The sequence below is a fragment of the Vicia villosa genome, linkage group LG6 (assembly GCF_029867415.1).
Source record: "Vicia villosa cultivar HV-30 ecotype Madison, WI linkage group LG6, Vvil1.0, whole genome shotgun sequence".
NCBI classification, from domain to species: domain Eukaryota; kingdom Viridiplantae; phylum Streptophyta; class Magnoliopsida; order Fabales; family Fabaceae; genus Vicia; species Vicia villosa.
The window spans coordinates 149697901-149769989 of record NC_081185.1 but is presented as its reverse complement, the minus strand read 5'-3'; the positions used below and the strand labels follow the sequence as shown (position 1 = coordinate 149769989).

Here is a 72089-nt window from a genome sequence, read left to right as displayed (position 1 = left end):
TCAGTAGACTCTAGAAAAGTCTTAGGAGTGAACTAAGCAGTTGTTCCTGGAGTGATCAGGTTGTGATCAGAAGACTCTGGAAGACTTAGTTGCGGCTAAGTGGAAAACCATTGTAATCCGTGCGATTAGTGGATTAAATCCTCAGTTGAGGTAAATCATCTCTGCGGGGGTGGACTGGAGTAGCTTCTTTAACAGCGAACCAGGATAAAAATAATTGTGCATTTTATTTTTATCGCTCAAGATTTTAAGTCACACTTATTCAATCCCCCCCCTTTCTAAGTGTTTTTCTATCCTTCAATTGGCATCAGAGCGCCGGTTCTAAGGTGCAAGCACTTAACCGTGTTTAGAAAAGATTCAGGAAGAGAAAAACGCTTCATTTAAAAGATGGTTGATGAAAGTGAAAGGACTATACCTACACCTGCATCTACATCTGGCTCTGCTGAGCAATACAACGGTAACAATGGTTATACTAAACCGCCGGTATTTGATGGTGAAAACTTTGAATACTGGAAAGATAAACTGGAGAGTTACTTTCTGGGTCTAGATGGTGATCTATGGGATCTTCTGATGGATGGTTACAAACATCCAGTAAATGCCAGAGGCGTGAAGCTGTCAAGGCAAGAAATGAATGATGACCAAAAGAAGCTTTTCAGGAATCATCATAAATGTAGAACTGTTTTGCTGAATGCTATCTCTCATGCTGAGTATGAGAAGATATCTAACAGGGAAACGGCCTATGACATATATGAGTCCTTGAAAATGACTCATGAAGGAAATGCTCAAGTCAAGGAGACAAAAGCTCTTGCCTTAATCCAGAAGTATGAAGCCTTCAAGATGGAGGATGATGAAGACATTGAAAAGATGTTTTCGAGATTTCAAACTCTGACTGCTGGATTGAGAGTTCTTGACAAAGGATACACCAAGGCTGATCATGTAAAGAAGATCATCAGAAGCTTACCCAGAAGATGGGGTCCGATGGTGACTGCATTCAAGATTGCGAAGAATCTGAATGAAGTTTCTCTGGAAGAGCTTATCAGTGCCTTGAGAAGCCATGAGATTGAGCTGGACGCAAATGAGCCTCAAAAGAAAGGTAAGTCTATTGCATTAAAATCTAATATCAAGAAATGCACTAACGCTTTTCAGGCTAGAGAAGAAGATCCTGAAGAATCAGAATCTGAAGAAGAAGATGAACTGTCCATGATTTCCAGAAGGCTAAATCAACTCTGGAAGACCAAGCAAAGGAAGTTCAGAGGCTTCAGAAGTTCAAGGAAATTTGAACGTGGAGAATCTTCTGATGAAAGAAGATTTGACAAGAAGAAGGTCATGTGCTATGAATGCAATGAGCCTGGACACTACAAGAATGAATGTCCAAATCTTCAGAAGGAAAGTCCCAAGAAAAAGTTTCATAAGAAGAAAGGTCTTATGGCAACCTGGGATGAGTCAGAAGATGATTCAGAAGATGAGCAGGCCAACTGTGCGCTGATGGCGACAGAAGATGACGGATCAGAATCTACATCAGAATCAGATTCTGAAGAGGTATTTTCTGAACTTACTAGAGATGAGTTAGTTTCCGGTCTAACTGAACTTCTGGAACTCAAGTCTCAGATCAGTCTCAAATACAAAAAGCTGAAAAAGCAATTTGAATTTGAAACAAAGAAGCTTGAGTTGGAGAATTCTGAATTAAAGGAAAAACTTTTAAAATTATCCAACAATGTTGGATCTCCTTCTGATTCAGAAAAATCCACTCCCAGTCTGAACCATATTCTGAAGGAATATGATTTAAGTTTCAGGAAGTTCCTATCTAGAAGTATTGGCAGAAGTCAGCTAGCTTCTATGATATATGCTGTGTCTGGAAACAAAAGAGTTGGCATTGGTTATGAGGGTGAAACCCCATACAAACTTGAACCTGTTGATGAAATGAAAATTACATACAAGCCATTGTATGATCAGTTCAAGTATGGCCACTCACATGATATTAGGCACACTTCACATGCACAAAGTTTTCACATTACACACACTAAGAAGCATGTGACACAACCTAGGAAATATCATGAAACTCACATTAAGAATTATCATGCTGTTCCTCCTATTGCTTACAATGTTAAACCCAAGTTCAATCAGAACTTGAGAAAATCTAACAAGAAAGGACCCAAAAAGATGTGGGTACCTAAGGATAAGATTATTCCTATTGCAGATATCCTTGGCTGCAAGAAGGACAAAGCACAACATGTCATGGTACCTGGACTCTGGATGCTCGCGACACATGACAGGAAGAAGGTCTATGTTCCAAGACCTGGTGCTTAAGTCTGGAGGAGAAGTCAAGTTCGGAGGAGATCAGAAGGGCAAGATAATTGGCTCTGGAACTATAAAATCTGGTAACTCTCCTTCCATCTCTAATGTACTTCTTGTAGAAGGATTATCACATAACCTTTTATCTATCAGTCAATTAAGTGACAATGGTTATGATATAATCTTTAATCAAGAGTCTTGCAAGGCTGTAAATCAGAAGGATGGCTCAATCCTATTTACAGGCAAGAGGAAGAACAACATTTATAAGACAGATCTGCAAGATCTTATGAGTCAGAAGGTGACTTGTCTTATGTCTGTTTCTGAAGAGCAGTGGGTCTGGCACAGGAGATTAGGTCATGCTAGTTTGAGAAAGATCTCTCAAATTAACAAACTGAATCTTGTCAGAGGACTCCCTAATCTGAAATTTCAATCAGATGCTCTTTGTGAAGCATGTCAGAAGGGCAAGTTCTCCAAACCTGCATTCAAGTCTAAGAATGTTGTTTCTACCTCAAGGCCATTAGAACTCTTGCACATTGATCTGTTTGGACCAGTCAAAACAGCATCTGTCAGAGGAAAGAAATATGGATTAGTCATCGTAGATGATTATAGCCGCTGGACATGGGTAAAATTCTTAAAACACAAGGATGAGACTCATTCAGTGTTCTTTGATTTCTGCATTCAGATTCAATCTGAAAAAGAGTGTAAAATCATAAAGGTCAGAAGTGATCATGGTGGTGAATTTGAGAACAAATCCTTTGAAGAATTCTTCAAAGAAAATGGTATTGCCCATGATTTCTCTTGTCCTAGAACTCCACAGCAAAATGGGGTTGTAGAACGAAAGAATAGGACTCTTCAAGAAATGGCCAGAACCATGATCAATGAAACCAATATGGCTAAGCATTTCTGGGCAGAAGCAATAAACACTGCATGTTATATTCAGAATAGAATCTCTATCAGACCTATTCTAAATAAGACTCCCTATGAATTGTGGAAGAATAGAAAGCCCAACATTTCATATTTCCATCCTTTTGGATGTGTATGCTTTATTCTGAACACTAAAGATCATCTTGGTAAGTTTGATTCCAAAGCTCAAAAGTGTTTCCTTCTTGGATATTCTGAACGCTCAAAAGGCTACAGGGTATACAATACTGAAACATTGGTTGTAGAAGAATCAATCAATATCAGGTTTGATGATAAGCTTGGTTCTGAAAAACCAAAGCAAGTTGATAATTTTGCAGGTTGTGATATTGACATATCAGAAGTTGTTGAGCCAAGAAGCAACGCATCAGAAGCAGAGCTCCTCAGAAGCAAAGAATCTGAAGATCAAGTAACAGCTTCTCTGGAGGATCTAAGTATTTCTGAAGAACCATCTGTCAGAAGATCATCCAGACTCATCTCTGGTCATTCAGAAGATGTCATTCTTGGAAAGAAGGATGATCCAATCAGAACAAGAGCATTCCTTAGGAACAATGCAGACTGTCAATTAGGTCTTGTATCTTTGATCGAGCCAACTTCTGTTGATCATGCTCTAGAAGATCCAGACTGGATAATTGCTATGCAAGAAGAACTAAATCAGTTTACAAGGAATGATGTTTGGGATCTTGTTCCTAGACCAGATGGATTCAACATAATTGGTACAAAATGGGTCTTCAGAAACAAGCTTAGTGAGAAAGGTGAAGTGGTAAGGAACAAAGCCAGACTGGTGGCTCAGGGCTATAGTCAGCAAGAAGGGATTGACTACACAGAAACCTTTGCACCAGTGGCCAGGTTAGAGTCTATTCGTCTATTAATTTCTTTTGCCACTCAACATAACATCACTCTCTATCAGATGGATGTTAAGAGTGCCTTCTTAAATGGTTATATAGATGAAGAAGTTTATGTCCATCAACCTCCTGGTTTTGAAGACTCTATGTCTCCTAATCATGTTTTTAAACTTAAGAAATCATTGTATGGATTGAAACAGGCTCCCAGAGCTTGGTATGAACGCTTAAGTTCTTTCCTTCTAGATAATGGTTTCACTAGAGGAAAAGTGGACACTACTCTCTTTTGTAAAACCTTTGAAAAGGATATTTTAATTTGTCAAATATATGTAGATGATATTATTTTTGGAACATCTAATGCTACACTTGGAAAGGAGTTTGCTAAGTCTATGCAGGCTGAGTTTGAAATGAGCATGATGGGAGAACTCAAGTATTTCCTTGGAATACAAATAAATCAAACATCAGAAGGAACGTATGTTCACCAAACCAAGTATGTGAAGGAACTTCTGAAGAAGTTCAATCTTCTAGACTGCAAAGAAGCCAAAACTCCTATGCATCCAACATGCATCCTAGGTAAGGATGAGGTAAGTAAGAAGGTAGATCAGAAGCTATACAGAGGTATGATTGGATCTCTTCTATATCTGACTGCTTCTAGACCTGACATTCTGTTCAGTGTTTGTTTGTGTGCTAGATTCCAATCGGATCCTAGAGAATCTCATTTAACTGCTGTTAAGAGGATTCTAAGGTATCTGAAAGGTACTACTAATGTTGGTTTAGTTTACAGAAAATCTAAAGAATACAACTTAGTAGGATTCTGCGATGCTGATTATGCTGGAGACAGAATTGAAAGAAAAAGTACTTCAGGAAGTTGCCAATTTCTTGGAAGTCACTTAATCTCCTGGTACAGCAAGAAGCAAGCAACCATTGCTCTATCAACCACAGAAGCAGAATATGTCGCAGCTGCTGGTTGTAGTACACAGATGCTCTGGATGAAAAGTCAGTTAGAAGATTATCAGATATTTGAGAGTAACATTCCTATATTCTGTGATAATACTTCTGCTATATGTTTATCTAAGAATCCTATTCTTCATTCAAAAGCTAAACATATTGAGATAAAACATCATTTCATAAGGGACTATGTTCAGAAGGGTGTTATATCTTTAAACTTTGTTGATACAGACCATCAATGGGCTGATATCTTTACAAAACCCCTGGCTGAAGATAGGTTTAAGTTCATTCTGAAGAACATCAGTATGGATTTATGCCCAGAATGAGAAGATGAGAATTTCTCATGTATGAGTATCTTCTGAAATGAATGTGGAACATTTTTTTTTATCAGAAGTTCTGATTGAATTCGTTTAGAAATTATGATTCAGTTATTACTAACGTTTCATTGTCTAAGTTGATTCAGAACATCTTGTAAAGCAAAACAGCTGTTACGCTTTATCTCGGGATGGTAAACCTGCCGTTACTATTCATGGATAAGCGCGCGTGCAGTTGAAGGGACGCCGACCATAGGTAACTGTGCCAGTCACTTCATTTGTCTTTATTATCTCTCCTCACGTCACGTAACATTAAATGCTTTTCATCATTCGTTTCATTTTATTTTCCTTTAAATACTCTTCAAAATGGTTTTCGGTTTCCTATCTCTTTGTTTTCCTCTTAAAATTTTTTTTTCTCCCTCTCTTCCTTATCAAACCCTACCTGTTCATTTTTTTTGCAAACTCATCATGAATTCTTCTTCAAAACCAGCAACTAATGAGAATGATAGAAACAACAAACGAAAAGCTGTTGAAACATCACCTTCCAAACCCAAAAAGATTAAAATCACCTATGATCCTCTCAAGGTGAATCCTTTCGAAGCAATGCTGTCTGGAAATTATTCTAGACATGTGTTTCATCCTCCTGGTGAAAGCCCTCCATCATCTCCATCCTCTTCCTCTTCTCTCGATCTTCAAGACTCAGCTTCCTCTGATTTTTCTTCTCCCTTAATCTCTTCTGAAGACATCTCTTCATCTTCACCCGCTGAGGATGTTGTCTCTGGAAAAGGTGGTGGAAGATCTGCTGCAGGACCAAGTCTCCCTGATTCCTCGCCTGAAAGCCCTAGAAGCAGTCAATGAGGCGTTTCACTCCTTCATGGCATGCTGGCACAGACGTGGTCTTAGCTAGGGTCCTAGGATTTGGTCTCAGTAGTTTTATTTTTCTTTGTTGCACATCTTTTGTAATCCTTCTTTGATTATCAATGAAAAAGTTTCTTTGTGTTTTACATTCCAGTAAATGTTTTCTTTTGTCGTTTTATACATCTGAATCTTTTTATATATTCTTTTTGATGTTATGACAAAAAGGGGGAGAAAGATAAATGATAAATGATTTGATTAAATCTATCAGTTGCTGGGTAAAGGCTCCCACACATTCACTAACAAGAACTGCAAGTTCTATATGGTTTAAGTGTTTTGCAGGTACAAAGAAGTGAAGTGAATCTTCAAAGCAAACACTAGAAGCAAAACCATTGAAACTGAAGCAAGCTGAGTGCTGTCAAGCTTCAGAGATCAGAAGCAAGAAAGAAGAATGAATCAGAAGCACTGATAATAGAATTTGAATATCATTGTCTATCCTGTTCTGACAAAATTCTATTTGCCCTGATACACATAATGTTATGGCTCTGATACATTATTTGCTCTGATACATGTTTTTAGCCTAAAATGCTCTGATACATTTGGCTCTGATACATATCATGTATTTGAATATACATTTTATGTTCTAACTCGTTCATGCTGACTTTTGTCGTTTAGTTTTTGTTCTGTAACATTTCAGGATGTAGAGATGCTCAGATGATGCTCTGGTACATTCAACAATGTTCTGATACAAATCTAGCATGAAGTAATGTTAGTAGACATTCAAAGTTCTGAAGCTATCCGAGGGAAGCAGAAATCAGAAGATGTGAATGTTCTAAAAGATCCAGAAATTCAAGTTCTGAAGCTGTCCTGAATGGAAGCAGAAGTCAGAAGCTGTGAATGTTCTGAAGATCAAAGAAATTCAAGTTCTGAAGCTGTCCTGAATGGAAGCAGAAGTCAGAAGCTGTGAATGTTCTGAAGATCAAAGAAATTCAAGTTCTGAAGCTGTCCAATGGAAGCAGAAGTCAGAAGCTATGAATTCTCTGAAGGCAGAAGCTTATATGATCGTCTCTACCGAAATAATCAGGGAAGTCTTTTATTAAAGTTCTTCGAGTATTTATTTCAGGGGGAGATTATTTATCTCAGGGGGAGATTGTTAATCTCAGGGGGAGACATATTCATATGCTTATGCTATAGCTGTGTAATTTGTCTTTTGCCGTCTACTCTTTCTGATCGCAAATTCATATCATTTATATATGTTTTTGTCATCATCAAAAAGGGGGAGATTGTTAGAACAAGATTTGTTCTTATCAATTATCTTAGTTTTGATGATAACAATAATATGAATTTTGCTTAAGATAATATGGTACTCTAATCCAATGCAATTTCCCTTTCAGGAAATATATATAAAGAGTACGCATAATTCAGCGCTCAGAAGATGTGTCTCAAATGGTTCAGCATGCGACATCAGAACATGGTCTGGCAAGACATCAGAAGATGGTCGAAGCAGAATCAGAACATGGGTCTATGGAAGCATCAGAAGAACATGAGATCAGAAGCACTGAAGATCAGAAGATGGTATCACGCTCAGAAGCACTTCAAGGTCAGAAGATCAGAAGATGCTGTGCACCAAGCTGTTTGACTCTGATGATATTCAAACGTCGTATTCACAAACATCAGATCAGAAGGAAGTACACGTGGCAGACTACGCTGACTGACAAAAGGAACGTTAAAGCTACTAAAGGCTACGTCAGTAGACACAGCGTGAACAAGGCTCGAGGTAGTTGACAAAAGCGTATAACATTAAATGCAAAGCTGTACGGAACACGCAAAGCATTAAATGCATTCAACGGTCATCTTCTCAACGCCTATAAATATGAAGTTCTGATGAGAAGCAAGTAGAACGATTTCGCACCAATACAATTCAAATTAACTTGCTGAAACGCTGTTCAAATCTAAACTCAGAATCTTCATCTTCATCAAAGCTCACTACATTGCTGCTGTAATATCTTAGTGAGATTAAGCTTAAATTGTAAGAGAAATATCACAGTTGTGATTATCGCTTTTTAAGAAGCATTTGTAAACTCTTGAATAGATTACATTAAGTTGTAAGGAACTAGAGTGATCAGTTGATCAGTATACTCTAGGAAGTCTTAGCAGTTAGCTGAGCAGGAAGTCTTGGCAGTTGGCTGAGCAGGAAGTCTTGGCAGTTGGCTGAGCAGGAAGTCTTGGCAGTTGGCTGAGCAGAAAGTCTTAGGAGTGAACTAAGCCTAGAGTGATCGTGTTGATCAGTAGACTCTAGAAAAGTCTTAGGAGTGAACTAAGCAGTTGTTCCTGGAGTGATCAGGTTGTGATCAGAAGACTCTGGAAGACTTAGTTGCGGCTAAGTGGAAAACCATTGTAATCCGTGCGATTAGTGGATTAAATCCTCAGTTGAGGTAAATCATCTCTGCGGGGGTGGACTGGAGTAGCTTCGTTAACAGCGAACCAGGATAAAAATAATTGTGCATTTTATTTTTATCGCTCAAGATTTTAAGTCACACTTATTCAATCCCCCCCCTTTCTAAGTGTTTTTCTATCCTTCAACCTCTTGATAGATTAAGGTGATAAATCTAAAATAAAGTTATCAGTCTTGTGTTTTTAACCAACTCTCGTGTCAAATATGAATTTCCTTTTGGATTGACTACATTATGCAAAACAACATGGAGTTTGGGAAGGGAACCCGAAGTATTGTAGAGAATCCATGGTGCGTAAATCAGATCAGAAATAGGATGTTTGGGAAGGGAACCATCGATGAACCTATATTTGTTCTTCGAAATAAACGCGTTGTGCATCGGACGAGACCAAGTATGGTAGTTCTTTGCGGTTAAAGAAGGCGAAACAAGAATCAAAATTGGATTTTCGTTCGGATGCAGGTAGTAATGGTATGCAGAATTGATGGAAAAATCTGTGTGGTTCTGGAGTGCCATTGATGAAACTTCGGAAAGAAAAAGAAGTGTTGAATCAAGAAGAAGAAGAATCAAGATTCAACAAAAACAGAGAAAATCATTGTAAGGAAGTATAATAATGGCTACCAAAACTCAGGTGAGCTCTGATACCATGTTAACACGAGGATCAAGAAAAAGATGAACTCATTCTAATGTAAAGGTATAAGAAAAAATAAATGTATTTAATGTTAATGTGATGAGGCATCAGCCTTATATACATACCAGTTCAAATTTGAGGAGAATTGGAGTAGAGATTCGAAGTTTGAACAGGTGATAAAAAGAATCTAGCAAGATAGTTCGCGGAACACGGTGGGCAAACTGGAAGATATGAAGCGATTGAGCGAGCTTTTTAAAGAATATAGAACTGGAACAGTTAGGAAAGAGCTGAACCATATTGAGACTTTGCTTAAGGAGGATTTCAATTGGGATGCTAGTGAGGAATCTATTAGAAGGTACAGGAGTTTGGAGGATCAAAGAGATAATATTTCAAGGATTGACGAAGTTACGTGGAGACAAAGAAACAGGGCTATTTGGCTGAAACATGGTGATAAAAACAATAAGTTCTTCCACAAGAAAGCTGATAAGAGGAAACGAACGAACATAATTTCTAAATTGAGAGATGAAAATGGCCAATGGTGAAGGGGTGAGGAAAACTGTGAGAGGATTCTATCAAGCTATTTTGAGAACATGTTTTCATCTTCAAATCCTAGTGCGATAGAAGAGCCGGTGTGTAGTGTTGTGAGTAACAAATTGTCGCAAGACCAGGTGAGATTGTGTGAAGCTCCTTTTACATTGCAAGAAGTTAAAGAAGCTCTCTCTCAGATACATCCTTTGAAAGCCTCGGGACCTGATGGATTTCCGACACTATTCTACCAAAAATATTGGGGTATTGTTGGTACGGAGGTAAGTAGCCTTGTCTTGGATGTTCTGAACAATGGAAAAAATCCTAGCAACATCAACACAACCAACATTGCGCTAATTCCAAAAGGGAAGAATCATTTCTCCCCGAAGGAGTTCCAACCTATTAGTCTGTGCAATGTAGTGATGAAAATGGTGACAAAGACAATAGCAAATAGACTGAAGAGGATTCTGCCAGAAGTAGTTGATGAGGAGCAAAGTGCATTCATCCAAGGTCGTCTAATTACAGATAATGCACTAATAGCGCTTGAATGTTTCCACTGGCTGAAAAAGAAGGCGAAAGGCAAAAGGGGTCATATGGCTCTTAAGCTGGATATGTCGAAGGCGTATGATCGATTGGAATGGAAGTTTATAACGTGTGTGCTGTCTTCCATGGGTTTTCCTTCCCGTGTCACTGAACTCATTGAAAGATGCATCTCCACTGGTTCCTATCGAGTTCTTCTCAACGGGCAGCTGTGTCAGAGTTTTTTTACCAACCATGGGTCTCCGTCAAGGGGACCCTCTCTCACCTTATTTGTTTGTTCTTTGTGCAGATGTTTTGTCGGCCTTATAAAGCAGGTGGTGATGGAAGGGAGAATCTAAGGACTGAAGATTGCTCACAAAGCTCAGAGTATATCGCATCTCTTCTTTGCAGACGATTCTCTTCTTTTTACTCGGGCAACTCTAAACGAAGCTTCAAATATTCTGGAAATCCTGAAGAAATACCAAGACAGCTCCAGACAGTTGGTGAATTTAGACAAATCTGAGGCATCCTTTAGTCGAAATGTGAGCGAAGAAGGAAAAGATTTTATCCGGTCTAGGATGGGAGTAAAGACGGTGGAGTGCCATGCCAAGTATCTGGGGCTGCCAGTCATATTCGGGAGATCAAAGAAAGAAGTGTTCGAGATGGTTGTGGAAAGGGTGTCGAAGAAGATCAAAGGATGGACGGAGAAGTTTCTATCTAGTGCCGAGAAGGAGGTGCTAATTAAAGCGGTCTCTCAAGCAATTCCCAGTTACATTATGAGTTGCTATAAATTGCCGGAAGCAATCTGTGACAAAATTGAGAGCCTTATTGCCAACTTTTTGTAGGGAGCAAGGAACAGCGAAAGAAAGCTTCATTGGCTAAGCTGGGATAATATGGCAATATCAAAACATGAAGGAGGACTTGGATTTCGTGGGATAAGTGCTTTTAACACAAGCTTGTTAGGGAAGCAATTCTGGAGACTGTTAAACAACAGTAATTCGCTGGTGCAGAAAGTTTTTCAAGGTAAGTACTACTCTCAATCCCATGTTGAATTAAGTTATGTTGGTTACTGTCATACCCCAAAATTTGCCCATGCTATTTTCCATACACAAAATCAAATCAAAACACAAAGCTCCACAAAACACACTCTCCAATACAAAAGCTCAGAAACTATGGTCGACTCACCCAAAGGAAACTCAATGAATCAATGGCTTCAAGGCATCTCATATGGCTCATCAATATCAAGTCTCATCTCAAAGGATTGGTCACTCAATTGTTCAGAAAGTCAACAGTCGACTGATTGACCTACAAAGTCAACTGTTGTCAAAGTTAGTCAAATTTTGAGGAAATGCATGAAGTGAATATTGAACAAAACTTGAATTTTTCTCAAATGGGCCTAAGTTATGGATCTCAAACATATCCATAGACTTATTCAAGACATTTAAATCCATTATTCCACTCTTATGGTATTTATTCTTATTTATTTAAATTTCCATTTATCTAAATATTAGTAAATCAAATAAAATGGTAAGATAATGATTTAAATCAAAGGATTTTATTTTCCAAACATATCAAGGGACCAAAAATAAATATTTGGTGAGGGAATTCGTGCAAGGCAAGATTTGTAGAGAGAGTGAACAAACATGGTCAAGAATAGAAAGAAAATAATATATTTTTCAATCAATTTTCATTCTCTCCAAACATACAAAGTCCAAGCCCATTTGAAACCCTAAAATCAGCCACTATATGTATTCAATATGCTGAGCACAAGAAGAGGACCACGCAGTCAGACCTCTAAATAAGGGTTTCCAACTTTAAAGTTTTGACAAAAATACTAGGGCACCGAGTTACTTCCTCCATAGCCAAGATCAACGAGTTCCAATTACTTTTTCACGCTGCTGAGATCATTAGGAACCATTCCTAATCACTCTTGAAGCCTACGACACACCAATACCGCCCCTACAAAATTGTGTTGCATGGAATTACGAATCACCATTGTTGAGGGTTGGAACTTGCGAGCATTCGTTCTCATACTTACCACCCGTTTCAGACAAAACGAAGCACGCCATTGAACTCGTAGACACAATTTTGGTGGATCTGGGCGCTAACATGCATTTGCTAACGTGTTTTCTGAGCTTTGTGTTCTTGCAGATATTCGCTACAAAAAATTCGTAGCTAAAACATAGGAAATTTCGAGGCAAATAAGTGCAGGTTCATGAGGAAGGAGATGATGACTGCGTGGCATCTACGTGCAACGCGATTCGCTGGTCAACTGTCAGCGAATTCTCTCCCTTCCCCCATTGGTGGCACCAGCGATCGAGGGCCCCACTCTTTGACTGGCTATTTGAATCACCACTAACTCTTAATTTTGTATTTAATTGTTTTGAATTGGTACTTTAAACAGATAATAAAGACAGCAGGGTTGGCAAGAGATATTGTTCATTGGGTGTAAACACCTGGGTTCGATCCCCATGGTTGATGTTATTTTTTCTATAATTGGTTCGACGCGGATCCAGTACAGCCATCACGTATGCCACTACCATACACCTCATGCATCCACCACTGGATCAATGCCTCATAGGATCTGACGCCCAGCACCTGCTCCTCACCATGGACCCTCAAGATTAAAGCCACACTCAAACAAAGCTAAGCTTCTCTAATTTTTTATTTATTTATTTACTATTTATTTATTTTTCAATTATACAATTAGCTTTCCTTTTTTATTATTATTTATTATTCTTTTCCTCTTTTTTGATTAAATAACATTCTTCCTTTTTACTACCTTTTCTAAAAAACTCTTTTTTATTAAATAATATTCTTCCTTTTTATAACCATTTAATTTATTTAATCGAACCCTCGATTATATATATATTTTCATATACATTAATTTAGTCACTTTACATGTTCAACCCATGACTTTAAAACCTTGATTTTATTTTGGCATGATAATTAGTCACTGTTATCAAATAAAGGTTTACGAAGAACGTGCCTACACTAAAAATATTTCCTATGTCCTTTTCAGGGTTAATAATCAAAATTCTTCCGGTTACGCGCCATGCCAATCAAGAAGCTAAGTTTCTAAACCTTTGCTTTTATTTTTATTATTTATTTTGATTTAAATATTATTTTTGTTATTTTACCTTGAATTAACCATACCCTCACTACTTCTTTTTTTCTTTTGTCAATTCTTTAATGGTCAGGGTCAATGCTTCTTAAAACTTCAAGGCAAACCTTTGCCCATCAACCTTCATCAATCGAAGCTAAAGGTTTGTCGAGTCGCCAAAGCTACGAGTCTGGTAACTCTAAACCTTACTTTTTATTACTTGTGTCAAACCCTATTAAGGGATCCGCTGGTTTCATTGTCCCCTTCCCCTATTATTATGTAACTGTTTACTGGTTGTATTGATTGGCCTTGAAGGCACTTAAACTGTGATGTTATATTATTATATTACTGCGTGGTTAGTAATTTAGGGAGTGCAAACCATGAACTGAACATAGATCACCTAACTACAAGATAAATGTAATCGAAGTTAACCACGTGATTGTTACACCCACACACCTTTAGGGTAATTCCTCTGGTTGCCTTTATTACTGTTGCCTTGCTGCCTTCAAGTGTACTAAATAGTCAAGTCCCTCGATTCCGAGGATACCTAAAGCAAACGTTGCCCTCAGTTCATTCATCATCAAAGTTGTCCCTCGATGTTGCCTCGGTAAAATGATGATTTGTCCCAATTGCTAAGGTATCCTCGCATGATGCCTAAAAAGATTAATGACTATTATATCATTCCCTTAGACTACCTGCCCTCTTTATGGCATGGGACAGTCTTATGGCGAACGATTACTCGATGACCCTTAAACATCCAATTGAAAGACTTCATGCCCTTCATGGTATGGATAGATCCTTTCGCCTGAAAAGCTAAAAGAACGAATTTTCAAACTTAGGGTAGTTGCTACTAATTGCTTGCTCTAAATTCAAAAACTATTTTCTCACTCTTTTCAAATGAAATTCAAAAAGACAACGCTTATTTACAAGCTAAAGTTCTTATTCAAAATTTCTATTCATACACTGTTTTTTTTTTAAACAATTCAAACAAACAAAAGTGAGCTAAGCAATTAAGAGCCCATGGATAACCATGGATGCAAAGGGTGCCTTACACCTTCCCTTTGCATAACTTACCCCCCGAACTCAAAATCTTTTTCAAAGGTCTTTCCTGTTCTTTTTGCCTTTCCAATTGGATAAAATAAAAGTCGGTGGCGACTCATGCTTAACCGCGACATTTCGATTATAAAGGTCAGTTCACCGTATTACAGTTACTTTCCAATCTATGCTTAGAGGAGTATTTTAAGTGCAAGGCAAGTGGTTCAGAGTGGCTCACGTTGGCACATTGGAAATGGAGAGAAGGTTATGATTATGAGAGATAGGTAGATACTGGATAACTCAGGCTTTAAAGTTATTTCTCAGCTGGGATATCTAGAGTCGGAAACAAGAGTGTGCGATTTGATAGACCAAGATTTAGGATGCTAGAAAAGGAATTTGGTGGAAACACACTTTAGTCCTTTTGAAGCTTCTTCAATTCTCAGTATTCCGATCTCGCGCCAGAACATAGAAGATGAATTGATATGGCATTTTGAGAAAAATGGAGAGTATTCGGGCAGGTCTGCATATCACTTATGTGTGAAGGAGAAAGCAAGTAAAAATCCTGGTCCTTCAAACGTGCAAACACAGAGGCCGTGGCATCTCATCTGGAAAATTCCAATCAGTCATAAGGTGCATATTTTCATACGAAGGGTTGCAAAAAACATCCTACCTACACGGGGTAATCTGAGGAAAAAAGGTATGAACTTAGATCCTTCCTGTCCGTTCTGTAACGATAATTTGGAAATTGTTGAGCACATTCTGTTGAATTGCGAATATGCGAGACAAGCTTTCTTCTCGTCCATTCTGGGGCTCCGTGTGCAAGCTGACACCGTTTTCCTCCCTTGGCTAGAATTTGTGCTCTCAAAGAAGGACAAATGGGCGGTACAGATGGTGTGCTCGGTGATTTACAATCTCTGGCGTGCTCGAAACCTCCTAGTTTTTCAATAAAAAATTATGTCCCCTATAGAGGTTGCAAGGATGGCTTTGAATTTTGTGGTAGATTTCAACAAGTGGAACTAGGATGTGTCAATCAAGAACAGAATTCTAACTTGTGTTAAGGAGAGTGAAGAAGGTGTGTGCGTTATCCAAAGTGATGGAGGGGTGTTTGATGATGGAACTATAGCTTTTGGATGTGTGATTATAGGGATGGAGAGAAGATATTTTTGTCTGCGAGCAAGGCCGAAGCTATGAATACAGAAGTTTCCTTGGCTGAAATTCTGGCAATTAGATGAAGTCTCAACATAGCCCGTAATAACAACATTGAGAAGATTCTAGTTCAGTCAGACAACCTAGTTACAATAGATTGTATCAACCATGTTTTAAACCGTGCAGTTCTAGAGCCGATTGTTATTGATTGTAGGTCTTTGTGTAGTAGTTTTAGACACGCTTCTATTATTTATATTCTTAGAATTTTAAACTCTGCTGCCCATAATCTTGTTGGAGTTGGGCATAGAGAAGGAGATTGTATGTGGCTGGGGACTTATCTCACCATGAATGTTGTTGTACCTTCTTCAGTTTGAATGAAAACTATCTTTCCATAAAAAAAAAACTAATATCAACTAATACTTAGTAAACTAAACTAAATGGTCTAGAATAAGCGAGTATGACTAAATAAAATTAATAGACATGTTTAATTGCTCTCAAGTATAATTGATTTTACCTTTAAAATTAGTTTTAATTTAGAGTTTAGATTTTTAAGTTAAATATTATTTTTACTTTAAAATTTATTATCCAATTCAGTTTATACAATTTATTATCCAACTCAATTTTGTTTAAACCTATTCGAACATAAATTATTATATATTTTATTTATTTTAAACTAAAATCAACTTTATAAAATTAATTTACTTAAAATTATATATTTAATGTCTAATAATACCTTGAAATATTTTCTTCTGTCTCAACTTTTTTGTGGTTATTTTCTTTAACTACGATGCCATGTACATTCAACTATAGAATATTTTATCAAGTCAAAATTAGAAATAGAAATAGAAATCATATTAAATTTGTGTATGATAAATGTTGTCTATTTATACCTTGAAACATTTTTAAAATGGGATCAATTATTGGCAAACATTCGATAGACACATTGAGCTGCAATTTTAAGAGAGAAACATCGAGAGGGACAAAACAGTGACATTTGTGACAATAAGTTATTATAAGATTGAATAAGATTTTTCAATATAAAAAATTAATTTAAATATTATAATAAATTGATTTAAGACATCCACCATTTATATTCATTGACATATCAAATTTAATATTATTAGATGTGATTTTGGATCGTCTTTAAAATCCACCGCATTTAAGAGAAAGATGTATCAAAAATTTGAACTCTCATTAATATCGAGGACACACGATCATGTCTTCTATCACATCTCTTGCCACTGATATCTAATTCAATGATCACCTGCACAAACCGTGGAATCACACGGAGACAGTTTTAATTATATATATTATATAAAGATCAAATTGTACAAATTTAAATATTCAATTCACTTTTAATTTCATATTACTTTTTAGTCAAAAATTGACTTTAGAATTAAAATGATAATTTTGCAGATTTACTCCTATACACCGTCAGAAGCTTGTTCTACTGCAACAAAATTTTATTTCACCACTTTACTGCACAATTAATTCTACACCATTTTACTACACAATTTTAATTCTTTAACTGAATATGATATAAAGAATTATATTGAGAAAAACTCAAATCTCATGTTAAATAAAAATATTTAAAATGAATTTATTGAAAATGATAATTTTATTATATACTCAAAATAAAAACAATGAACCGATTAAACCAACAAAATGAATTATTGTGTTGTTGTCACATAATGTGATTGTGAGCTATGCCTAAAATCCACGACTCTTTGCATTTGAAAACATGTTCTTAGCAATAATGTTGTTTCCATTATATTTTTTTAAGATTCATATAAAACAAAGATTGTTAGCTAGGAAGGGAACGAAACAGATATATGCATGTTGCTAGATTTCATTCTCATTATTAGTAACCATATGCTTAAACTACAACATCTTGATTAATTAGTAGTAGTATGTTATTGTTAATTAATTGAGGTTTTTTTGTTTGTGTTCTGGCAGATTCTTGTTGTGTTGTGTTGTGTTCCACTTGATGTGTGTCCTTTGTTTGAATGGACTAATATCACTACTCCATTGAGAGCATGGTTGAAGGAAGAAACAGTGGGGAATATTTTTTCAGCTTTAGATGGATCTGTGGGCTCTTTGATTGATGAGATTCGTGACATCCTCGTTGGAAATGTTCTTCCAAATTCAGTAGGAGTTTCTACCTAATATATCTAGGATTGTATTTCGGTCGACTTCGTTGAAAATGTTCTTTCAAATTCAGTAAAAAAATTTATCAACTATGCATAGTCGTCTTCGTGAGTATAAAAAGAGGACTAATTTTTTTACGATTAAATCGTAGTTAAATAAGATCTCACAAAATCTTTATCCTTATTAATATAGTTAAATAAAATATATCTTTGTTTTATCATAGTTGAAAGATGATTAACATATACAAAATTTCAAAAAAAACTTAAGGCGACTATATTTTTTAATGGTCAGATAATTACTAGAAACAACAAAAGACCAAAAAAGATACAAAAAGTCTAAGGCACAAGGAGTATCAGAAGAAAAACAACAAGAAAAAATAAGTAGAAAGAAAAATGACAACTAGAAAGGACAACACCCAAAAAGAAAATTGAGTCCTTGCAACGAGCACGCCTACTAACCAACCAGGAATCAGTCACCCAGAACCAACCTAGAGGTCAAACACCAAAGCCAAATCAAAATCTCAAGGAAACGACAATGAACCACTCAAAATCTCACATATCAATCTCCTCATTAAACTAGACCCTTTAAAGATCCAAGAAAAACTCAACAACCAAAGGTTCCTCCCGAACAAAGAACAAATGTCTCCATCTATGATCCCAAACAATCCTCCCCTACCTCAGTTGGAACCCCTTCTTGAATTTTGGAAATAGAGAAGAGCCTTTGAAATTTAATCTTGAGGTGAATATTGTCTAGTTAAGAGTTTCCCTAAAAGAAAGTCGAACTATTAGGCCCCATTGTTTTAGAGACATCCGGCTCAAACCAGTTAGGAGGATCATCTTTCTTGAATCCAAGTAGGGACACTCCTCTCCACCAGGTAGAAATGGAGCAACGGCCCAAAGACATACCCCACCCCAGGAGGAGACAATAAAAGCACCATAGCGGGTTAACCATTTTTTTGACCAGAGACCAGAATAACCCGAAAGAAGTCTTCATCTCCACTTGACTAGAAGGGCTAGATTAACCAGTCGCTTATCTTTAACACCAAAACTCACGTGTTCTTGGGCTTGCGCACTTCATACCATCTAAACAAATAAATTTTAGATATTCCATTCACTCCTCCTTCCTCCTTACAAGAATCTCCTTTGAATTCTAACCAACTTCTTCCACACATTCAGAAACATCTTAAGAAAAGAGAGATATAAAATCAGAATCACGTTAAGACAACTATGTAACTATGATTATGATTGCAAATGCAATCCATTATGAATTTATTTGTGCAACTGTAATATTTTTTAAAAATTTCTTTACCCACCTCCCTATGGGGGGTCACCCCCAGCGAAATTCCCAAACTACCCCTGCTTCGGAAATGAACTTCCGAAGCGCTTTTTTTTTAAAAAAATTTCCTTGATTCGGAAGTTCATCTCCGAAAACACCTCATGGGGGGTGCGTTCGGAGATGAACATCCGAAAACACCTCATGGGGGGTGAATTCGGAAGTTCATTTCCGAATTATGCAGAAACTGTGTTTTTTTTTTTATGTTTTTTCTTAAACGCAACCGCATTTTAATTAAACGTTACCGGCAAATAAAATAAACAATAGATAGACTGAAAACACTAATATGATAAATAAACAAAAAAAAATACTAATATGAAAATATTATATACAAACCGAAATAAATAAAAATAGTGTGCTAAATATACAATCCAAAATCAAAAAATGAATAAACCCCACCACTACTGGGTGTGCCTAACCCGCTCACCCTGGGCCCTCCTCTGCCGCCTGTACCCCGCCGCACGGCCCGCATCAGTGACGATCATCTCCATCACGGCGACTGCCTCTGGTCCGCCCTGATGAATGACACCTCGATGCAACGCGTCCCGCCCAAGCATCTCTATCCGCTGGCAGATCGGAAGGAGATCAATGGCGTGGTCATCCTCCGCCTGCCGGTTCTCCAGGATCTCCTCGTGTGCTGGCCTAGGAGCGCCGGGAACGTCGGGTCTCAAGAGAGGATGGGACACCCGGTAGAACCATGTGACGTACCCCTCCACACTGTGCCAGTCCTGGGTGACCCACATGCGACGGTACTTCTCCGGTACCACATGATGCTGCCACTCCTCCCATATGGCAGTGAGCTGCACTCTGGTCACTGTGTCAGGAGCAGCCTCGAAGGGTGACCTGGGTATGATCTGCACGAACCCAAACTGCCGCATGCACCGCTCCGGGAGATACCGGACCATGATGCCGGTCCCGCATGCCAACCAGCCTGAATATAGAGCAACCCCGTCGAAGGGGACAACCTGAGCATAGTCGGCGAACGGCCTCCAGGTGACGTCGTCGTGCATCGTGCGGTCCAGGTACAGGCGGTATGGTCCCACCGCATCGTTCCCCCTCTGGAGGGCGTATCTGGCGGCCCTGGGCATGGCGTCAACGTACGCAGGATCGATGTGGAAGCCGTGGATGCGGGAGAAGTAGGAGATGATCCAGCTCTGAAACACAAATACGATAATGTATTAAAAATAAATACGAAACATAAATCAATAAATAAATACGAGAATGTGTTAAAATCAAACGTACCGTAAGCAGAGTGTAGGATCCGACCAGCTGCCTCGTCCTCTAGTTGGAGGCCTCATTCAGCTTCTGGTAGAGATATGCCAGAGTAGCTGCCCCCCAGTTCCACTGGTGAACGGTATCCAGGTCCATGAAATAGCGGAGGTAGGCCACGTCGACGTACCTGGCGCTCTTGTCCACAAAGCATGCAGCGCCTACCACATGCATGTACCAGCACCGAAGAGCGCAGCCGCGGTGATACTGTGTGAACAGCTCGTCACCCTCCTGCTCGGCCTCGACCGCCGCGTCCAGGTGGAACTCAAAATAGAGGCTCAGTGTGTTGAACCGGACATGAGGCCCAGAAGTCGAGACGCACTCCAGGTGAGCAACCTTGTGCGGCAGGCCCAAATAGTGCATCATCCACTCAATGGCCTCGACCCTCTGGATCCTGGAGTGGTCCAACAGCGGCCCCCTAATAGGCAGGTGGAGAAGACACTGGACGTCATGCAAGGTGATCGTCAACTCCCCCACCGACAAGTGGAAAGAAGACGTCTCCTTGTGCCAGCGCTCCACAAATGCCCCCTGCATGCCGGTGCTGATGGTGGTGTACCCGGTCATGCAGAGCCCGCAAAGCCCTGAACCTCGCACATGGTCGTTAAACCACTGAGCTGCTGGTTTAAACAGACCGAAAATCTTCCTGGAGTGGTTCACCATTTTCAATGGCTCTCTCCTGTTACAAAAAAAAACAAATAAGCGAGAAATAAACGGTAAAATTATAAAAAATGGTGACAAATAAACGGCTAAGTTAAAAAAAATACCTCTCCCTCCCAGATCCGCCGAGCGACGTGATCCTGGTAGTGAATCAGCAGGGAAGTGTCAAAAGGCCCTCCCGGAAAGCTATCCACCTCCTGCTCCTCCTGCTCCTCCTCCTCCCCGACTGGAGGGTCAACATTCGGTATGACCTCCTCCTCCTCCTCATCCTCATCCTCCTCCTCTCGCTGGCGGGAAGAAGATACCCGAGCCAGCCTACTCCTAGAGCCTGAAGCAGATGAACTCTCCACCAAGTCCTGTGGAACGCGGACACGGCGTCCCCGTCCCTGCCCCCGTCCCTGGGTCGACGCCAGATGCGCCGCCGCCCGCTCGCGTCTAGCCGACGCAGTCTGGGACTCTCTCCCCTGTCTGATGCGTGCTGGCTGGTCTGACATGATCCTGTAAACAATCGAAATCAATTAATATGCGAGACAAATGAAAAACAAAAAAAAATGAACTTCTGGTACAGTTCGGAAGTTCATTTCCGAAAACTGGGATGGAGGTGTTTTCGGAAATGAACTTCCGAAACACCCCCACGCAGAGCTTCTCTGCAACCTCCAATGGCAGACCCAAAAACCTAAACCAAATCCATTTTTTTGCCTACTAAACATCCTAATATCAGTACTAAGCTATCTTAATGTCATTTTTTCAGATTCTAAACACCCTAATATAGTTTAATCAAATAGATCTAAAACTTGAAAAAACAATGATAAACTTACCAATAAGTGTTTAATGATGAGTTTGGTTGAGTTTGGAAGAAGAGTTTGGCTACTTCACACTTGCTTCTGCAGAAATTTCGCCTATGGAAGTGTTTGATGATGATTAGGGTAAATGATTTGGGGGAGGGGGAGAGTTCTGCTTAATCTGCAGAACGCGTTTTATTTCGGAAGTTCATTTCCGAAATTGTAGTTTCGGAAATGAACTTCCGAAATAAGACATTTTTTTCAAAAAAAAAGGCGCTTTCGGAGATGAACTTCCGAAAACATCTTTTTCATGCATTTCGGAAGTTCATTTCTGAAGTCAGGGGTATAATGGAGTTTTCACCAGAGGTGGACTAGAAGATAGGGAGGTGACCAAAGAATTTCTCTATTTTTTTATTTCAATTTTTGTCCCACTTTTGCTAATTTCGTACTATAAGCTCTTGGAGTTAATGGAACGCATCAAAAGTTGGTGACAAATGTGAAAAGTGGGAGGTGTATTTAATATGTTATGAATTTTGTGTTCATATATCTTTTTATTTTGGCTTTTCTTCCACTCACTTGTATTTGAGTTGACTAACTCTTGTACCTTTATATTGTAAAAAACTTGTTATATTCTTTATGTATAAAAAGATTCTCGTGAAAGAAATAGTTAAATAAAAAAATATTATTATTGTAAAATAACTTTATACAGAGTTTATCACGATTATATATATGTTTCACATATTAATATTCTTTGACTATCACATTACATTAGAAGGCCATAATCATAATCATGGTCAATCTGAAAGAAAGGTTAACAAAAAAAATGCGACTACATAGAAATGTCTGTTGAAAAAGAAAAGTAAAAAGTTTAGAAGATTCATTTCACACGTGTATGGAATTGTATACCGACACGTGGCACGAGTTGAACGGAATCTTTGAAATGAAGAAAAAAGCATTAGATTAAAAATGTCACGTTTTTTTTTACTCAGACGATGAAGAAGAGAAACAAGGTAACCTGGGAAGGAGGAAACGCACCCACTGAGTCGCAGGAACAGGATTGTTAGATTAGGAAACCGAAGGCATCTTAATCTTATCTTTGTTGTACGTTCAAATTTTAGAGACATGTGGGGCCCACCACTTTGCTGGTGGAGGATGTACTGTTCCCATTTCCCACCATTACTACTTTCCTTCTTTTCTTTCATGTACTATACTATACTATGCTCTTTTTGATGTTACTTGTTTCTTATACAATAATTGTGTATTTGACCATTCACAATTTTATCTATTTTATTTAATATATATTATATTTTTATTACAATAAATATAAAGTAGGAAATAATAAATTGTGTAAATTATATTAAAAAAATATTATTTACGAATATAATATTATTGTTGGATAATTTGTTAATTTTTTTATGTATTTTTTAATTATGGGTGACAAATGAGTATGTCGCCTGTTAAGTGCGCCACGTAAAATTTTAGAGGAAAAAGGGACTGATCGAATCAGATATAATTGAGCGTGCGGATTTAAAAATTTATTCTATTTAATAAACAAATAGGGTGGACATATATTACACCTTTTAAATTTAAAATTATAAAATATATGTTAATGTCCATGCTTAAAAAAAGACAAAATAGAACTGACACATTAAAAAGTGTAGATTTAAATTTTTGTCCATCATACATTAAAATATGAGAAAAAAATATTTAGATGGATCTGTTTTGCCATCTCTATTTTGGTTTGACCGAAAGATGTTGAATTTTTGGAAGATTGCGTTTATTTATTTAAAATTTATTAAATATTATTTTTTATGTTTATATAACAATTTAATAATAATTTATTAATTTTAATAATATTTTATATGTTATATGTTATTGTATAATGTATATTTAATTCACTTATTTCTATATATTATATTTCCTATTAAAATAAATGGTGTCTATAGTAGTAAATTTACACATATATTATAGTCAACTAAATTTGGGTAGTTAGTTTTTTCCGTTGTTACAGTTTAGTGTTTGCGGAAGAATTTTCATCCAAAAACAAACAGAGGTGTTAAATTATGTGTGGGCTAGGACCGACTATGTTTAGTGAAAGAACTTTTATTTATTAATGCTATATCTTAAAAAATTACACATAGAACAATTTAAATAATTAAATAAGTTGCTCATACATCAAAAGTTTAAATTATGTCGTAAATCTCTTCACTCCATATGACTTTTGTCATTGTTAATTTATTTATATATAATGATAGTTTTATTAATATTTAAAATGAGAAAACTATTAAATATTGTTTAAATATCTAAAATCGTAGAAAACAATTATGAGTTTGTAACATGTATTTTACTTTTAATATATATATATATATATATATATATATATATATATATATATATATATATATATATATATATATATATATATATATATATATATATATATATATATATATATATATATAAAGAATAGGCACGGTAAAAAAATACATGTTAAAGTTTTGCTTAATTCGATTTTTAGTGCTATTCTTATTTTCTTCGTGTCTTTTTTGAAAATGCTTTAGAAGAAGACTTTAAAGATCCAAAAAAAGTTCATATTGGAAGCAGTTAAATAGGAGGCTAAGATTGTTAGGGTTAAGTGAGATGATGTTTACAAACTTAGGTATAACAGGGTATAGGAATTCAAGATTATCACTTGATTAACTTGACCATTTTTCCTAAGTGAAAATGAGGGCTCATTTCAAGTGCCTTTGGACACTTGTATGATATTTTATTTGTTAGATATACAGTTTAGGTGTTATTCTCCTTTTTAAGAGGTACGTCTGCTGGGTTGTATTATGCTTCATCCTGGTATAAAAGGTGTCTCTCATGGGATCAAAAGTCAAGGATGTTTATAATTGATTTGTGCCTAGTCACAATAAGAAGCTGAGACCAGTCTTCTAAACCTCCTTCTAGATGAATATGTGGGTTGACTCCTCTCCTTTGTCTATTCGATTTTTTAGGCTATACGATATTTCTAACCAGCAGGACTGGGCTATGGCTATGGGTCAGTTTTTGGGTTTTTTAGATGGTAATATGACTCAGGATTTGAAGTGGAAAAGATCCTTTTTCGTCTACTAGGAGGTGATGGTCTAGAATATGCTTTTAGCCATTCAAGAGGTGACCCTCTCCCTAAATTCTAACATGTGGTATTAGGGTTACTTAAAGGACATGTTTTTTTCCTATTTCCTCAACTTAATCTTGCCTCCCTGAGAGTTATATATACAATGTTCCTCTGGTGAATTCTGAGATCTTGGTTCTTCCTCTTATCTAAGATAGTTTAGGCCCTGTTTTCTCCTAGCAACTCCTCCAAGAGAAAGTTCCTACTAGAGATAACTTGTTTAGGCGTAGGGTGTTAATGGATCATGATGGTGTTATTTGCCCGGTGTATGAGGAGAGTGAGTCGGTTAATCATTTGTTTGTGATTTGTGACATGAGAGTGTCTATTTATAATGAGATGTTTTGGTGGTTGGTTTGGTGTTTTATTATTCCAACTTCGAAGGAATCTTAGTTCTATTTTATTGGTTGTTAGATCTTTGAGGGGTCGATCTAGGGTGAGGGATAGTTCGATTATGATATGGAACTATGTGACTTGGTCGATTTTGAAATCTCTGAACGATACTATTTTTTGGCTCTTCTATCACTATAAGAATCGAAAAATAAGAATATTTTCCTAACTTGAAAATGGTATTGTGGAAGGCATGCGGAAATCCCTTGTGCATTCTTTGCTTGCCTTGAGAACTTAACTTTTTGTCTGAGTAGATAGAAGGGTGAGTGTCTTTTGATTTATTGTTGTGAGTTCTTTGTGGTATCTCAAAAGAGTGTTTTTTTTTTGTTGATGGTAGTTTTTTTCGCTGAGATTTAGCATTGTTCTTCCACGCGGAGGTTCTTGTTTTGCTATTTCTCCTTGTTTATTTAGTTATATATTTCGTGAGTTGAATGTGGTCATTCTTTTACCTTTGTTGCTAATTTTTTTTCTTGTCTTATAGTGTTCCCGTTTGAATACTTTTTGTACTTAAATGAATCTGAAACATTAAATTAACAATAAATGAGTGAGATTAAAACATCATTTAAATGAGTCATGTGTCATTTTTATTCTCATTCAACTTTCTCTCGCCTCCGCTATTAAATTTATTAGCACTATTGATTTTTATTCTCATTCAACTTTCTCTCTTCTCCATTATTAATGGTACAGATTTATTCTCATATTTTCATATAAAAATATCATTCTCATAGGATATGTCCTTATATGTATAACATTTAAATTTTAAAAAATGATTACATTTTTAAGGTAAACTTGTCCACAAAAATACTATGACAATATTTTTTAAAATTGTTTATTTATAAATAGCAACAATTTGTTTATATTAATACATTAATATAAACAAATATTACCGATAATGATTGAACTTTGAATCAATAATTTAACTTAATTTAACATACTGGTTGACATATCTCATCACCCGATGAAAAATATTTGATATTTATAACTAATTTTAAAAAATTTATTCTAAAACACTAGAATAATATAAATATTTGAATTTTGACCGCCGAAACACATTTGTAGCCCCATGTTTGATGAAAATAAGTTGAAATTGATAGTAAAGTGTATGACTCATTTTATACAATGGTTCATATTATTTTATTGGTACTAAATTAATTGTATTATATTCAAATTCTCTTGAATGAAAGTTTTGTCGTCTATTGTGGTTCTCTTCAGTTCGAAGAATTAGTTTTTATAGTTGCGCGTAGAGGATATTCAATTTTTATAGAAAAAATTACAATATCTATATTAATTAATCTGTTTTCAAATGTATCATTTAATTAATATTACTTCTAACACTCCTAATTTCATATTTTCTAATTTGTATTTATGATAATGTGAATACACCAATGCACAATAAAAGTAAGTTACTAAAAATATTATTCTTTTTCTATAACATGTGTGTATTGGTCAATTAAATCAATTAATATTTGGAAATAATCCTACACGATTTTATCACTCATTGTCACATTTGATTTCAGTCTTTTGAATCTAGATTCTTTCCCTCTTCCTCATCACATTTCATCTCTAGACAAGAATCATGGTTGTCTCATTTTCTACATCTTAATTTATAGAAAAAAAATATAAATTTTAGTGTGATATTACGGTCTTCGTCTTTGTAATCACATTGATTTTCTTTAAAACGTGTATTCAACATTGTCCACATGTGGAGATAAATATACTTAACATTACCAAAATATTTTTTTTTTTGTTAATTAAGCATGTTAATTCATCTACATTCACCTATTATCACCGAGTTCACCAGCATGAGGTTTTCCTTCAACCCCAACATAGAATATGTCTTTGTTTGGTAAGATCACATTAATGATACTTATACTATCAAGAGTGGCTATTTATGGTGCTTTTATGAAAAAGAAACCTCAATTAACCATAACACATGCTTTCTTACATGGTCATGGATTTGGAAGCTCTGCCTCTCAAAAAGTTTAAGTACTTATTTTGGCTTTCTTCTCATAACTCAATCACCACCCTCTCTTTATTTCATATTGTAACATGATCACCTCAGTGTTGTGCTCCCATTGTAGCTTAGGGCTATGTTTGTGAGTTTGGAGAGGAGGGGAGGCTTCCGAAAACGAATTTTTTAAAAAATATAGAAAAATATTTGACATTTTTTGAAAAAATGATTTTGTTTAGAATGATAAAAAAGCCATTATCATTACAAAATTTTTAATTTTCAAAATAGTATAACAACTTAAAAGATATTTGAAAAATTTATGTAAGCCCTCCAAAATCCTCTAAAATCCTCCTTCAATACAATTTTTGAGTTCCCCCATTTTATGGGGTTTTTGTGTTATTAATAAAATCAAATCCTTCAAAACCCTCATACCCAAAATCTTTTTATTCTTTTCACCCAATTCTTCCTATTTTCCAAAGCCCTCCCCTCCCTTCCCCTCCAAACTCCCAAACATAGTTTAGAAGAATAATTTTTTCTTAATTATGTTCAAGATTTTTATGTTTCCAAAAACCTTTGGAAAAAATTTGAATTTTCAAACACATTTTTTCTCTACTCAAGATGGAAATGTTCGGCTTTAAAATGGAAGTTTTGGAACCCAAAGTAACCTCTTTGATGTTGACATCTCGTGGTTCTGGAGAATCAGAAACTCAACTTGTAACTCTAGTGATCCCATTCCCATACATCAGATTTCTTTTGGTTGTTTGCATAATAGAGGACTCCTTCAATACTTGCTTTAGTAACCCTTAACGAGGCCACATTGAAGATTGTTTCATAAAAGGAACTTCCTCAAATTTTCTAGTACTATTATTAATATTGATGGAAGATGCATCTCCATATCAAATTTGGTGAAATCATTCACAATTCCTCTGGGGCCTAACATCAGTGTTTCTCTAACTTCATCTCAGACTCTTCAGACTCCCTTCAAGTAAAGCTCTATGTCATCTATCACGACCTTTCACTAGCCATAATTATGAGTTTAAATGACTTTGATTATTATACAGACTCGTCCCGAAGTGTTAGCCTTATCGAGTTCTTTTCTAATAAGTATCATAAGCATGTTGTGAAGATCCTGAACATCAAAGACATGTTACTTTTGATGCACAATTCTCGCAATCGATGCTGCATACATTTTCTTTTTGAGATTGTAGTTTTTTCTTTCCTTTTCAGTCTTGTAACAAAACTAAATCTATATTCCTAAGTAAATTGTTACATGGTGAATTATTGGATCTATATTTCCTAATAAAATGTATTATATAGGATTCAAATGTAAATTCTAAATAAATGAAGAAACAAAGGCACCATTTAATGGAATAATTGTATAAATAAATCTATTATTTGAAATTTGATTTATCCCAAATCCAATCATTTCGGTAAGTATTAGATCAATTAGAACCATGATGATTAATAATGAAAGTCTAACCATGTTTTGTTGCCATGGTTTCATAACTCTCAAATTAGAATAATAGTGCGAGGAGAGATGAATTAGTGCAATGTATAATGAAGGTGGATGAAAATGTGGTTGTGGAAAGGGTTTGGGGATGACTTGATTTTGGAAAAAGGGAATTAAATAACTATAAACTATGTAATAAATATAAGAGAATGGAGATAGATGGTGTGGTAAGGGATTGCATATGTAAATATATGTGTTGCCTTTTCTTCTTCTTCTTCTTACTTATCTAGATAGTTAAATACATCTAGCAACATATAAGAATGGTCTACCGATAAACCATTAATTTGATGATTTACCTTATATACTATCAAAACTAAATAAGTTATATTTATTTTAAAAAAAGATTTTATGAGACGATTTTATGAGTTTTTATTGAATTGGAAAGTAAACTAATTTACAACTACTTTGAATCACTCTCAAACTCTATTTTTATAACAACTTGCTAATATCTTTGAGCATTGAGAAAATATTAATTTTTGAAATCAACGTTCGTTGCCCAATTGACCCAACTTAAGTGATCCTAAATATGAAAAAAGATGTCTACATTTTATGACCAACCTCAATCTATTGATTGACTGCGCCATCTTGATTCTCTTTACATAGGTTGGAAGCATCCTCTAGAATGATGCTTTAAACTATAATACGATAGAGTGTACAAATCGTCAGTAGATCTTGCAAGACGCGAGAATGGCAGAAAGGCATAATTTCAGATGCAAGTTGACTGAATGATACCCTAAAAATTAACATTCATGACACTTTCATGATGAGATATGTGACACAATACTTGAGAATGAGAATGAACATGCCATGGAGGCATAAATTTATGAAATTTATCGTAAAAACTGATTCTAAAGTGTTGTTTAACATGATTTCAGAGAGATGTAACATAAATGAAACAAATCTTATTTTGATTTAATAAATTCGTCACAATATATCTGTACTGTCCAAATTGCCCACATTAAACGTTTCGAAACATAAACACAAATCTTTTAGCTAGTTTTAATAGTACAACAAGTAATTTTAATACTATGAAGTTCAATACTCATATTCTTCTTCTTGGTGAAGCTTGCATGCCTAAGAGGGTTTGATTAAATGATAATTTTTTTTGTCATCTTTTAGACTATGTCTTCTTTCAATACCAAAAAAAAAGTAAAAAATGAATCATGTTATTGTTGATTAGTAATAGTATTAGTATAATTTAGATTGTACAACATAACATAGAATATCACATCATTGTACTATATCTTCCATTACCACCATTGCCCTTTTCTTTGTCACGCAAAGAATTCACATTCATTCATTCATTCATCTTCCCCCATCCATCTCCATCACACATCCTTTTCCTCTTCCACCCAACCCTACTTCCCGCACTTTCCCAATTTCACTCGATCCACTCTTCACAACCTTCTTTTTCTTCTTCTTCTGAATCAATCATCAATCTTCATCATCAATCTTTTACTATACTCTTACTCAATTTTCTCTAGTTGACTTAACTATGTTAATTTCACTCAATTTTACAACTTTTTCTTGATCTATGTGGAACAAGAACAGAGCATGAGTAAGATTAATTCGTTTTCTACTGTTTTTTGAAATTACTTGTTTTTTTCTTTGTGAATTGTGTGAAAATGGAAGCTTTTCAATTGTACGGTAATGGTAGTGGTAGTGGGTTATCTGATTTGAGGGCTATGGGGAAGAAACCAGAGTGGGATATGAATAATTGGAAATGGGATGGTGATCTTTTTATAGCTAGTAGGTTGAGTCCTGTCCCGGAGCAGAGACAGTTTTTGCCTCTTCCTGTTGTTGTTGGTGGTGGTTCTGGTGGTGGTGGTGGTGGTGGTTGCTCTAATTCAAATAGTTCATCTTCTTGTTCTGAACAGTTAGATCTTGGGGTTTCTCAAGGGAACAAAGAAGGGGAGAGGAAGAGGAGGGTTATTGTAGTGGAGGATGAATTGAGTTTGAATAAGGAAGGTGGTGGTCTTAGCTTAAACCTTGGTGGTGGTGGTGGTGGTGGTAGTCATGGTCAAGTTGCTATATGGGAAGGGAACACTGGGAAGAAAAGTAGAGTAGCTGGTGGAGGTAGCTCCAGTAGGGCATTTTGTCAGGTGGAGGATTGTCGTGCGGATCTCAACAATGCTAAAGATTATCACCGACGTCATAAAGTTTGTGAGGTGCACTCGAAGGCCAGTAAGGCTCTTGTTGGAAACACGATGCAGCGGTTCTGTCAACAATGTAGTAGGTTAGTTCTTTTTCTTTGCAGTGTATAGGTTCTTAATTTATGAGATAGCGAATAGCTGAAAAACATGTGTTTTTAGCAGTTTTAACAGTTTAGATTGGATCTGGATTCATTCTTTTTCGTGGTGTTTTTTATTCTGTCAACAGATTTCACTTGCTTCAAGAGTTTGATGAAGGAAAGAGAAGCTGTCGAAGGCGTCTGGCAGGCCATAATAAAAGGAGGAGGAAAACAAATCAGGAGGCTGTTCCTAATGGAAGCACACCGAACGATGATCAGACCAGTAGTTATCTGTTGATAAGTTTGTTGAAGATACTTTCAAATATGCAGCGTAAGTATCTCTTTAGTCTAATCTCTGTAAGCAGGGCCTAGTTGGCTTGGAGTTCATATATGATGATGATTGACGCTTGTTTCTCTTGATTGAAATGATGAAAGGCTTTTGTATTGTTTAAAGTACTTTTTTACTAGACGAAATTGACAGCTATGTTAATAGCTGCAGGAAGGTAGTTCGTTGTTTCATATTTGGTTAACTAAATATATCTTGTCGAGGATATACGGAAAGACATATTTATTACAAGGAGAGGTTTCGTACTTTGAACTTGGTAACTCGAAATAGACACATAAGTCCAGTTGTTGGTCTGGATTTTTCACATAGAATCAACTTAACTCCTTGGCCAACATATATTTCTCTCAATTTCTATGGAAGATAATGGGTCAGATGGGTTGCAACATGGGAATGAGAAGTGCAGGGGGCTTGACTTTCCTTCATCACTTGCAGGGATTCAATCGGATTTGGATCCTCTCCTTTTCTCCCTCATGTTAGGAGAGAGATAGAGACACAACCAATTATTTGCTTAATTTTGTTTTTGTGTACAAGGTTTATCAAAATTGTTTGTGCCTATTTCTCACCTAACATGAGGGGGAAAAGGAGAGGATCTAAATCTGATTCAATTTTAGGCTTTAAGGACTGTAAAATTTCCAGAATGGTTGAGATTTAGGGACTTTCAGTTTTCATTTTCAAGAGTGAGACCTAACATTTAAGAACATCGAAGAAAAATAATAGTTTCTCTGGGTTCATCCCTTATTTTTCGAGCCGGTTTTGTAAAGATGAGCTAGCCACAATATAAAAACCTAATAGGTTTTTTTGGTGCTAGTGGACATTACTTAATAAGATTTGAGCTTATTGCATGAGTACACAACTAGTTTCCACTAGAAGCATCTGTTAGTACTTTGGGGGACAAAGTATGGAACAAGATATTCTTCAGTTTTGGCAGTATCCAAATAAATTATAATAAAACGAATTGCTTTAAAATGACTGATTGGTCAACTGGTTTGAAAATGGCTCAGATGAGATGGCTTGTCCAAATACACCTTAGTCCCATATGATTGACAGCTATACTGGAGAAGAAATTACACAGAGTAGACATTGTTTTAACATAAACATAAATGTTAATTTAAAAAGGTAGTGATCCTGGGCATGGTTTTTACAAAATTAAACACTAATCATTGAGAGCATTGTTGCCAGTCTTTGTATGGACTAACCTGCACAATAATAGATGATTATAGATGCAAAATAAAAATTCATGTTTCAGTGATAGAAGTCTTCAAAAGTAAAAGAGACTCCCAAAATTATAGACTTTCATGCATATTTATTTTTGTTTCCTCTTAATCTTCTCTTATCTGTTTCTCCAGTTGGTATTTCTGCCATGAGCCTATGTCATTGGTAATTGAAGGATGAATAGTGACATTTTTATGAATTATAGCTGACAGGTCAAATCAAGCCACTGATCAGGATCTGCTTACTCATCTTTTAAGGAGTCTTGCTAATCAGAATGGCGAACAAGGGGGAAGGAACTTGTCTAACCTTTTACGGGAACCTGAAAATCAGTTGAAAGAAGGGTCTTTATTTGGGAAGTCGGAGGTGGTTTCTACTTTATTTACTGATGGTTCCCAAGGTTCTCCAACTGTCACAAGACAGAATCAAACAGTTTCTATTAGTGAAATTCAGCATCAAGTGATGCAAGCACATGATGTTACGGTTTTTGATCAACAAACCACATCTTCTGCAAAGCCCGGTGCTTCAAATAGCCCTCCAGCTTACTCAGAAGCCAGAGACAGTACTGCTGGGCAGCCCAAGATGAATGATTTTGATCTGAATGACATCTATATTGACTCAGACGATGGCATAGAGGACATAGAAAGGTTGCCTGTCACGGCAAATATTGTTACTAGCTCTCTTGATTACCCATGGATGCAACAGGATTCGCATCAGTCAAGTCCACCTCAAAGTGGAAACTCAGATTCTGCATCTGCCCAGTCCCCTTCTAGTTCCACTGGTGAAGTTCAGGTATATATCTATTGCAGCATTATTCTGGATTCTCTGTTGCACCCGTGCTCATCTACACAGTCCTTAGACTCATAGTCATACTCCTCCCCCATGATTGGGATTTTATGAATTTCTGTAGAAATTATGGGTATTCTTCAGAAGCTACAAATGTTTTTGGTTGTTGTTCTTAGAATTTTTTGTGCTGTCTTAATTTGTCATGTCGAGGTTGATGGGATGAAACTGAACTGCTTCTTTAGCCCTACATGACGAGAATCCAAAAAATAATATTGCCCAAGAATATCTGATATTCTGATGGATACACAGCTTTTAAGGAATATCTGACAAGAGGGAGAAAGGGAGGGGAATGAAATTCATTTGCTTCTGCTTCCTCTTGATATACACGAGCTTTTTAGTACGAGGGGATGAGGGAGAGGTGAGAACTGAGACTGACTGAACAGTCCATGATATAATTTACCGAGGAAAAAGCCTCGGATATGAGTATTTTGATCATCCTTTACCAATCCTGGTTTAAATAGCAGGCCTATTAATGGCTGTGATTCTGATGAAATCATTCATCTGACTTGAGGATGGCATAAGATGCTGATTCCCCTATAGTTATGCTGAGAAAGACCATGCTGGACTTTCCTTAGGTGTCAGAAATAAACAATGCCTTCTTTTTTAGCTTGCTGAATTTTTTATGGTAATTGCCTATTTAGTGCCTTGTTTGCATGCATGAAATTGCATTCTGGTTCTAGCTCTTAACACCTGCTTGAATGACACCCTTATATAAGTTAAGTTTATACTATCCTGAGATTGTCATTATTCAACAGCTAATATGTTGGTTTCCACCATTTAGAATCGCACGGATCGAATTGTTTTTAAACTCTTTGGTAAAGAACCAAGTGATTTTCCTATTGTACTCAGAGCACAGGTATGTTAAACTTTTTAAAGCATCTAAGAATACCTGTCACTACTATTTTTCTTTGAAATTTAATAATTCTAAGGTTTTGGACTCCAGATTCTTGACTGGTTATCGCACAGTCCCACTGATATTGAAGGCTATATACGGCCTGGTTGTATCGTTTTGACTATTTATCTGCGTCAGACTGAGGCTGTGTGGGAGGAGGTAAGCAATGTCCTTCTAAAATAACTAGCTGGTCTGTGTGTGGTTATTTCTGCAATCATGGAACACTCTTGATCTTACAAGGCTTATTTGTTCTTTTACAGCTTTGCTTTGATCTGACTTCCAGTTTAAATAGGCTTCAGGATGTCTCAGATGATGATTTTTGGAGAACTGGGTGGATTCATATCAGGGTGCAGAATCAGATGGCCTTCATTTTCAATGGTCTCTTGCTATGTTTCTATTGTTGTTTTTGCTGTCTGTCTAGAAAACAGGAGTTGGAATTTAGTTGCAGTGTTCAATCAAGTCCATCAACCATTATTTTACTCAATAAATTTACATTAATTGTTTAAAGGTTAAATCATCTGCATCAAGTACTTGTATCAACATCCTAATTCAAGTCACTGCCGCATATTAACTTGATTTGATGGACTTTTATTGAACCGATCTAATGTTAATGGACTTCTGATGTCCACGTTGTTGTCATTGTTATTATACTTTGTGCACATATCAAATCAGTAAGTAGTACTTTTTTATGACTATGTGTTTAACTGCAACACTTTTCTGCTGCAGGCCAGGTTGTCATTGATACATCCCTACCTTTCAAGAGTAACAATTATGGTAAGATTTTGAGTGTTAGTCCAATTGCTGTACCAGCATCAAAAACAGCTCAATTTTCTGTGAAGGGTCTCAACCTGACTCGCTCTGCCACTAGGTATTATTTACTTGTTGCCCTGTGAATTGCAATAACATAACATGTTGAAAGTTAGACGCAGATTTTGAAAGTCTCTTGGATATACATGTGTGAGTGTGTATATTTTGTTATTGCATATGAATCCTGTTCTTATTATTTCAGGTTATTGTGTGCTTTAGAAGGGAATTATTTGGTCTGTGAAGATACTCACGAGTCTATGGATCAATGCTCCAAGGATCTTGATGAGCTTCAGTGCGTCCAATTTTCATGTTCTGTCCCTGCAATGAACGGACGGGGATTTATTGAGGTGCTATTTCTTGCTATAAAAAATTATAATTTAATTTATTATGATAAGCGGACCCTGAGGCTTGTAGAGTTCCTTGTCCTTGGAAAAGGCATAGTGCCCTCTACCTAAACATTTTTGTAGCAAAAAAGAAGAATGCGTAATCTTTTCTTTTGGGTTGGGAAAAAGTTAGTACTGTACTTATTAGTATTATTAGCTTGGTTATCTGAATTATAATCTCAATGTACTGGAGCTAATGAAAATATACATTTTCGGCTGCTTAGTTTCGTATTTTTAGTAATGGAATAAGATCCTGACTTGGGTTTGTTTTGAGGATGAGAGTCATTGTTACATATCTTGTATAAGTGGTTTGAATTTTCTCTTTTAATTATTGATGTTTTAGTTATCTTTGTTATTAAAACTAGTATTAGTAAACAGATCAAATTTAGTGAAGTTGTTGCCGCGTACACATTAGTTGAAGAAGTAGGAATGTTATTTTGGTGGTTAAGAAGGATACTGTGACACTATATGGAGTCATGAATTTGGATATCTATTCTTTGATATTGATACTGTATTTCACCTATATTATGATACTTAGGTACAGTCTAAAATGATAAAATATCGGCCAGCACTTATTCACCGTCCTAGTCCATTATTAAATTGTCATCTGATTCTTATTGCCATTTATATACATCCTTACAAATTATCGTAATAAGATTACCATATCTGCATCAATGGTATGTATATGAGCTTCTTATTTATTTTATAATTTTCTTGAATATTCCAGATTGAGGACCAGGGTTTGAGCAGCAGTTTTTTCCCTTTCATAGTTGTGGAGGAGGATGTTTGCTCTGAAATCTGTGTGCTTGAACCTTTACTGGAAAGTGATGCTTATCCAGATGCTGAAGGGGCAGGGAAAATTCAAGCAAAAAATCAAGCCATGGATTTCATTCATGAAATGGGCTGGCTTCTCCACAGAAGCCAAATAAAATCTAGGACGGTTCACTTGAAGTCTAGTGCAGATCTGTTTCCATTAGATCGATTCAAGTGGCTCGTGGAGTTCTCTGTAGACCACGATTGGTGTGCAGTAGTTAAAAAACTATTAAACCTCCTCCTTGATGGAACAGTGAGTACAGGAAACCACACATCCTTGTATCTTGCACTCTCAGAGTTGGGTCTCCTTCACAGATCTGTGAGGAGAAATAGCAGGCAGTTGGTGGAGCTTCTTTTGAGATTTGTTCCTCAAAATATTTCAGATAAAATAGGACCTGAACATAACGCGCTGGTTAATGGAGAGAATCAAAACTTCTTGTTTAGACCTGATGTTGTCGGTCCTGCTGGTTTGACACCACTCCATATAGCAGCCGGGAAAGATGGTTCTGAGGATGTACTGGATGCTTTGACTAATGATCCCTGCATGGTAAGATCTCTTCTATCTTAAATTGATAAGAGAGGGTGAGATTTTCTTGTTTTTAGTATTTGATGATAACTTGGGCCTTTTAAATCAGGTTGGAATTGAAGCATGGAAGAATGCACGCGACAGCACAGGGTCAACACCTGAGGATTATGCACGTTTACGTGGTCATTACACATACATTCACTTGGTGCAAAAGAAAATCAACAAGAGACAAGGAGGGGCTCATGTCGTGGTTGATATTCCTAGCAATTCAACAAGGCTCAATACAAGCCAGAAGAAAGATGAGTCGTCCACTACCTTTGAGATTGGACATGCTGAGGTTAAAACTATCCTAAAGCACTGCAAACTCTGTGATCGTAAGTTGTCATGTAGAACTGCTGTAGGGAAGTCTTTCGTATACAGACCTGCAATGCTGTCAATGGTTGCCGTAGCAGCAGTCTGTGTATGCGTGGCTCTTCTCTTCAAAAGCTCGCCCGAAGTTCTGTATATATTCCGACCATTCAGGTGGGAATCGTTGGAGTTTGGAACAAGCTGAGTCCTGTTAACCTACAATAAGGTAAGTTTAACAGACAATGTAATAATAGACTTGTAGGACGGTTTCCTTAAAATGTTATTTACATATTTATGATTTATATGCTTCCTTGTGAGACTGCATGTGTGGATTTGCTTGTATTGACTTCTCAAACTACATTTGTCTAAATCCTTGTACAATAGCATAATGCTTGTATGCTGCAGTGCAGCTTTCTCTTTTCATAATGAGGTTATTTATGCGGCTTCTACTTTGGGTCACTTTTATGAGTTGACTGCAAAGGTGATCTGTGATTTTTTTTCTTCTTGATATTCCAATTTAATGCGGGCTAATTTGGATTAGTTTTTGGATATTCAAATTACAAATTATATTTTTATTAATATTATAAAAGTACTAATAAATTATAGATTTAATATAATATATATCATAGTATATTAAAAAGTTAATATTATAAAATGAGAATAATTCAAATAAATGAAATAATAAAATTAAATAGATTAGACTAAGCTAATAAATAATAGAAAAAATAATTATCATATAATAATAAATTTATGTAACATATCATACTAATAAAAAGTAAATAAATTTGTGTAACATATATATACACATGCGGTTTGGATTAGTTTTGAAAAATCAAATCTGATCCGAATCGGGCAGTTTTCACAAAACATATCCCTATAAACTTATTTTTTCTTGCAATTTTTGTTTTTTTATCGATTTGCAGTTTTTATTTAGATTGATTTGGATTTGAATACAAATATGTAAACGGATGATTGCATCCTTAATAATTTAATATAAGGAATAAATAAGAATTTCACAAAAAGTGTAAGGTAAACGCGCAATAAACACCACCCATATTTCTTCTTGAACCTCACATGGTTTTTTAATTCTTCTAACATAGCTTCCCTTTTTCCATTTTTAGTGTAGTCATTAGATTTCTCTTTTTAGTGAAGTCATGTGATACCAAAAAAAATAATATAAATGTGTGATAAAAAATAGACACCCAAATTTTCAAGAACGGATTTTATTTTTTATTAAGGAGTTTTTCAATCTCTTAAACTCTATATAGGAGACTATTCATTACACCTATGTCTTGCTCACACACTCTTGCAAAATTTTCAAAATACCCTTACAATTTAAAATTTGAAGAGACTATTCATTACACCAAAGTGCTTGCTCACGGATTTGGATCCTCTCCTTCATTTTTCTCTCCTTCCCTCTCCATCCTCTCTATCTCTCTCTTAATTTCACTCTCACTCATCATTAAAAAACAAAATATAATCAAGAGAGATAATGAAATTAAGAGAGAGATAGAGAGGATGGAGAGGGAAGGAGAGAAAAATGAAGGAGAGGATCCAAAGTGCTTGCTCACACACTCTTGCAAAATTTTTAAAATACATTTAAAATTTAAAATTTGAAATTCGGACGTGCCAAAAGTTACGGGAAATACAATACAAGCAAAAAATTTATGAGTTTTGAAATTCGAAGGCATTCCAACACACAACAACTTAACCTCAGAACCATAGCGAAATCAAAATAAAATAAATATTCGGTTTTTAAACTTCGGATTAACTTAAGGATTTCAAAAATCGAAAGCTTTCATTTAATAACGCACATACTGTCTTTCCCTTTTTTTCCCTTCCGTTTAAAATAAATAAAAACCAACTAAATATTGTAAAAGCAGAGCGTCTCTCAGATTGCTTCAATCTTTCTCTAAAGAGCAAACACATACATCTTTCCATTCAAGCTATAAGCACAAACACCTCCCACGTTTGATAAATATCTCATATCTTATTTTATTTTATTGCTTTTTTTTTAAAATTTCTGATGCATGTAATCCATTAATAGGTTAAACTTATGCTACATTAGGATACATTCATAAAAATGCATTGTTTGTTTGTTCTTAAGAAGATTTTATGTGAATTTGATTCATTTGAGATTAGGGGTGCGTTCATGCGCGCATTCTGCTATGGTTCGTCTTGGCCCAAATTTTGAAATTTGGACCCTAGGTATGGATTACAAAATCTCAATTTTTCTGTTATTCATTAATTTTTTAACCTTGTTTGTTGACACATTCTTTTTTAATTTTATAGAAAAAATGGTCGACGAACAATAGATATACAAACATGGTCGAGTGATCTAATATGCTTCAGTGCGCAGGAGAAAGTTAGACTTCCGTGATTTGCAACTATATAATCGCGTATAACCGAGGGATCGTCTTCCCAGAGTCATGTATCTTTGACTCATGATGAAGTCCATATTGTTCTCGTTTATGCTAATGTACATGCATAAGATCTACATCCTACATCCGAACCTAATGTTGTCGCACCTTCTAGTTTTTCGGGAGACTTCAAAGACATTTCACTACTTCCTCCATATGGACATAACAATGCAGTTCACACGTGAGAGAGATAGTTGGCATAAATAATTTCTCTTTTAAACATTTGTTTTATACTAATTGAACTGTCTGATGTGAATGTATTTGTTTTTGCAGTACCGTGACATGATGAAATGTATAAACTAGGGCAGGAAGATATCAAAGCTTCCACAACCATGTGAGTCTTGGTTTCGCAATGTATTCGAGTTGTTTGGGGCGAAGGACTTCAGTAGGATTAAATATGGCTATATTAACCATGGTTTATTGGCAACATTTGTTGAGAGATGACACATAGAAACATCGTCATTTTATCTTTCGATTGGTGAGATGACAATCACACTTGTTGATATATCATGCCTCCTACATCTTTCAAACACAAGAAAATTTTTGAATCACTCTAGAATTACTAGATCTGAGGCCCCCGACCTGATGGTAACACAATTATAGGCTGATCTAGGTAGATTCCAACGTGAGATAGAAGACACCAGAGAATGTCATGTTAAATTATCTGCAAATTCATCCACCTTAATGTGATTATGGTGTTGTGGGCTATGAGACACAAATCATAGGAAGGATGTACAAGCTTCCCTAGGGAACTATGAAGAAACTAGAATGCTTATATCAGAGACAGATGTTAAAGAAAAATGTCTTGAACGTTGTATCCATCATTTAGAAGGTAAAAAACATGTATCGTGAGAAAATAAGTGTTGAAAGAAAGTTGTCAAATGCATCATTGGATGAGGTTGTAATAGAGAAGAATCAAATGGTTAAAGATTTGGGAGGTGCACTGGGTGTGTACATATGTTAGATTCTATAAAAATCAATGCTAGGGAAACAAGCAAGGAGACCAAGACAAAACCTCTCTTCTACTCTCTATGGTGCACGTTCTTTTATCTGGAATTTCGATACAGGCAAGAAAAGGTCAGTCTGACCTTATCGTTTTTTAGCTCCATTAATTTGTACAACTCGTACTAATATATTTGTGTTGATTTTGGTAAATTTTATCGAACCTGTTGTCAGAGTATCGTGTTTGACATTTGTCCTTTAAACAAAATTTACAAAAACATGTTTTATTTCTACTTATCACTAAAAGTTTTAAGATATATTTCAACGTAATACAAATTAAACTTTATTTTTTATTTATAATTATAATAAATAAAATATTAAAAAAATAATAAAAAAAAAATCCGTTGGTAAGTTGTTAATTAAAATTTTGTAAAATATAATAATTAAATATAATATTCATTTAATTCAATATGAAAATCCCAAATATTTGTTGTAATATGATTTTATTGTGTCTAACTGTTTTAAAAATTACGCATAATACAATTATAGGGAATTTGGCTCCTCTAAAATTATTATTCAATAGTATTTGTTAAAAGTTGATATTATCTACTTTACTCTTTAAAAATTGTGAATCACCCACTTTATACAAGTCGAAAGACAATTTATAAAATAGAAATTGTATTGACAAAGCATTTTTATACTGTCCATAAAAATATTTATTTTTATACCACAATGAGTGTCAGTAGTTGAATTTCATGCGACATACTACACCTACTCTATAGTAATTTCTAATTGAAGAACCTTTTTGCATGTCTATAGTAATTTCTAATTGAAGAACCTTTTTGCATGTCCCCTTTTACCAATTCACTTTCACAGATACATACACTTGGCTAATGTTCCCTAGTCAGAACAAGAAACAAAATTTCAATTCTGTGAGAGTAATGATTCGAAACTTACTTTGAGGAGAAAAAATAAAATGCATAACAGATAGCTTTTTCAGCTTTTCAAATTCCTCATGCAGTAAATTGGGACAAAAATTCTGTAAAAGTTAAAACACATTCATTGCACCAACAAGGTAACAATAACATTCCATTACAAAATTTAAATTGTAAGTAAAAAAGAGGGAAAAAATGACAGAAGTAGCAACAATTAAACTAAACACACAGATTATTCATCCACACCTAATAGTAGTAAGACAAACATTGATAAAGGGAAGAATATAAAATCCACAACACAATTCTTAAGCTTGAGGCTTGTCCCACTTGAGTGGCTTCACAACTTCCCAAGTGAAATCAGGGTCATCCCTTCCAAAGTGTCCATAAGCAGCTGTCTTAAGAAACCTGCTATTGCCACCTCTCTTAAGGTCCAAGTTAATGGTGATCATTCCAGGTCTGAAGTCAAAACTTTCCTTCACAATCTGAAGAATTTCCTTGTCGGGAATCTTTCCGGTTCCGTAACTGTCGACGAACACTGACAAAGGCTCTGGCACACCGATAGCGTATGAAACTTGAACAAGGCATCTGCGAGCAAGACCGTTAGCCACGATACTCTTTGCTGCCTGCCTAACGACATAGGCACCACTTCTGTCGACCTTAGTTGGGTCCTTGCCAGAGAAGGCACCTCCACCGTGGGCTCCCCAACCTCCGTAGGTATCAATGATAATCTTTCTTCCAGTGAGACCGGCATCACCGTGAGGACCTCCAATGACAAAGCGGCCGGAAGGGTTGAGGTGGAAGATGGTCTTCTCGTCCAAGTACTTCTCGGCAATAACAGGCTTGATGACATGCTCTTTAAGATCAGCGGCGATCTGGTCGTTACTGACAGTCTCGTCGTGTTGGGTGGAAATGAGGACAGTGTGGACACGAACCGGAACCATAGCACCGTTCTCATTGTAGTACTCAACAGTTACTTGTGTCTTGCCGTCTGGTCTCAGCCAAGCACAGGTACCATTCTTCCTAACCTCGGTAAGACGAGCACCAAGTTTGGTTGCAAGGACATGGCTCAAAGGCATAAGCTCAGGAGTCTCATCAGTAGCATAACCAAACATATGACCTTGATCACCAGCACCAACCTCTTCCGGACTCTTCGAGAAATGTCCATGAACACCCTGAGCAATATCAGGGCTCTGCTGCTCAATATTAACCAAAACCTTACATTTGTCAGCATCAAGACCAACATCATCGGATACAAATCCAATGTTGCGGCACGTGTCACGAACAATCTTCTCATAATCCACATTAGCCTTAGTTGTAATCTCTCCAAAAACCATCACCATGTTAGTCTTGGTACATGTCTCACAGGCAACCTTGCTGTCAGGATCCTGTTCAAGACAGGCGTCGAGCACCGCATCGGAGATCTGGTCACAGAGCTTGTCGGGGTGACCCTCGTTCACCGATTCAGATGTGAATAGAAAAGTTTCCGCCATTGTTCAAGCTATTACACAAAACAACAAACAAGATTAGTGAGAATTTTCTTTTTCAATAAGTATCAAAACAAGATAACTAATATTCCAGTTCAAATTGCACAAGGAATAGAATATAGCCAATTATCCCAAAACTTTATGCCATGAACTTTTATAATAATTCAAAAGTTTTTGATTCTGATAAAAAAAATTGCAGCAAGTGGATACAATATAAGATTCCCTAATCAGCACCGGACACATGGTACTATGGTAATCGTAACAAGAATTATAGATCCAGAGAGAAAAAAAACGGTTACAACAAGTTTTTTCCTAACAATATTAGATCTATAACACAAAATGAAACAGTTCAACTTCGTGACTGTAACAAACCTATATAGATTTCAAAGAAGAGACAAAATCAGAATCAGAATCATACAAAGGAAATAACAATAACAATAATAATAATAATAATCAGATCTAGAATTGTAACGGTTAATTTGCAACAAAATAAGAACAACTAAGCGCTAGAAAGAGGAAAGATGTGTATAAAGAAGAGAATGGTGATGAACCTGGAGCGAGTGGGGGTGCAAGTAGAAATGAAATGGAGGTTCAAATAGCAACACTCGCTATGCTATGACCAGAGACCAGCTTGAGAAACTCAAATGACGGGTGTAAGAGACCAACGACTCTATCTATCTATTTATACTAGCTAATGTGTGGGATTACTGGTTACCGGATGCTTCGGTGCGCCGTTAGGTTTGACGCGTAAATAAAAGGTTGGTGAGTGGGTTTGAAAGGATTTTGATGACCGGGTATTGCCGGTAGTTACCAAACATTACCGGTCACCACCAGATCTGATTTGTTGCGTGTCCGTGTCGGTGGTAGATAGGATTGTTCCTCTCCACCGTCTTTCCTTTCCTTTTGGATTTAATACTAGATATTTTTATTACGTATTAGTAATGTAGTATAGTATTTTATAGGTATATAAAATAATTTTATCAAAAAATAAAACAAATTTACAAAATCAAAATGCTAGTTAATGCAATGGAATATTATTATTGTGAGATTTTAACAGATTTTTTAATTAAAAATAAATAAAGATGAAGAAATGAGATATAGCAAGTTGGAACTTACATTCTTACATAAGTATATTAACTAAATTGACTTAACAAACATGTGATAATAAATTTTAAACTATGTAAAAATACTCTACCTTAGACACATTTAAAAACATTATGTGATATGTAAATTTAATGTGTATATGATTTTGTGGTAAAAAAATTGATTTTGAATAAATTTAATGATTAATTAATTTTATAAAATTGATTATAAATAAATGTGTGTTAGGCATATTTAATTATGTAAAATCGATTAAAGATAAAGGTGTGTTGGTGTATTTGATTTTGTAAAACCTATTCTAAGTAAAAGTGTGTTGAAAATAATATAATTTATGTAAAAATGAGTTCAACAGTAAATTTTGATGTAAAAGTTATGTTTAAATTAATAAATTATAAATTATAATTTTAAGTAAAATCAAAGGCAAAATAAATTCTGTTAAAGTAATTAAGCACTCAAAATCATTTCTAAATCAAATATTTATATGCAGAATTGTTTTTGCCTTTTCCAAAACTAAATCAAAGATACATTTAATAAATTTTTTTAATAAAAATAACAATTGATTGACTATTAAGCTAATTTATAATTTATGATTGTTATGCTGATGACATATAGAGTATAATTTATAGCTGATGTTGAATGATTAATAAATAATTAAATTGTTCGATAAAATTAATAGTTTATAAAATTAATAATTCACCTAACTCATAAATATAAAATAACACAAAAAATGTTTAATAAATAATTGTTTTATTTTATACTAAAATAAATATAAAGGATAAAAATAAATTTAATTTAAAAATAATAAATAGAAAAATAAAATAAAAATTACAAGTCATAATTTATAAGTTAAAGGTTTAAAAATAAGTTATAAGTTCACAAATAATTTTTTTATTGTTATTATTATATGAACTTATAAATAATATAAATAGTATGAATAATTTTTAAAAATTGTCTTACCAAGCTTAAAAGTAGCAAGAAATTACCATGATTACTCCAACAAATTGTCAATTGCAATCTTACTTGGGACATTTGCTAGTTTGTTTTAAAAATAAAATATGATACTCTTTCAATAGTTTGGGTTAATTCTTAATTTTATATTAAGATGGTTCCATAGGACCTTAATGTTAAAATTCAGAGTATTAAAGAAACTATGTGACTTCCTGTTTATTATGGCATAATGATTATTTTTATTCTCTTGACTCATGCTTAACTTATTTTGCGGACAACGCAATATGATATTAACTGTTTACTAATAAATTTTGTCGCATTAAACGGCTTGTATCATGCATTAGAAAATGGAAAATAAATATAATAATAAAAAAAATTAATCCCAGTCCATTGAACTTGGTTGATTTTTATTTTGACTGGAACTTTGTAGTATGCATAAGGAAAATATAAAAATAAATAAATGTTGTATGTTACTATTGTCAAAAGAGAATAGAAAAAAAGAGAAGTATAATGAGAATATTAAATATTAAACGTGGGAGTTAATGGCTTGGTGAATGACGTTGTGGTGTGCTCTGTGTAAGATAAATGGCACGATTGCGTAGCAACTAGCACGTCCAATATGACAAATTACATTGTTCAAAATTCAACTGTTTTTTACTCAATTAATAAAAGGATCCAACCAATAACCAATTCTGACCAAAGTATGTAGACCCTCACGGTAGGAAATGAGAATTCAAAATTCAGCTCAAAGATAAGAATTCAAAACATAAAAACAAAAAATGGTTTTATATCAACGGTCAAAAATATTATTTTTTTACAACAATTAATAAGAATGTAGTATTATTTTACTTCTTTAAAGTATATTGGTGAGACAAGGAAGTTATAGTTTGGAAATTGTAGATGTTATGTCAACCTATTAATTTAATAAGGTGATTCTTAATCCTATAGTTTGGAAATTATAGATGTTATGTCAACCTATTAATTTAATGGGTCATGCTAACACGTGCCCTTAGGGCACATAAGGGCACATGTTAAGAGCTAAATGTAGAAATTTTTTCTTAAAAATTGTGCATTGTTTTTATAAAAAATTTATAATTAATGTGTTTATTACGTTTTCCAATACAAATTTACTGTATATTTAGGTTTCTTAACATGTGCCCTTGGGGCACATGTTAGCTTTATCCTAATTTAATAAGGTGATTCTTAATCCCACATGGTTGGTATAGTGGAAGAGTGCTTGAGTCTCAAGGATATGTTCTCTTTGAGGTTCTGAGTTCGAAGCAGTCTAGAACTAACTTTTGGAGGCTACGTGGGACATGCTTAAGAGTATACTCTCGAGTAGATTAGTCGGTACGGAAGGAAGGAAACCATCCTATAAACTTTCTGAGGCTACGTAGAACATGCTTAAGGGTATGCTCTCGGGTGGATTAGTCGATACGGAAGGAAGGAGACCATTCTATAAAAAAAAGGTGATTTTTTAGAAGCCGCTTTTTTTTAAGCTGCTTTTACATTATATATTAGAAAATTTCGTTGAGCATCGTTTCCTCCGAACATTTTATAGAATCTACATGGTAAACTTATTCTACTTCGATTTTCCATGGGTATATGGTCAAAAATTTTGTTGGAAAAATAATATAAAAAACAAATTTCTACACATTCGAAAGTATGCCCACAAAAGAAACAAAAGACGTAAAAAAAATTAAAAATAAAACTCAAAATCATAATTCAACCTGTAATTTTTACAAGAAAAAATTATAAACTCTCTAATACAATTACAAAAATTACAAATTATCTCTCAATTATAATTTTAGGACAGAGAAATTGAAAATCTTCTCTCAATCTCAACTACAATTTTTGAATGAAAAAATATAAACCATCTCTACCACATAATTTTTGGACAAAAGAATTGTAAACTCTCTCTAAACACACAATTACTCAAATTCTCAATACAACAAAAAAATTACATTGTATTGTGTTATAAAGAAACTTAATATATATAAAAGATAATTCTTACGGCAATGTCAAAGATCTTTAAATGCATAAAACAAATAAACGATAATAGACTTAAAGAAACCTAATGAGTCTTTAATACAAAATAGAAATAAAACTAAAAATTGTTTAAAGATTAAAATAAAAAATTGCTTAAATATTAAAATACTTTCAGACATCTGATTTCTTCTTTGATATGTGCATCTAGCCTTCCTACATCAGTCTCTTTCACATTTGAAGAACTCGACCTTGAGTTCTCTTCTTGATAAAGAGCTTCATATGTTTGATACTCATGAATGTCAACAACATTAAAAGTATTGGATATGTTCATGACATTCAGGAGAGCTACCACATAAGCATTATCATTAATCTTTCAGGTCACTTTGAACGAGCCAAATTTGCATGGCTGCAAATTGCTATAAGTACCAACCAGGAACCTCTCTTTGCCCAAAAACACCATCACATCGTCTCCAACATTGAAAAATTTGAATCACTTGCGTTGGTCAGCAGCTGCTTTATTCTTCTGCCCACTAGTCTCTAACTTAGCCTTGGCAACTTCTTTACCAACCACCACTTCCTCTGCCATATTCTCAGCAGCCACACTAACTCCATGCGCCTTAGGCAACTCAACCACATGCTTAGGAACAGAAGTATAGACCAGAGAGAATGGTGATTTCCTTGTAGTCGAATGTACAACGTTGTTGTAAGCAAATTCGACCTGGGCAAAACTAAATCCCATTGTTTCGCCTTGTCACCACAAATACTCTGAATCATATTTCCCAAAGTACTGTTGGTTACCTTAGTTTGTCCATCTGTTTGAGGATGTTTGTAGAACTCCTATTAGGCGTGTCATACCCCAAAATTTGCCCTCCTCTTTTCATCTCCCATAACTCAAGGCTCTAAGGTTTTTCTCAAGTCACTCTCTCCTTATATTCCAAGGGCTGCTCATTCAATGGCTCAGATGACCAATAATCGACTATGTTGACCTAAAAGTCAACTATAGTCAAAATACAGTCAAACTTCAAGATTTTTGGCCAACATCAAGTATGTGAAATTATATCCATCATTTGATCAAAGGTTGATCATGATCCATCAATAGAAACTCAGAAATGAACGAATGCAAAAGGTTCAAATTAGGGTTTCTTTAGGAGAAAGTCAACGCAACTTTGACTAGTCATAACTTCCACGCGGAGTATCAGAAATTTCTCAACCAAAGTTTGTTCTCAAGGAAATTTCATCCTCTACAACTTTGATGTTGGGCCCGGAATCAAGAAATACACCATTTGGGAGATATGGATGAAAACATTACAGGTCCCTCTTAAAAGTCAAAAAGGACACCTTTTGAGTCAAAGCTCATAACTTGAGCATGGAAGCTTCAATCGAGATGAAACAAAAAGGGTCACTTAGAGGACACTCTGGGCTTTCTAAAATGATAGAGAACACATTCACATGATTAAAATTGAGAGAGATGCACATAGTTGAAGATAGGCGATTTCCAAGATATGCATGAAACCCTAATTGCCCAAAACCTGATTTTTTTTACTAATGGGCATAGAACTTATATTTCAAGCACATCCATAACATATATGAGGGCCTATAAAACCTTTCTCATCTTTTCTTGATATTTTATTTATATTTGAATTTTATTCATATAAATGCAAAATAAATTAAATAAAATACAAGACATGTGAATTAAATCATGAGGTTTCCATCTATTATCATTCAAAGGCCCATATAATTTCATAAGATAGTAAAAGTTCATGTGCATGGCCTATGAGGAATACTTGTAAGTTTAGAAGAAAAGAATATAGATTTTTTCAATTAAAATTCCAAGTCACAACTCAAAGGTCCAGGAGCCCAAAAGAAACCCTAATTATATCATATATATGCTTCATAACATGAGAAAATAAGGGAAAGAAAAGAAGAGGGCATGGAGGCTAGGGTTTCCAAGTCATAAAGTTCACGAAAGCATGGTCCTCTCGTGGTCCTTGTTGCAGCCGTTAAAAACTCGAGCCATCCATTTTATTGTTCCCAGGAGGTAAGTAAAGGTAAGGAAAATCACTTGCAGAGCCCCCCATGCTCCTCACGCAACTGTACATATGTTCATGCTTTCCAAAACTATGATCACCATCGTTTTCCTACTTACAGATTGTTTCAATCAAGACTAATATCACTAACGTGTTTCTGAGATCCTATAGAGCAGATTAGGGCCATTGCATGAGGATTGTAACGCATAAAACAGGAGATGCCATTGCTAGGGCATCAAGCTCGTGGTGGTTCGGATCCCATGTTACCAGCCGTTTCAGGTCTCGAAACTAGCACCATTGGATTCGCAGCGTATTCTTTAGGGGATCTGGGTTGGTTTCGTCTTTGTTTCGTTTGTTTTTGCAGATTCCCGATGTCCTCTTTGCCGGAGAAGATGACCGGCGCCGTCGCCGGTGAGAGGGATGACTGGGTCAACGCACGCGTGGCTAGGAGACGCGTCCTGATTGGTTGAGCGTTTTTTTCAGATTCTCTCTCTAATACTAATGGCCAGTCAACGACACCGGGGCCCACGTTTGGGTTTGTGTTTGACTCAACCACTCATTGCACATGTTAATATTTATTAATTATGGTGCGTTATGTGTATGACTAAGTAGCGCAGCTCGTATGGCAAAGAGAGAAATATGGAATCATGAGGGAGCCGGTTCGATCCCCAGGTTCCAACATTTGTTTTTATGAATAAACATATTTCTTGATCCAGTGCATAGCATCAACAGGAGACATACGATGTACCTCTAATCTGGGCCATAGGATTTCCCTCAGCTCAGATCCAACACATCTGAAAGGGAGGAGCATGCTATAGATTCACAGAGCTGCCACGCTGGATCTTTCCCAGGTTTTATCTAATTGTTTTTATATTATTTGTAATTACATGGTTAATCTTAATCATTTTCAGATTTAATTAATTATGTTTACATTTTAGTAATATAATTAGAATAAAATAAGATTAGGATTAGGATCATAATTTTTCCGATTATTCAATTATTTCGATTATTCGACTTAATTAAGTTAATTAATCTTAATTATTATAGATTATAAAAGTCCTAGAAAGGTTATCATTGTTAGGGTTTGCCCCATCCCATTGGTCTAAATATTAGGATTAGGATTTTCCAACCGACTTAGGTATTTAGCCAAGCAATTTAATTTGTTATTCGCTTCGATCAAATCAATTGATCGCGGTGGGTAATAATCAAATAATTACTTAATAATTAAAATATTAAATTAAATAACAATTTATTCTGCTAAATGGTTTTAACCATATTATTGGTTATGATGATTAGCATATTTCCCCTTATCAATTCGTTATTATTTGTAATCGAATCTATCGATTATGAGGGGTAACGATAAATTAATAATTAAAATACTTTAATTTGCTAAAAGTGATAATCGAATCAATCGATTAGAATTGCCAGCAATCCTTTACTAATCTGTTAACTATGGTGATCGAATCTATTGATCATTGCGGTTAATAGTGTCATATCAAATCAGGGTTGTACGCCCAAAAACTTAAAACATTCAAAACACCACAAATTTCAAACTACGGATTTTCATCCTAATTCAAAACTACGATAGGCCATTCAAAAAGCCTTCAAACCATCTCAAATCAAATTTCAACTCAAAGGGCGTACAACCCGCCCCCCGAACTACGTTGACTCTGATTCTCCATAAGGAGATACGTAGGCACTTGGCAACAAGGCGAGTCCCCTTCCCTAAAATCTCAATTTTCCCCTTATTCAATCCTTTAGTTATAAAACCTTAACTTTTAGCCATAAAACTTGACCCTTAGATTCAAAGCCAATAGGAAAGGATTGAGGGTGCCTAACACCTTCCCTCGACCTGAATATAGTAACTTACCCTGAATCTCACATCTGCGTAGGGTTTCCTATTCGCCCTTCAGAATAGGTGGCGACTCTCTAAGTTAAATTTTTAGGCAGGTTGCTACAGCTGGCGACTCTGCTGGGGAAAACTTAACGGTGAATTACTATGCTCCTATAGGTTTTGGCAGGGTTTAGGTTTGGCGCATTTTAGGGTTTGGCTAATTAGCCATTTTAGGGTTTATTTATTTTTTGTAAATATTTAAATTTTTATTTTTTATTTATTTACTTACAGCCTTAAATTACAGTAATTTAAATCTTTATTTAATTGCTGTTTTACGATATTTAAATTATAAGCAGCCGGATTTCGAGGTTAGTCAATATTTAAACTTTATTTATTTATTTTCCTCTGCAATTTCATTACTGCAATTTAATTAAATATTTATTTAAATGAATATTTTTATTTCTATTGCATTTTCTGGGGATTTATATAAATTGTTGTTAAACCTAAGTGTGGGAGTTAACTTTGAGACCAATAGGGGAGTATGAATCTCCTACGAGTCTCATTGATAATTCCACTCGGAGTGGGTTGAGTATTCGGAAATGTCCAAAACGAGGCTTGACTTTGTTGAGGGCAGGACTGGATACTTGGCTGAACTCTCCGAGAACCTACCCCAAAAATTCGAACCTCATGGATAAAATGAGTTGTTCTAAAATCCGAAGAGACAAAAAGTCTCGGAGGCTACGAACGACCCCATGAGACCTTCTAGAACACTCCCATAAAAAGGCTGGCTCCCTAGAGCCCCCTACGTCGGACCTATGAACCTAGGACTTTTGTGCTTGTTATTTGTTTGCAATATATATACTTCGAATATCTATGCGTTGCAATTTTGCAGGTATTCCTAAGTGGTCCCTAGCCTGTAGGGATTCAAATTTCTAAAGACCATGTCTTTTCCACGAAGGACATCACCATCTATGCATTCCCTAGCCTGTAGGGATTTTATTTTTATATCCTTGTATGCTTACAACTACGCGTCCTTCCCACGAAGGATATTTCCATTAACGCACGTCAATTGGCCTCTCGATGGCCATGCGATCTAGTGACTGTCTCGAACGGCCACCCCGTGCTTACTACTACGTACTCCCTAGCATATAGGGATTTTCTGTTACATCCATGTGTCTTCACAATGACGCGTCCTTCCCTGAAGGACAACTTCACTAGCACGCGTTCGATTGGCCTCTCGATGGCTATGAAATCTAGTGACTGTCCTGAACGGTCACTCCATGCTTATTCCCGCGCACCCTCTAACTTGTAGGGTTTGGATCTCCATTTACACATCACATCCCTAGCCTGTAGGGATTTATCTTCGTCCATACTGTCCTTAGATAGGTTGTGTTCCGCATAGAGAACCTTCCCACGAGGGACAAATTCATTGGTACACGTTGATTGGCCTCTGGATGGCCATGAGATTTAGTGACTGTCTTGAACAGTCACTAGCCGCTATCTTCTGCATACTCTCGAATCCAAGGGATTCCCCTTAGCACGTCATAACATTTATCCTGCAAAGGTTCCAAGAGGGTCTAATGTCGCCTCTAAGGCTAATCCCTGGGATTACACGTCACACGTCCGCATTGCATTGCATATAAAGAGTTACAATAGACAAAAAAATAAAAGAGTCCTTTGCATACGCATGCATTCGCATTTTCATGCGTTCATACATTTGCATTCACATTCATATTTCTACCTTTGCCCACATCCGTACCAACCGTGCTAGCCGATTTCCTGAGACTCGCAAAAAATCAAAGGATCGTATTCTATGGAGAAAGGAGGATAGATTGAGAATGACCTTAGTCTTACTAAAAAAAAAAGGATGTCTTCCACTACGCCAACCACGTGTTCATGCCTTTGTCAAAACAAGATTACAAATACAACAAAGGTTATCATCGAGTAAGGATTAGTTCAACAAAGAGTTCCCTCATAGATACACTCAAGATGTATCTAATCATAAAGGGGTTCATCTTAGAACATATCAAACCTTCAAGGACGCTCTACGATAACCTGGAAGCAAGGATTAGTCCAACTGGGGCAAAATCCTGAACAAAGATGCGTAACCACGATGGAGGGAAGTCGACATATGTTAACTCCACACCAAGGGGCAAAAGGGTCATAGGTTTTTCTGTCAATCTACAAACTTTGAAGGCTGCAAATGGTGTGGTGCTATCCTTTGAAAAAAGGGCAAAAGAGGTTCAGTCAAAGGAAACTCATGAAGTTCCGATACGACGAAAACCCATCGCTTACAATTACTTCCGACAAGTTTGACGTGCCCAAAAAGAATTCGAGGTTACCTTTCACTTATACAAGTCCACGAACTAAGGAGCAGAACAAAGTCGACAGATTCACAAAGGAGATTGCCCTTAGGATTAATAGGTGTATCTTTCTAGTTGTAATTCCTACGATCACAAAATGCTATTTGATGTAAAACGTTGTGCCTTTCGAATAGTAATTCAATAAAATAATTATGCATGTTTTGAAATCAATTCTTTCGCCCCGCTTTTGCATTACTACGAATTTCCATTTCAAATTATCACTCCCAATCATTAACAAACTTGAGGGAGAATGACGAATACAAATAACTAAGTCCAGCTAAATATATGCTTTCAAGGTAAGACCGAGCCGAGGATGTACAGGCATTGTTTCAATTCCCAAACAGTGGAGATATAAGGATGTTAATCCCTCGTCACCCCCTCGAGCCAGGAGTTGGAGCTTGTTTCTACTTTTTCAAATAAACCTTGATTTTAACCAGGGGCAGGGTAGATTTCAATTAATTCAATGGTGTATTTTGGTTGTCAAGAGAATTCAAGCAAAGCAAAGCAAAGGTTCAAGCATAAGGATCAAGCAAGCAAACGGTTCAAGCACATTTCCTTCCTCGCATTCATCAAAGATTGAGGAAGCAATGGAGATAACATGCACAACATCTTCTTCCTCAACATATCATTCAAAGATCGAGGAAGTATCAAAGTCAAAGCTTACAAATCAAAATCAACATGGCAGTCACAACATTCAATATCCAAAGATCAAATTCCAAAAGGAGCTTTCAAAAGAAAAAACGCCCGCTAAGCCAAAATGGAAAAAAAGTCCATGAAAGAAAACAAAAACGACTTAGGCAAAAATTAGGGCATCCCGATGAATCAAATTCAAAGGAATTGGTTCATGCAAAAATAAGGGATAAAAACAAAACAAAGGCAAAATACAAAGTACAATCGTGTGACTGCTAAATCATCGAAGCTTCTCATCTATGCTTGGAACTTTACAACATTTTCATTAATTCCTGATCCCTACTAAGGCTTCTGCTCAACATCAAGACTGAAACGATTCTCTTACAAACAAAGCACATCCATTAGATTAAGCGAATTTTTAGGACCTGGAGAACATCAAGGAGAAAGGGGGGGGGGGGGCTATATAAATTTTGAGCCTTATATCTGTTGTTTCTTTAAACCATGAACCAAGCCAAGATACAACATTCAAAAGTCCTAATTGAGGCAAGGTCAACTACGAAAGCATATGAAGCAGGATTTGTTATACTGACTCCTAAAGTTTGTTAAAACTATTTCTAATCACTACGCTTCTTCAAGCATTCATTCTTAATCATTCAGTCTTAATTCATAACGGACCTCGATTTCAAAACTTGCATTTGCATTACGTTGAAGTTACTTCCCAAAGGGTACAACGCCATCTACGAATATACACTTAGCATAAAGGTGATCATTTCTGATAAAGACTCTTGAATGGGGAAACCACGTCCAGAGGGTTTTCCTAAACGGGGGCATACAACCAAACATCCTATTAAATAGGGGCATTCTTCCTAAGGTTCAATTGACTTGGGTCACATCTCGAAGCAATCTCAATCAGGGGCATGTCAAACATGGGAAGAATTCAAACTCAAAAGGATAGAACACTATGGATACTCCTCCATATCTTGGAGATCAATGGCATACCCTTCAATCTAAACATCGAAGCATATGACAAGGCTATTTCCTGGGGCACTTCCCTCATAAGCATCTTTTTCCACAAAAATACTGGGGCAAGGGATATCAAATCCGTAAGACGTACAACAAAAGGAAAATGCGTCTTCATACTTTGCAACCCCGAATCAATCTTTCTCCTAACTACGATCTGCAAAAAAAGGTATTGGAAAATCGTGTTAGCATCCAACAACCTTACAACATTAGCAAACTATATCCGCTTTGTTATCAACAACCTATCAGTGGAGCATCATGCAAATACATAAATCATGCATTGGTCGATACATTACACCACACCTTTTCAGGTAGTCTTCTGTAAGACATTTCCATTCTAAATAGTCTTTTCTAAGACATTCATTAGTCTTTCCAAAAACCTTTTAGGTAGTCTTCTTCAAGACATTCTTTGTTCTAAGCACCTTTTCAGGTAGTCTGCTTCGAGACATTTTTGTTCTAAGCACCTTTTCAGGTAGTCTTCTTCGAGACATTTTTGTTCTAAGCACCTTTTCAGGTAGTCTTCTTCGAGACATTCTTGTTCTAGGTACCTTTTTAGGTAGTATTCTTCGAGACATTCTTGTTCTAAGTACCTTTCCAGGTAATCTTTTTCAGAACAATTTGGTATCCTTTTCAGGAATCTCTTCAGGTAGTCTTCTCTAAGACATTCTACGAACCTTCCTAAGTAGTCTTTTCTAAGACATCCATTATCCTTTCCAAGAACCTTTTAGGTAGATCTTTAAGACAAATTTTCACATCCATTCCAAAAACCTTTTTCAGGTAGTCTTGTAGAAGACATTATTTCGTTCCACTCATTACATCAATCAACATATGCATGAGCATAAGCATTATCCCATACATCAAAACATCCAATTCAAAGCTCTGGTATTAAACCACATTGTCCACTTGCTTCTCGGTAACCTTACCGATGCCAATAACCTTACTGTTGGCTTATTCTCAATCACCTGAATGACGTATCCCGGTAACCTTACCGATGATAGCAATCTTGCTGTTCATTTCCCTCATAAAACGGATACATACACATTAGCATTAGCATATACATATCATTTAGCGCATTCTCATACTACAAAAAAAACCCTGTTCCAACCCTCGTGTTGTAATAAGTGTGTTCTCCGACCCACGAGTCGTAAAACATTTGACATACTATCTTCCCCGACCCTCGAGTCGTGAGTCTCCAAGCAAGTGAATCCTTTTCATACAGGAAAACAATCTTCTATGCAGGCAAATTTGTCCGAACCAGGGCAAGTGGATCCCATTGGTACAGGTGAGCTTGCTAGAGCTATAGCAAGTGATCCTTTTGGGGATTAATCCAACTACGATAGTAAGCAGGTATGGCTAACTGCGACGACTTACTAGAACTATAGTAAGTGGGCCCTACCATCTACGATAAGCTTACTCAAACTACGATAGCAAGTAGGTATGGCTAACTGCAACGACTTACTAGAGCTAGTAAGTGGGCCACACCATCTGCGATAAACTTGCTGAAACTACGATAGTGAGTAGGTATGGTCAACCGCGACGACTTACTGAATAGTAAGTGGACCTTACCATCTACGATAAGCTTACTCCAACTACGATAGCAAGTAGGTATGGCTAACTGCGACGACTTACTAGAGCTAGTAAGTGGGCCACACCATCTGCGATAAACTTGCTCCAACTACGATAGTGAGTAGGTATGGTCAACCGCGACGACTTACTGAATAGTAAGTGGACCTTACCATCTACGATAAACTCACTCCAACTACGATAGTGAGTGGGTATGGTCAACCGCGACGACTTACTGAATAGTAAGTGGACCTTACCACCTACGATAAACTCACTCCAACTACGATAGTAAGCAGGTATGGCTAACTGCGACGACTTACTAGACCGATAGTAAGTGGGCCCTACCATCTACGATAAGCTTACTCCAACTACGATAGTAAGTAGGTGTGACCGACCGCGACGACTTACCAGAGCTATGGTAAGTGGGCCACACCATCTGCGACAGACTTACTCAAACTACGATAGGGAGTGGGTATACCAACCGCGACGACTTACTAGAACTATAGTAAGTGGGTTACCTACGAACTGCAAACCCTCTAGCACTACTGCAAGTTAATTATCTTCTACACATCATTCATCACGTTAGTCCCTTGGCAGTGATCTCCTTCAAATCATCTCACTGATTAATATCATGTTAGTCCCCTGGCAGTGATATAAAGCTACGTCTCTTTGCAAATAGGGATTTATTTTCCCTGATCACAAGGCTTCTCAAACAGTTCTTCAATTGGGTTTATCACGTCAGTCCCTCGGCAGTGATCTTCTTCCAAATCTCATTAATAACACGCAAAGGTTTTATCTTTCTTTTCAGAATTACTAACATACTTCAACTAACATAACTAACAATCATGCATCATCCAACTAACATACCTCATTCATACATAATGCATATACATACATCGCTCTCATTTATTTTGAGAGGCTTACTGCATCATACATTCATGCATCATACCATTGCATAAAATTCAGGTTGCCTCTTTAGGCTATGCTACAATCTAAGCATCTGGTTCCTTCCAGAAAGTACATGCTTCATAAGGAGAGGGGTATTTACCCTGGGTGGCGTCTGTAAGCCCATCTCCCTCAGAAGTCCTGCTCGACAAATGCAAATTTTAGGGCATTTCAGTGTCCAATCATCTTCCACCTTTAGATCACGATAGGCAGACGTGCCTACCTGATTCTTCAGGTTTAAGAAGATTGAACAGGGGCAGCTGTCATACCCCAAAATTTGCCCTCCTCTTTTCATCTCCCATAAATCAAGGCTCTAAGGTTTTTCTCAAGTCACTCTCTCCTTATATTCCAAGGGCTGCTCATTCAATGGCTCAGATGACCAATAATCGACTATGTTGACCTAAAAGTCAACTATAGTCAAAATACAGTCAAACTTCAAGATTTTTGGCCAACATCAAGTATGTGAAATTATATCCATCATTTGATCAAAGGTTGATCATGATCCATCAATAGAAACTCAGAAATGAACGAATGCAAAAGGTTCAAATTAGGGTTTCTTTAGGAGAAAGTCAACGCAACTTTGACTAGTCATAACTTCCACGCGGAGTATCAGAAATTTCTCAACCAAAGTTTGTTCTCAAGGAAATTTCATCCTCTACAACTTTGATGTTGGGCCCGGAATCAAGAAATACACCATTTGGGAGATATGGATGAAAACATTACAGGTCCCTCTTAAAAGTCAAAAAGGACACCTTTTGAGTCAAAGCTCATAACTTGAGCATGGAAGCTTCAATCGAGATGAAACAAAAAGGGTCACTTAGAGGACACTCTGGGCTTTCTAAAATGATAGAGAACACATTCACATGATTAAAATTGAGAGAGATGCACATAGTTGAAGATAGGCGATTTCCAAGATATGCATGAAACCCTAATTGCCCAAAACCTGATTTTTTTTACTAATGGGCATAGAACTTATATTTCAAGCACATCCATAACATATATGAGGGCCTATAAAACCTTTCTCATCTTTTCTTGATATTTTATTTATATTTGAATTTTATTCATATAAATGCAAAATAAATTAAATAAAATACAAGACATGTGAATTAAATCATGAGGTTTCCATCTATTATCATTCAAAGGCCCATATAATTTCATAAGATAGTAAAAGTTCATGTGCATGGCCTATGAGGAATACTTGTAAGTTTAGAAGAAAAGAATATAGATTTTTTCAATTAAAATTCCAAGTCACAACTCAAAGGTCCAGGAGCCCAAAAGAAACCCTAATTATATCATATATATGCTTCATAACATGAGAAAATAAGGGAAAGAAAAGAAGAGGGCATGGAGGCTAGGGTTTCCAAGTCATAAAGTTCACGAAAGCATGGTCCTCTCGTGGTCCTTGTTGCAGCCGTTAAAAACTCGAGCCATCCATTTTATTGTTCCCAGGAGGTAAGTAAAGGTAAGGAAAATCACTTGCAGAGCCCCCCATGCTCCTCACGCAACTGTACATATGTTCATGCTTTCCAAAACTATGATCACCATCGTTTTCCTACTTACAGATTGTTTCAATCAAGACTAATATCACTAACGTGTTTCTGAGATCCTATAGAGCAGATTAGGGCCATTGCATGAGGATTGTAACGCATAAAACAGGAGATGCCATTGCTAGGGCATCAAGCTCGTGGTGGTTCGGATCCCATGTTACCAGCCGTTTCAGGTCTCGAAACTAGCACCATTGGATTCGCAGCGTATTCTTTAGGGGATCTGGGTTGGTTTCGTCTTTGTTTCGTTTGTTTTTGCAGATTCCCGATGTCCTCTTTGCCGGAGAAGATGACCGGCGCCGTCGCCGGTGAGAGGGATGACTGGGTCAACGCACGCGTGGCTAGGAGACGCGTCCTGATTGGTTGAGCGTTTTTTTCAGATTCTCTCTCTAATACTAATGGCCAGTCAACGACACCGGGGCCCACGTTTGGGTTTGTGTTTGACTCAACCACTCATTGCACATGTTAATATTTATTAATTATGGTGCGTTATGTGTATGACTAAGTAGCGCAGCTCGTATGGCAAAGAGAGAAATATGGAATCATGAGGGAGCCGGTTCGATCCCCAGGTTCCAACATTTGTTTTTATGAATAAACATATTTCTTGATCCAGTGCATAGCATCAACAGGAGACATACGATGTACCTCTAATCTGGGCCATAGGATTTCCCTCAGCTCAGATCCAACACATCTGAAAGGGAGGAGCATGCTATAGATTCACAGAGCTGCCACGCTGGATCTTTCCCAGGTTTTATCTAATTGTTTTTATATTATTTGTAATTACATGGTTAATCTTAATCATTTTCAGATTTAATTAATTATGTTTACATTTTAGTAATATAATTAGAATAAAATAAGATTAGGATTAGGATCATAATTTTTCCGATTATTCAATTATTTCGATTATTCGACTTAATTAAGTTAATTAATCTTAATTATTATAGATTATAAAAGTCCTAGAAAGGTTATCATTGTTAGGGTTTGCCCCATCCCATTGGTCTAAATATTAGGATTAGGATTTTCCAACCGACTTAGGTATTTAGCCAAGCAATTTAATTTGTTATTCGCTTCGATCAAATCAATTGATCGCGGTGGGTAATAATCAAATAATTACTTAATAATTAAAATATTAAATTAAATAACAATTTATTCTGCTAAATGGTTTTAACCATATTATTGGTTATGATGATTAGCATATTTCCCCTTATCAATTCGTTATTATTTGTAATCGAATCTATCGATTATGAGGGGTAACGATAAATTAATAATTAAAATACTTTAATTTGCTAAAAGTGATAATCGAATCAATCGATTAGAATTGCCAGCAATCCTTTACTAATCTGTTAACTATGGTGATCGAATCTATTGATCATTGCGGTTAATAGTGTCATATCAAATCAGGGTTGTACGCCCAAAAACTTAAAACATTCAAAACACCACAAATTTCAAACTACGGATTTTCATCCTAATTCAAAACTACGATAGGCCATTCAAAAAGCCTTCAAACCATCTCAAATCAAATTTCAACTCAAAGGGCGTACAACCCGCCCCCCGAACTACGTTGACTCTGATTCTCCATAAGGAGATACGTAGGCACTTGGCAACAAGGCGAGTCCCCTTCCCTAAAATCTCAATTTTCCCCTTATTCAATCCTTTAGTTATAAAACCTTAACTTTTAGCCATAAAACTTGACCCTTAGATTCAAAGCCAATAGGAAAGGATTGAGGGTGCCTAACACCTTCCCTCGACCTGAATATAGTAACTTACCCTGAATCTCACATCTGCGTAGGGTTTCCTATTCGCCCTTCAGAATAGGTGGCGACTCTCTAAGTTAAATTTTTAGGCAGGTTGCTACAAGGCGCGGTTCCAACCAATCTCCAAAGAGTAATCCATAAATGACTGGGAAATTTGATGTTCTTGTCTGAAGTAATTGACTTAGCAACCCCATGAAGATGCACAACCTCCCTGAAAAACAGTTTGACTATGTTGGACGCATCAACAGTCTTCTAACAAGCAATGAAATGGACCATCTTGAAAAATCTGTATTATAACGAATAAAGAATCTACACCTCGTTGTGTACGAGGCAAGCCCAACACAAAATTCATGACTAATTCTTGCCAAATATCATCAGGAATAGGTAAAGACATATAAAGACCATTATTTTGAGATTGACCCTTAGAAACCTAACAAGTATAACATCCTTTGACGATAGTACCAACATCTCTCATCAAATGTGGCCAATAACATCTCTCCTTTAGTCTAGTAGTGGACTTGCATCTACCCATATGACCTCTAAGAACACCACCATGCAGGTCTCTTATTAGCTTCTCTCTTAAAGAGGAGCAGAGAATGCATAGTTGATCCCCTTTAAGAAAATAGTCATCTCGAATATGAAAATCTGCACAAGGATGTTTTCCCCTACTCTTGGCCCACAACTCCTTGAACTCAACATCACTTTCATACAACTCTTTCCAGCACTCAAAACCTATTATCCCATGCGTTAAGGTAAATAGCAAGGAAGTCGTCCTACTCAATGCATTTGCAACCTTGTTAAGAGCCCCAGACTTATGCTGAATAATTTAAGGAAATTTTTGCAGAAAACTCACCCACCGAGTATGCATCTTGTTTATCACCTTTTGGCTATGAAGAAACTTCAAAGCTTGATGGTTAGTGAATAGAATGAACTATTTCTAAATCAAATAATGTTCCCATAAGCGTATAGCTTTAAAGAGTGCATAGAATTCCTGATCATAAGTACTCTATTTCTAGCAACCATTGCATAATTTTTCACTGAAAAAGGCTACATGTTTCTTCTTCGAGATAACACAACTCATATTCCCACTCCACTAGCATCACATTAAACTTGGAACACCTTGTCAAAATTGAGAAGTGCTAATACCCGTGCAGTACGCAACTTCTCCATAATCAGTGCAAAACTCCTCTCTTGCTTAAACCCTCAATTGAATTTCCCTTTCTTCAAATATTCAGTAATAGGTGCAATGATAATACTGAAATCTTTGATAAACCTCCTATAGAAGGTGACTAGACCATAAAAGTTACGAACCTCGGTCACGGGTCTAGGTGCATGCCACTTCTTTATAGCACTCGCCTTATCTTCATCAACCTAAATCCTTTCTTCACCAACAACAGAGCTAGGAAAAGTAACTTTTTGTTAGTGCTGAATGTACATTTTTTCAGATTAATGTACAATTGGTTCTTTTGTAAGACTTGCAACACTTACCTCACATGCTGCAAATTCTCAGTCTTAGTCTATCCGTAAATCAGAATATCATCAAAATAAATCACTACAAAAGAACCGGTAAACGGGCGCAAAACCTGATTCATCAACCACATGATGCTGCTAGGGGTGTCATATACATGGGAGATCAACTTACTCCAAAAGATTAGTTTAAAAAAAACTAACTCTAAAATATTTTTTTTAGCTTATTCTAAACATAACCTTTAAATTAGCTTATTCTAAACATAACCTTTAAATTAGCTTATTCTAAATCATAACTAGGGGTGGGTGTTAGAACAAGATTTGTTCTTATCAATTATCTTAGTTTTGATGATAACAATAATATGAATTTTGCTTAAAGATAATATGGTACTCTAATCCAATGCAATTTCCCTTTCAGGAAATATATAAAGAGTACGCATAATTCAGCGCTCAGAAGTTGTGTCTCAAATGGTTCAGCATGCAACATCAGAACATGGTCTGGCAAGACATCAGAAGATGGTCGAAGCAGAATCAGAACATGGGTCTATGGAAGCATCAGAAGAACATGAGATCAGAAGCACTGAAGATCAGAAGATGGTATCACGCAACAGAAGCACTTCAAGATCAGAAGATCAGAAGATGCTATGCACCAAGCTGTTTGACTCTGATGATATTCAAACGTCGTATTCACAAACATCAGATCAGAAGGAAGTACAGGTGGCAGACTACGCTGACTGACAAAAGGAACGTTAAAGCTACTAAAGGCAACGTCAGTAGACACAGCGTGAACAAGGCTCGAGGTAGTTGACAAAAGCGTATAACATTAAATGCAATGCTGTACGGAACACGCAAAGCATTAAATGCACTCAACGGTCATCTTCTCAACGCCTATAAATATGAAGTTCTGATGAGAAGCAAGGTTACCAATTCTTAACAACTCTGAACGAAAATAAACTTGCTGAAACGCTATTCAATCAAAGCTCAGAATCTTCATCAACTCACTACATTGCTGTTGTAATATTTTAGTGAGATTAAGCTTAAACGATAAGAGAAATATCACAGTTGTGATTATCGCTTTTAAGAAGCATTTGTAAACTCTTGAATAGATTACATTAAGTTGTAAGGAACTAGAGTGATCGTGTTGATCAGAATACTCTAGGAAAGTCTTAGGAGTGAACTAAGCAGATTGTAACTAGAGTGATCGTGTTGATCAGTAGACTCTAGAAAAGTCTTAGAGGGTATCTAAGCAGTTGTTCCTGGAGTGATCAAGTTGTGATCAGAAGACTCTGGAAGACTTAGTTGCTGACTAAGTGGAGAACCATTGTAATCCGTGCGATTAGTGGATTAAATCCTCAGTTGAGGTAAATCATCTCTGCGGGGGTGGACTGGAGTAGCTTCGTTAACAGCGAACCAGGATAAAAATAATTGTGCAATTTATTTTTATCGTTCAAGATTTAAAGTCACACTTATTCAATCCCCCCCTTTCTAAGTGTTTTTCTATCCTTCAATTGGCATCAGAGCGCCGGTTCTAAGGTGCAAGCACTTAACCGTGTTTAGAAAAGATTCAGGAAGAGAAAAACGCTTCAGTAAAAGATGGCTGATGAAAGTGAAAAGACTACACCTACACCTGCATCTACATCTGGCTCTGCTGAGCAATACAACGGTAACAATGGTTATACTAGACCGCCGGTATTTGATGGTGAAAACTTTGAATACTGGAAAGATAAACTGGAAAGTTACTTTCTGGGTCTAGATGGTGATCTATGGGATCTTCTGATGGATGGTTACAAACATCCAGTAAATGCCAGTGGCGCAAAGCTGTCAAGGCAAGAAATGAATGATGATCAAAAGAAGCTTTTCAGGAATCATCATAAATGCAGAACTGTTTTGCTGAATGCTATCTCTCATGCTGAGTATGAGAAGATATCTAACAGGGAAACGGCCTATGACATATATGAGTCCTTGAAAATGACTCATGAAGGAAATGCTCAAGTCAAGGAGACTAAAGCTCTAGCCTTAATCCAGAAGTATGAAGCCTTCAAGATGGAGGATGATGAAGACATTGAAAAGATGTTTTCAAGATTTCAAACTCTTACTGCTGGATTGAGAGTTCTTGACAAGGGATACACCAAGGCGGATCACGTAAAGAAGATCATCAGAAGCTTACCCAGAAGATGGGGTCCTATGGTAACTGCATTCAAGATTGCAAAGAATCTGAATGAAGTTTCTCTGGAAGAGCTGATCAGTGCCTTGAGAAGCCATGAGATTGAGCTGGATGCAAATGAGCCTCAAAAGAAAGGTAAGTCTATTGCATTAAAATCTAATATCAAGAAATGCACTAACGCTTTTCAGGCTAAAGAAGAAGATCCTGAAGAATCAGAATCTGAAGGCGTAAAATCTCTCTGATATTTACAGCTGTCATTTATTATCTGATGATGAACACGTATCTGTACGGTTAGTACAAAGCGTGCAGTTGAAAAGACGCCGACCTAGGTAACTGTTTTAAATCATTTCATTTACCACGTTCTCTCTCCTCACGTCACTCATCATTTAATAAAATTGATTTCCTTTGATTCTGGAACTGTTCAATTTATATTTTTTTTAAAATCCGTCTCTATATATGCTTTTCAAATCATATCATACATCTTTTTCGCTTCTTTGTCTCTCTCTCTTCTCCTTGCATTCTCTCGTTTGAAAAGTTCTTAGCCGTTTTCTAAAAACCCTAATCGAAAACCCAGTTCGCTTCTCTTGCTCGTTTTCGTTCATTCTGTTCAATGGCTGCTTCTTCATCTCATTTTGCTGGTTCATCTACTCTTCTTCATATGCACGAAGAAACACACCAGGAACTCACCCCTGTTGTTGCATGCTCCATCCCCAAAGATGATTTGGAAGTTTTGTGTGAACTCATGGTCGACTTTGACAACCTTGAAGAAAATCAATTTCACCTTAAAGAAGACATCATCTTTCAAGGATGGACCTCGTTGTTTGCTGAGTTCGTTGGCCCTGTTTATCCGGATCTTGTCAAGGAGTTCTGGGTACATGCTGTGGTTGCACCAAAAGCTATACTCTCTTTTGTCCATGGAAAGTCTGTTGTTGTTACTGAAAACATCCTAAGAGTGATGTTTGATCTGAAAAATCCTGAAGGGGTTTTTGAGTCTGATCAAAGAGAAGATTGGGAAGATATTCTATCCACTCTCTATTCAAATGTCAAGAAAACTAAATATGTTAAGAATTTGAGAGATATCTACAGAATCTGGACAAAGATCCTTCTCGGGTGCTTCTACCATAGGAAATCAACTCATGTACGGATTTCATCAGTAATGATCAAAGGTATATTCTTTATTGCATTGCCACTCAGAAGAAGGTTGATGCGATTTACATTATCTTCAACCATATGTGGAAAGCAGTAAAGGATTCCAGGAATGCTTTCAGAAAGGAAAATGCTGGAACAACCATTCCTTTTGGTAGGATTATTACAAACCTTCTGGTACATTCCAAGATTGTTGAAAGTCTGGAGTCTGAAGGTATCATCAAAGATCTTGCTGTCACCACTGGAGCCTGTCTGAATGCCTTCTCTTTAAAGAAGATGAAAATAATTGACACTTTTCTCAAAGTTCCTGAACCTCTAGCTGGAACAAGAACCATAAGAGAACCAGTTCTGGCTGACTTTGAAACCTTCTTCAATAGTGAGGTACCTGAAGTCAGAACTGATTATCTGAAATCTCTTGAAGAGAATAAGAGTTTTAAAGATCAAGACAAAGGTGCTCCTTTCAAAGTAAATCGCAAGAGGGAAGAAAGGACTAAAAGAAAGCATGATTATCCTTCTGCTGTCTCTAAACAAGAGGTTTCTAAAAAGGTGATTGCTAATGTTGTTAAGGCCGTATCTGATGACTTTGAGAAAGAGAAAAAGAAGAAGAAGTCAAACAAAAATGATGAGATGGTTGAGGCTGTTGAAAAGAAGATAACCAAGAAGAGGAAGATGATTATTCAAAGCTCTGATGAAGACAATATCCCTCAAGAAGCTGAAAACCAACAAGAAGTTCAGGCTTATGTCAGAAGGAAAGAAATCTCTAGAGGCAAAGCAAAGATTATTGAAGAGCCGAAGAGTAAGAAGCAGAAAAAGACTGAGGATGTGGCCAAAGCTTTTCTGAGGGGTTCCAAAGGAATATGCATTTCTGAACCAAAGTCTGTTCCTGCTTGTTGTTCAGAAGCTACACCAATAGAGATTGTCCCTACACCTGAACCAGAAAAAGCCTCATCAGAATCACCTGTTTATGTCCATGTTCTTACACCTCCATCTTCTCCTTTAACCATTCCTTCCTCTCCACCTACCATAGATCCTGTTCTGGATATACAACCCCTTCAAACTCTCTTTCCATCTCAACCTTCTCTCAATACCACTCTTGAACATACTCCCTCCACCTCTCAAAACAATCCTTGTGATTCTCCTTTTCCAACCTCTGCATCACATGAGCAGCTGCTCCGTGATTGCAACTACACTCCCAAGCCTCATCCTGAAGCTGAAGTGGTAGTGTTAGATTCTGATACTGAAGCAGAATCTTCTTATAGGTTGGATAGAGAACCTCTTCCATACTTCACCTCCAACCCTGTCTTTTCAAAAACCCAAATAAAATCCCGCCCTGTATATCCTATTGGTGTAGTTTTTGAAAACATAAAGAAGAATCTCAGAAGTATCTTTGATACTCTCAGAATTGCTGAAAGTTCTGGATTGAATGATGTTGCTATGCGGAACTTCTGGAGGATCTTTCGCAGAAATTCAGATGCTCTGTTTTTAGAACTTCAGGAAGCTTGTGTAGCTGCTGCCCCACGGCCTCGTGGAATTCTGAGGAATTATGAAGACTTCTGGTTTGCTCGCCTCAAAGGAAGATATCTTTTGGAAGAGAAGCCCTTTGTGGATGAATTGGAAGTATTGAGACTGACTGCTGCAATGGAAGCAAACCCATGCAGGGACATGGTTATCTGGATTCCTGAGTATCCTGTTCTGCTAGGAGACTTCAAGACTCTCTTTGACTATCTGAGGGAAAACCCGTCTGAGAAAGATCCAAACTTGGTCATTCCAGAAGTTGTTGACCCACCAGAAGTTGAAGGTCCTTCTGCTCCAAGGAATCTAGCTGCCATTCTTCAGGCACTAGAGAATGGAGACTCTGAAATTCCTGCTGCAGAATATGGAGATGCTTCTATGCAAGAAGCAGATGCTGAAGATCATGTTGCTGAATCAGACCCTGTTGAGGATATCCCAGCAAATGATACTTCTATGGAAGCTGCAGATCAAGTTGTCATTCCTGTGGATCAAAGCTGTGAAGCTTCTTCTGATGAACCTTCTCGTCTTGCAAAAACGCTGGAAGAAATTCAGAGGAGACAGGATGAGCAAAGCTCACGCAATGACAAGTATGATGCTTTCATTGAGAGGCAAGAAGGACATAACAACGAGATGAAAGAGATGCTGGCCAAGATCTTGTCAAGACTAGGGCCATCTTAGATTGAGTCTATGCTGTTTCTTTCTTTTCTTTGCATCTGTTTTGTTTCTATGCATCTGATTTTTTCATTTTGTACTTCTGTACCCAATGGTTGAACCTTAATGACATCATCTTCTTCCTCCATGTGTTCTGTTTTATTCATCTGAATCTTTTCTATTTTTTGATGATATGACAAAAAGGGGGAGAAATACTATGATAAATGATTTGATTTAATCAGTTGCATTCACTAACAAGAACTGCAAGTTCTATATGGTTTAAGTGTTTTGCAGGTACGGAGAAGTGAAGTAAATCTTCAGAAGCAAACACTAGAAGCAAAACCATAAGGAGCGTTATTCTGTAAAAGGAATAAGCTCTTGGAAACTGAAGCAAGCTGAGTGCTGTCAAGCTTCAGAGATCAGAAGCACTGATAATAGAATTTGAATATCATTGTCTATCCTGTTCTGACAAAATTCTATTTGCTCTGATACATATAATGTTATGGCTCTGATACATTATTTGCTCTGATACATTATTTCAGCCTATATGGCTCTGATACATATAATGTGTTCAAACATACATTTTATGTTCTAACTCGTTCATGCTGACTTTTGTCGTTTAGTTTTTGTTCTGTAACATTTCAGGATGTAGAGATGCTCTGATGATGCTCTGGTACATTCAACAATGTTCTGATACAAATCTAGCATGAAGTGATGTTGGTAGACATTCAAAGTTCTGAAGCTATCCGAGGGAAGCAGAAATCAGAAGATGTGAATGTTCTAAAAGATCCAGAAAACTCAAGTTCTGAAGCTGTCCTGAATGGAAGCAGAAGTCAGAAGCTGTGAATGTTCTGAAGATCAAAGAAATTCAAGTTCTGAAGTTGTCCACGATGGAAGCAGGAATCAGAAGCTGTGAGTGTTCTAAGGATCTAAAGAAATTCAAGTTCTGAAGCTGTCCAATGGAAGCAGAAGTCAGAAGCTATGAATTCTCTGAAGACAGAAGCTTATATGATCGTCTCTACCGAAATAATCAGGGAAGTCTTTTATTAAAGTTCTTCGAGTATTTATTTCAGGGGGAGATTATTTATCTCAGGGGGAGATTGTTAATCTCAGGGGGAGACATATTCATATGCTTTTGCTATAGCTGTGTAATTTGTCTTTTGCCGTCTACTCTTTCTGATCGCAAATTCATATCATTTATATATGTTTTTGTCATCATCAAAAAGGGGGAGATTGTTGAAGGATAGAAAAACACTTAGAAAGGGGGGGGGGGATTGAATAAGTGTGACTTTAAAACTTGAGCGATAAAAATAAAATGCACAATTATTTTTATCCTGGTTCGCTGTTAACGAAGCTACTCCAGTCCACCCCCGCAGAGATGATTTACCTCAACTGAGGATTTAATCCACTAATCGCACGGATTACAATGGTTCTCCACTTAGTCCGCAACTAAGTCTTCCAGAGTCTTCTGATCACAACCTGATCACTCCAGGAACAACTGCTTAGTTCACTCCTAAGACTTTTCTAGAGTCTACTGATCAACACGATCACTCTAGGCTTAGTTCACTCCTAAGACTTTCTGCTCAGCCAACTGCTAAGACTTCCTAGAGTATACTGATCAACCGATCACTCTAGTTCCTTACAACTTAATGTAATCTATTCAAGAGTTTACAAATGCTTCTTAAAAGCGATAATCACAACTGTGATATTTCTCTTACAGTTTAAGCTTAATCTCACTAAGATATTACAACAGCAATGTAGTGAGCTTTGATGAAGATGAAGATTCTGAGTTTAGAGTTGAACAGCGTTTCAGCAAGTTTGATATGAGTTGTTTTGGTGCAGAATCGTTAACCTTGCTTCTCATCAGAACTTCATATTTATAGGCGTTGAGAAGATGACCGTTGAATGCATTTAATGCTTTGCGTGTTCCGTACAGCTTCGCATTTAATGTTATACGCTTTTGTCAACTACCTCGAGCCTTGTTCACGCTGTGTCTACTGACGTTGCCTTTAGTAGCTTTAACGTTCCTTTTGTCAGTCAGCGTAGTCTGCCACGTGTACTTCCTTCTGATCTGATGTTTGTGAATACGACGTTTGAATATCATCAGAGTCAAACAGCTTGGTGCAAAGCATCTTCTGATCTTGAAGTGCTTCTGTTGCGTGATACCATCTTCTGATCTTCAGTGCTTCTGATCTCTTGTTCATCTGATGCTTCATAGACCCATGTTCTGATTCTGCTTCGACCATCTTCTGATGTCTTGCCAGACCATGTTCTGATGTTGCATGCTGAACCATTTGAGACACATCTTCTGAGCGCTGAATTATGCGTACTCTTTATATATTTCCTGAAAGGGAAATTGCATTGGATTAGAGTACCATATTATCTTAAGCCAAAATTCATATTATTGTTATCATCAAAACTAAGATAATTGATAAGAACAAATCTTGTTCTAACAATCTCCCCCTTTTTGATGATGACAAAAACATATATAAATGATATGAATTTGCGATCAGAAAGAGTAGACGGCAAAAGACAAATTACACAGCTATAGCATAAGCATATGAATATGTCTCCCCCTGAGATTAACAATCTCCCCCTGAGATAAATAATCTCCCCCTGAAATAAATACTCGAAGAAATTTGATAAAAGACTTCCCTGATTATTCCGGTAGAGACGATCATATAAGCTTCTGCCTTCAGAGAATTCATAGCTTCTGACTTCTGCTTCCATTGGACAGCTTCAGACTTTGAATTTCTTTAGATCTTCAGAACATTCACAGCTTTTGACTTCTGCTTCCATTCAGGACAGCTTCAGAACTTGAATTTCTGGATCTTTTGGAGCATTCACATCTTCTGATTTCTGCTTCCCTCGGATAGCTTCAGAACTTGAATGTCTACCAACATCACTTCATGCTAGATTTATATCAGAACATTGTTGAATGTTACTAGAGCATCATCTGAGCATCTCTACATCCTGAAATGTTACAGAACAAAAACTAAACGACAAAAGTCAGCATGAACGAGTTAGAACATAAAATGTATATTCAAATACATGATATGTATCAGAGCCAAATGTATCAGAGCATTTAGGCTAAAAACGTGTATCAGAGCAAATAATGTATCAGAGCCATAACATTATATGTATCAGAGCAAATAGAATTTTGTCATAACAGGATAGACAATGATATTCAAATTCTATTATCAGTGCTTCTGATTCATTCTTCTTTCTTGCTTCTGATCTCTGAAGCTTGACAGCACTCAGCTTGCTTCAGTTTCCAAGAGCTTATTCCTTTTACAGAATAACGCTTCTTATGGTTTTGCTTCTAGTGTTTGCTTCTGAAGATTCACTTCACTTCTTTGTACCTGCAAAACACTTAAACCATGTAGAACTTGCAGTTCTTGTTAGTGAATGTGTGGGAGCCTTTACCCAGCAACTGATAGATTTAATCAAATCATTTATCATTTATCTTCTCCCCCTTTTTGTCATAACATCAAAAAGAATATTTAAAAGGATTCAGATGTATAAAACGACAAAAGAAAACATTTACTGGAATGTAAAACACAAGGAAACTTTTCATTGATAATCAAAAGATATTACAAAAGGTTCCTATGTTTAACAAGATGAGAAACATTCCTAGCAAATACAAAGTAGAGTTTCCACAGAGGAAATCACTACAAAAAATAAAAACAGAGCCCTAGCTAGACACGCTCTGTGTCAACCCATCAAGAATCCCGGAGGACTTCTTGTCTTCCAGACTGAAACCTCCACTGTAGGAGAGATCCCAGAACCAAGGAGGAAGTGAGGGACAGTTCACAGACAGAGAGCTAATGTTGCAAACGGGGCTTTCCCTCAACATAGACGTTGAGCCTATCTTCCCACAACTCAAGAAAGTCTTCTGTCTTTGGATGAAAGTTGATAACAACATCAAAGAAGGATCTGACTTGAGAGGTATTAGAAGAGCCATCCCGAGATGCACAGAGATCTGTCGCCTTTGAGTCATGGAGCTTCAACAGACTTAGGGTGAATCGCTAGGTTTTGAGAGAAGAAATGAAAAACGAGAGAGAGAGAGAGAGAAAAAAAAAAAAAAACATTAAGAGGAAAACAAAGAGATAGGAAACCGAAAAACCATTTTGAAGAGAATTTAAAGGAAAATAAAATGAAACGAATGATGACTAGCATTTAATGTTACGTGACGTGAGGAGAGATATAATAAAGACAAATGAGGTGACTAGCACAGTTACCTATGGTCGGCGTCCCTTCAACTGCACGCGCGCATATCCATGAATAGAAATGACAGGTTTACCATCCCGAGATAAAGCGTAACAGCTGTTTTGCTTTAAAAGAGGTTCTGAATCAACTTAGACAATGAAACGTTAGTAATAACCGAATCATAATTTCTAAAAGAATTCAATCAGAACTTCTGATTAAAAAAAAATGTTCCACATTCATTTCAGAAGATACTCATACATGAGAACTTCTCAT

At 36.4% G+C, this 72089-nt stretch overlaps 2 protein-coding genes across 2 annotated transcripts; one reads left to right on the top strand and one right to left on the bottom strand.

The window, feature by feature from the left end:
- Nucleotides 1-29985: 29985 nt before the first annotated feature.
- Nucleotides 29986-37615, top strand: LOC131610472 (squamosa promoter-binding-like protein 1). Its single transcript, XM_058882430.1, has 10 exons — nt 29986-31004; nt 31148-31329; nt 32762-33345; nt 34181-34255; nt 34343-34450; nt 34552-34669; nt 35018-35159; nt 35301-35445; nt 36209-36841; nt 36930-37615. The coding sequence occupies exons 1-10, from the start codon at nt 30394-30396 to the stop codon at nt 37371-37373; spliced, it is 3042 nt and encodes a 1013-aa protein (XP_058738413.1). The 5' UTR covers nt 29986-30393; the 3' UTR covers nt 37374-37615.
- Nucleotides 37616-41567: 3952 nt separating this feature from the next.
- On the bottom strand, nt 41568-43658 carry LOC131610471 (S-adenosylmethionine synthase). Its single transcript, XM_058882429.1, has 2 exons — nt 43501-43658; nt 41568-42963 (listed from the first exon to the last, which is right to left on the bottom strand). Exon 2 carries the CDS (start codon nt 42953-42955, stop codon nt 41771-41773), a length of 1185 nt encoding a protein of 394 aa, XP_058738412.1. The 5' UTR covers nt 42956-42963; nt 43501-43658; the 3' UTR covers nt 41568-41770.
- Nucleotides 43659-72089: the final 28431 nt, after the last annotated feature.

Coding starts and splice junctions, on each gene's coding strand:
- LOC131610472 (XM_058882430.1), top strand. CDS start 30,394: ATGGAAGCTTTTCAATTGTACGGTAATGGTAGTGGTAGTGGGTTATCT. Junction 31,330..32,761: donor GATACTTTCAAATATGCAGC/GTAAGTATCTCT, acceptor TATGAATTATAG/CTGACAGGTCAAATCAAGCC. Junction 34,256..34,342: donor CTATTGTACTCAGAGCACAG/GTATGTTAAACT, acceptor TTTGGACTCCAG/ATTCTTGACTGGTTATCGCA.
- LOC131610471 (XM_058882429.1), bottom strand. CDS start 42,955: ATGGCGGAAACTTTTCTATTCACATCTGAATCGGTGAACGAGGGTCAC.